This window comes from Amblyomma americanum, chromosome 1, assembly GCF_052857255.1.
Source record: "Amblyomma americanum isolate KBUSLIRL-KWMA chromosome 1, ASM5285725v1, whole genome shotgun sequence".
Lineage (NCBI taxonomy): Eukaryota > Metazoa > Arthropoda > Arachnida > Ixodida > Ixodidae > Amblyomma > Amblyomma americanum.
In genome coordinates this window covers 181627672-181698778 of record NC_135497.1, presented here as the reverse complement: position 1 = coordinate 181698778, position 71107 = coordinate 181627672, and the positions used below count along the sequence as shown (strand labels likewise).

At 47.7% G+C, this 71107-nt stretch overlaps 3 protein-coding genes across 9 annotated transcripts; 2 read left to right on the top strand and 1 right to left on the bottom strand.

Annotated features, from left to right (window-relative positions):
* Positions 1 to 18675: 18675 nt before the first annotated feature.
* On the top strand, positions 18676 to 24495 carry LOC144093977 (endothelin-converting enzyme 1-like). Its single transcript, XM_077627768.1, has 2 exons — positions 18676 to 19616; positions 22871 to 24495. Exons 1-2 carry the CDS (start codon positions 18774 to 18776, stop codon positions 24404 to 24406), a joined length of 2379 nt encoding a protein of 792 aa, XP_077483894.1. The 5' UTR covers positions 18676 to 18773; the 3' UTR covers positions 24407 to 24495.
* A 15317-nt stretch (positions 24496 to 39812) lies between these two features.
* LOC144093970 (uncharacterized) lies at positions 39813 to 40839 on the top strand. The gene has a single exon (XM_077627758.1). It carries the CDS (start codon positions 39881 to 39883, stop codon positions 40724 to 40726), a length of 846 nt encoding a protein of 281 aa, XP_077483884.1. The 5' UTR covers positions 39813 to 39880; the 3' UTR covers positions 40727 to 40839.
* Positions 40840 to 49741: 8902 nt separating this feature from the next.
* LOC144114300 (uncharacterized) lies at positions 49742 to 70369 on the bottom strand. Of its 7 annotated transcripts, none has more exons than XM_077647935.1 (8): positions 70159 to 70369; positions 68342 to 68540; positions 64420 to 65785; positions 63059 to 64195; positions 62305 to 62607; positions 55936 to 56028; positions 55539 to 55593; positions 49742 to 50594 (listed from the first exon to the last, which is right to left on the bottom strand). In XM_077647935.1, the coding sequence occupies exons 4-6, from the start codon at positions 63362 to 63364 to the stop codon at positions 56014 to 56016; spliced, it is 624 nt and encodes a 207-aa protein (XP_077504061.1). In that variant the 5' UTR covers positions 63365 to 64195; positions 64420 to 65785; positions 68342 to 68540; positions 70159 to 70369; the 3' UTR covers positions 49742 to 50594; positions 55539 to 55593; positions 55936 to 56013. The 7 variants fall into 7 exon arrangements, 6 of the variants coding, with proteins under 6 accessions (XP_077504061.1, XP_077504064.1, XP_077504065.1 ...); XM_077647938.1 differs by lacking the exon at positions 55539 to 55593 and having other exon boundaries at positions 63059 to 63123; positions 64083 to 64195; positions 70159 to 70333; XM_077647939.1 differs by lacking the exon at positions 55539 to 55593 and having other exon boundaries at positions 63059 to 63123; positions 64083 to 64131; positions 70159 to 70330.
* Positions 70370 to 71107: the final 738 nt, after the last annotated feature.

The following is a 71107-nucleotide window of genomic DNA, read 5'->3' as shown; positions in this document are numbered from 1 at the left end:
CGCTGACATCGCACAGCACACGGGCGCCTTAGCGTTTCGCCTCCACCGAAACGCGACCGCCGCGGTCAGGTTGGTTTTGAGGAAAGAAAATTGAGCAGTAACTGTCTCACATATATCGCTGGACAGCTGAGCCGGTTTTGAGGAAAGGAAATGGCGCAGTAACTGTCTCACATATATCAGTGGACACCCGAACAGCGCCGTAATTAAGGGAAGGATAAAGAAGGGAGTGAAAGAAGAAAGGAAGAAAGAGGTGCCGTAGTGGAGGGCTCCGGAATAATTTCGACAACCTGGGGATCTTTAACGTGCGCCGACATCGCACAGCACACGGGCGCCTTTGCGTTTCGCCTCTATCGAAACGCGGCCGCCGCTGTCGGGTTGGGTTTGAGGAAAGGAAATCGAGCAGTAACTGTCTCACATATATCACTGGACACCCGAACCGGTTTTGAGGAAGGAGATGGCGCGGTAACTGTCTCACATATATCAGTGGACACCCAACCGCGCCGTAAGTACGGGACAAACGTGCTTGGGCTTACGTCGGCTGAAGGTCAAACTCCGGCGTATGCCAAACGCGCCGCAGCTTGCGCTGTGAAGCTTCAAAAGCCGCCAACGCTGCCTCAGTGTTCGACTTTTAAGATGGTTCACCAGTGTGACAGTGTCCATAGGAATAACATGGGAACTTTCAGAAGCTGTAGCGTGTCTAAAAATGGCTCGATTTTCATGAGGTCTATGGCAGCGTTTTCTTCCTTAGTGAATAGAGGATGTGTTGCAGACGGATATTATTTTTTAAGTTTCATTTTTTTACAAATCAGAGGTAAATATACAGAAAAACTGCACGTTTAGATATGTCGGCCTTTCATGTCGTCTCATGAAAAAAACTAAGTTAAATATCAGAATTTCGTCCGCAATATTTCCTCCCTTTTTCTTTCTTGACTGTCAAGCCGCAATTTTCATTCATAATGAGCTTAGTGTTTGTGTTTTACAGGCTCTGAAAGTTGTGTATGTATTTTATGCGGGGATTTGAAATTCGCGCCTAATTTAATTAGCGCGATGTGGCTCTATCTGGCGTCAGAATATTTTGTCGCTACTACACTATACCACCAACCTCTTGGTTGTCTGTGTTCGCGCGCGCAGGTTACTAGAGGTGTGCGGCGAGGCATCGGCGCGCCACCGCCGACTGTCCTCGCTGCGCCGCCGGCCGCCGCCGCCGCCGACGTTTTCACTCGGCGCGATGGGGCGCCCTCTAAATATGAATATATTTTTTCCCCGCAAATCTAGCTGCGTTTGAGATTTGGTTTTGTCTCGTTTAATTCTTTACCCTGTCTGAGGCATGTAATCATGTCAAGGAGTCAACGTATGTCATGTGTACGTGTTGTAATGAATCAAACACAAAACAAACAAAAGCAACCCTGCTCTCCACTCGTCTACGCATGCGCATCGTCACCAGACAACGCAACGTGGCATTCCGAAGGCCACCGCGGTGGCTCAGTGGTTATGGCGCTCGGCTACTGATCAGAAGTTCCCGGGTTTGAACCCGACCGCGGCGGCTGCGTTTTTATGGAGGCGAAACGCTAAGTCTCCCGTGTGCTGTGCGATGTCAGTGCACGTTAAAGATCCCCAGGTGGTCGAAATTATTCCGGAGCACTCCACTACGGCACCACTTTCTTCCTTTCTTCTTTCACTCCCTCCGTTATACCTTCCCTTACGGCGCGGTTCAGGTCTTTTTCTGTCGTTAGTGTTCCATAACGCTGTGAGATGGAACGCTGGCTGCCGATGTTTAGGCGACGTTGCATAACTAATGAAACTTGACACCGCCACGCGCACTCATCTCCGCATCGGAATGACGGTTTTTACCGTACATTCTGCAGCTGTAACAGCGCGCTTATATATAAGGGGAGCTTTTTGCGCGGCAGCATACAGCCCTGCTAACCCGCGCGCACTGGCGTGGTGACTCGCTGCCGAAAATAGGGGCCAAACACGTGTCCTGAGTTCGCGGCAAGCGGAGATTGGATCCTTGATGTTCGCTTCTGCGAGGATCCGCTTAATGTGCTGGGGTATGCACAACGCCACGTTCCTTGTAGATGCTGTTGCGTCGTCCATCATCAGCCCTTTAACGCGCGTGCGTCGACAATCGTACCGAGCGCCGCAGCAGCGACAGCAGTCGCCCTTTTTGTCGCCGGTTGCCCTGGCGTCGTTCATTATTCTGCGCGCCAACTTGCGCTCGTAGTACATGAAGAATTCGCAGTTGCTTGGAACACAACGGCGGTTCTCCCCAAAGAATGTCGGGGCTCTAACACGTTTCCCAACAAAACGGAGAACACTAAATTTCAGATCGCACAGGGGCTGGAACAAGGAGACGCTCAGCGTGACGTTTTCGAATAGAGAAATTCCTTCGCGCCTGGAGAGCCCTTCCGTTGGAGAACACGGAGCGGATGAAGTGGTCGACATCCTTTCGTCCCGTCTGCAATTTCGTTCCGCGACGGCTGGAAAAGCGGAGGAAGCTTGCTGCTGATCTCTCTTTTTTTTTTTCCCCTTCTTCTTGCTCGCATTTTCGGCTTACCGGAGCCTGAGCTCAACGTTTCTACTCATCCCTCGGAGGCAGGAGGAAAACTCTCGGAAGTCAAGCGCACTTGAGTGGCGCAGTTCCTCAAGGAAAGGCCTAATAGTGACACATGGAGAGCTATCGACCCGCGAAAGGGCCGCCGCACGTATATGGCTGCGAGCGGGTGGGTCTTCACGAGCAAAGTATAAGGCGGGCGTACTCTATGCACCCTGTGCGTAGTGTGTTCGAGCGCTGCAGAAGGGTTGTCGTTATCGCTTTTGGGGCGGTTTGCTAGATTTCCTTCCTTTGTTTTGTTTAGTGAACGCGAGAACACTTTCTCGCACGACACGCGGCACTTAGTCCGTATGGCCCTAAAATGGCGGCGTACTGTCTTGACAAATTTGCGACGATGTAACCGCTCACATATCGGGCTTCTCGTTTTATATCCTCTTCTCCTTTCGCCTTAAAAGGGGGTTGAGTGAGTCGATTTGAGGCTCGGCACCCCTAATCAAGACTTATTCTTTCATTTTCCCTCTCCTTTTTTGCCCCCTAAACAAAAAGTTTGTGCTCAATACCCCGGAGCAAGAAAAGGGCTGCTGCTCGCCTATCTTTGAATGGAAGCCAAAGGAGAGACACACGGCCAAAAGGCCTAGTGCTTGGAAAGGTAGGAGGGTCAAACTGTTGGCAGTGGCGAAGCGCGCTGGTCGATACGACCCTGGCGTTAAAAATTTAGACAAGAGCGTCTTCGCGACAATGCCCTACCGGAAGCCACAGATTCTCCGCCAGTGAGCGCTGTATTTGTTGTCGAATGTTGGCATGGACGCTTAACTGGCTTCCCATTTGCTTTGTCAATCAAAAAATTCTAGTAAAACAAATGGTATCGTCGAGAGAAAGAGAAAATAATTAAGTAGAATATAAATGTCGGTGTCGGCAAAACTTCGACGTATGGTCTAAACATACTGCGAGAAGTGTCATTACCTTACTGTTTGACGATTTCGCGCTTCTAATCCGCAACGTTTAGCCGACTTGAAATTTACATTATTATGACAGCATGATGAGGCTTGACGCCATCGTGAAAAGGGGCCGAACGCTTCCCTGAGGCTGCAGAAAATGGGGCGAACGAGACACCTGGCCCATTTGGATACAAAGAGTGTGCGATGAATCCCACCTGAAGAGCAGATCTTTAAAGGAGTTGTCACTGCTGTCACTCTGCACCGTCCTACGTATCACGAAGAGGGTTGCCATTTTTTCCCTCCCCCTCTCCCGAACGCGGGATGGAGCAGCATATACATCAAGCCGATCTTACTGCCTTTGCCTTCTGTAATACGCCGCACCCTGTCTGTTAATTCTCTCGTCCCGTATTTCGCGCTGTTTGCAAAAATAAAACTGCACCGACAACCTCATCCACAGAGGCTGATGTATCGCATGAAGGCTTTCTCATTCTATACGCATTGAAGCACCGACAAATGATTGATGCATTTTGTTACCAGTGCCATATGATGATGATGACGATAACAACTTTTATTTCAACCGTATGTGGAGGCCCCGCCCCCGGCACGCGCGGCATGGACGCACCGCAGCAGGGCTTCCCAGCTTACTCTGCTATGAATATTTTCTTCGACTCCGGGGGAGTAGGCGTATTCCCCTATTGTGAGGTCGAGGGTGCCCCTCTCCCCGCACGTTTTACAAAGATCGTTTTCGTGTTCCCCGGGTAGGGCGTGAAAGGTCCATGCTGGGTTAACGAAATTTGCGGCTTGCAGGCCCCGCCATGCGGTCGCTTCCCTATTACTTAGCTCATTATCCAATGGTGGCACCAGTTTTCTGTTTAGTCTATAGTTCTCGACGATTTCGGAATAAGTTTGCGCGCGCTCGTCCAGGTTCCGACAGTCCGGCGATTCCACGGTTACCCGGTAATAGAGAGCTCGGGCTAACTCGCGTGCCGCTTCGTTGCCGGGAACCGACGCGTGCGCTGAGGTCCATATTAAGCTGACTTTGTGGGTAAGCTCTCTGCCGGCCAGGATCCTCGCCGCTTCCGGCGAGATTCTGCCTTTCATGAAATTCCAGAGGGCAATTTTACTATCGCTGACTACGAATTTCGTTCCAACGCAAGCGAGCGCTATGACAACTTCTTCAGCCGTCTCTATGTTGCGGCTGCGAATAGTGGCTGCCGACGCGGGGGCCCCTAGTCTGTTGACGACTGGGGAACTGCCGCGCCTGACTTCTCACTAGCCGCGTCCTCGTAGGCGACCTCTTCGGGCTTCATTTTTGCGAAGCGTTTTGTAAGCGCCTCGGCTCTCTTACTCCTCCTTTCGGTATTATGATCCGGATGCATGTTCCTAGGGAAGTGGGGGTATTGCTATTTTCTCCCTACAATTAGGGTGTATGTCAGTTTTACGATGCAGCCCGCGGTCGGTCTGCAAGTCCACCATCTGCAGGATAGATCTGCCCGTGGTGATACTGCTAAGTCTCTCTAGCTGTGGCATGCGAGCTGCCTCTGTGTATTCTTCCCAGCTATTGTGCACCCCCGTGGCGAGGAGTTTCTCCGTTGAAGTGAACGTCGGGAGTCCTAGAGCTCTCTTGATACATCTTTGGATGAGGTAGCCCTTTTTCCTCTTTTCATCCGCTCTTGGATTTAGGAAGATAGCATTTAGGCTGTCGTCATGCAGTTTCCGGCTTCTCCGAAACGAAATTGCGGATTACCCAATTGCGGTCATGTGACCCTGATGATGTCACCAGGGTCACGTTACCCCAACTGACCGCTCAGAGGAAACAGCCACATTGTACATTCCCTGATTGGTCAATTGAGAGATGACGTGATCAGGGTCACGTCACCCCCACCCCCCCATCCCAAGAAACCAATCTGAGAGCACCGCCAAATTCGACACATGCCCACCGTGGCGCTGTGCACAAGCCTTAAGGGAGCTCAGAATCGAAGAGCAACTTCAGTCTCACAAGCCCCCACCGGTGGCTGTGTTTGAAATAAATAGTCACCTACCGGGTCGCAGTGGCTCGCCGCTTAACAGCTGCACCACTGCGCTAGTAGCGGTATGAGAACTGCCCGCGATCTATGAATGCGATAGAGAGGGTCGTGACGTTAACGACACCACGTGACCACCAAAGGGCCATTCGTAGGGCACCACCAAATTTGGAAATCTGAGGAGCTCCAAAATCTGGCAATTTACCCACCCCCCAAAATATCAAAGGACTTCTCGAATTTTGGAAGTAGCCCACCTCCGCCCCGGAAATGGATTAAGATGGATTAGTATTCGTATAGTACATCGGTATAATCACGCATGATGATCCAATGGAAGGTAACCCAACATTCTAGAGGGGGATTACTCTTGCATACCATATAAGGGCAATGAAAACGGTTCCAACCGAAATTTTTGCGGAGGAGGAGGAAGAAGAGGAAAGACAGGGAGGTTAACCGGAAGAATAATCGGTTTGCTACCCCACATGGAGGGAAAAGGGGTGTGGGGATAAAAAATGAAAGAGAAAGGAGAGTCACTATAAAAAGTCAGCGTTCGTAAAAGTCACAGCCTATCGTGCAGGCCAGAAGTTCGTAAGAAACGGAGCAGTGTCTTGGAGTCCTTTACCTCCGACGATCGCCGCGGCCAGTGGCCGAGAATCTTCGTTTCTCTCAGTGGACGTGGATCCAGACGCCCCAGCGCACAGCAGAGCGACTGCCTTTCGGCACTATAGGCAGGGCAGTCACAAATAATGTGGGATATAGTCTCGTCATACCCGCAGATGGCACTTGCAGGGCTGTCAGCCATACCGATTAAGAACGAGTAATGGTTGGTGAAAGCTAAACCAAACCACAGGCGACACAGCAAAGTTTCTTCACGTCGTGGTAGGCCGGATGAAAGCCGGAGCGTCAGATCTGGGTCCAAGGCTTTTAAACGGAGTTGGAAAATTGGTCGGAATTCCACGCGGCAAGCGTGATGTCCCGCGCAAGAGCGCGAAGCCTGCCCGCTGCGTCTGATCTCGAAAAGGGGATCGACACAAAATCGCCGTCTTGGTGAGCAGTTCACGCGACCTCATCCGCGCGATGATTGCCTGCTATGCCGCCGTGCCCCGGTAGCCATTGGTAGATAATTCGTTCCCTTTATTTATGGCGCAGTGATGCAGCTGCCGGATTTTCGCGACCAGTTGTTCATGGACTCCACGGCGAAGAGAAGCTTGTAAGCCTTGGAGGGCAGCTTTGGAATCGGTGAAAATAGACCACTGCTAAGGACGCTGCTGATTAATGTGTTCAATGTCGACACGAAGAGCAGTGAGTTCTGCACCCGTCGAAGATGTCTGGTGAGCTATCCTAACTCTAATTTCTGCAGTCCTTGCGGGGATGGCCACGGTGTCCGAAGAACTGGTATGGTTCACTGAGCCGTCAGTGTAGACGTGCACCCGGTTTGCATGGTGCTCATAGAAATATTCGAGTGACTTGTTTTAGTTCTATCGGCGATAAATCGATCTTCTTCCTGGTGCCAGGTATTGAAATAAGCACACGGGGATTGTGCAGACTCCAAAGTGGCGAGGACGGTCTATAGGCGGGTGTAAACTGGGACGGCAGAATGGCGCCATGTGCATCAATGGCGTTTGTAAACGATGTGCGCGGCCTGGTAATACGTCGACTGGCAAGATGGTGAGAAGAGACCCGAGACATGTGTCGAAAATGTGCCCTCAGTGCGTCAACTGTTAGGTAGGTAGGGATTGTGTAAGTCCTGGGCGATGAGTACAGATGCGGCCGTAGAGGAACATTTCGGCAATCCTAGGCAAGTCCGGAGAGCTTGAGCTTGAACGCTTTGCAGACATAGTATGTTTGTTTTTCGAATGTTTCCAAGTGCAGGGAGGCTGTAGCGAAGAAAGCCCATGAATGAGGCGTTGTAGAGCTGCATCATCGACCGCACTGACGCTCCCCACGACATTCCCCCAAGAAAGACGACAACGTGAGAAATCGCTGTCAGTCTCTTTTTCATGTATGAAAAATGTGTGTGTGTGTTTGGGGGGGGGGGGGGGTGTCCATGATAGATTTCGGTCGATGATTACTCCCAGAAACCGATGGCTCTTTGCGCGGGGTATTGCTGTGCCGCAAGAACATGAGACATGTTCTTGCGTGTAAAGGCCACAAGCGAGCACTTTCCGGTTGAAATCTGTAAGTCTTGCAGATTGAGGTAGGCTGCAAGAATACTTGACGCCTTGCTCGAACTTATGGGCGCGTAACTCACGCTGCCCAGATGCAGATGTCATCCGCATAGATTGAGAGTTGCGCCGACTGTGGTAGTATGTCGACAAGCCCGACAAGTGTGAGGTTGAACAGCGTTGGGTTAAGCACTCCACCCTGCGGTACTCAACGGGAAGTGAAATGAGATGTTGGGCCATCCTCAGTCTGTACAAAGAGAGATCTGTCGGATAAATAACTATGTATCCAGCAGAATACGCGACCACCAAGCTGGGCAGCCTCCAGAGCGTCCAAAATAGGGAGGGGGGGGGGGGGGGGGTGCTGCATACTTAGCGGGAAACTGAGGGAAAAGGGGCCCTCGCACCCCCCGCCCCCCTCTTTGGATACGTGTCTGACATCAGGCAACTTAAATGTTGACGCATTTTCTTTAAATATGTGGTTAACAAGGCCCTCAATGTTTTTTTCCCTCCCTTAATTTCTTGCCCGCTGCTTCGATCCCAATTCGTTCCGCCCGCGCTATTGGTGCGGATCTAACCGCCAGCGCCCGCGCAACCATCATCAGCACAAGTGGGTATATAAAGTTACGATCGCCTTACTTCAAAAATGCCACAAACTCACGCAACATTGAAAGCGGCGTTGGCAAGATGCTGTCATAACTGAGTCTTGGCAACCACGCGCGGGGTACACGCGGGGAAGCTGCTTTCCTCGCAATAATTCAAAAGCATTGAATTTCGCTTTGTCCTGATTAAAGTGCGCCTCGGTCGTTTTCTCTCGACGTTCACGATTCCATTACAAAATTGCACTCGTCAGTATCAAGACCAAATATCTATTTCGCGCGACATAATGTTCCGGCGCGGTTCACTTTTTTTTTCTTTTTTAGTATCACTTAGGGAGCGCGAACATATTCCTTGATTAATGCTATCGCGCAGCTTCGTCTGCTTTCTGCTATGAACTGGGCCAGTCAGACGCACGGCCCGAACATACATCACGATCAAGGATTCTTTTTTCTCCCCTTATTCCAAGCATTAGTAATACTCAAGAACAGGAATCTTTCGCTTCCTTTTTCTTTTCCCAGCGGCAACGCAATTTGTTACCAGTCTGACTCTCCCCATCTATCTTCGAGGAGGCACAAAAAAGTGCAAAAAGGAAGGAGGTGCAGGGAAGAGAGAAAGACAATGGCGGATACAGCGCGAGCGGGCAGAGTATCCTCGATATTTTAGATTTCCGACGTGCAGTTCATTCGCAAGATGTATTGACTCAAAATGCAACCACGTCCCTGGTTGGCTCTTTCGTGGGAGCTCGTTGCACCACCATGCGTTTTTTACATAAACCGGGGCACGCGTACTTGTTTGAAAAAGTGAACTGCGCGCCAGAGCCGTAGAATTCAGACAGCGGGAATTTAAGCAGGCAGCGGGGCGGGCCGTCCTTCGTTTTCTTTTACGCGCACTTTCCCGGGAGCGGCGGCTCTTTTCTCTTTCTGCCCTTGTTATGACACTGAAACGAAATCGATGGAGAAACGACATCGCGCAGCGGAGAGAAGCGGCGCGCTATGTTCGCCCGCACTTTCTGTGTGTCGCAACGGTACGCCATTTGAAGCGTGTGTCATTTTCATGCGCGACACTGGAGCGGATGATGCACGCACTGAGGCATGTTTTTTTTTTTTTTTGCTCAGTGCACACCTGGTGCATTGTTTTGTCGCCGAAACTGGTGACGCGGTCCACGATCAAGTAGGTGTCAGAGCGGCCAGACTGAGAATTCTCGGGTGGATGTGAGCGCGGTGCGACTTTCAAGAGGAGGCGAACGCTCTGCATGGTAGCAGATGGCGTGTTGGGCAGCGGAACAGCGCTCCGGGGCTTGCTGCCGACACCGGCGCACCGACTTTATTAATTTCAACTCACTTCCCAGTGAGCATTAAAACTCCCTTGGACGGTCCAGGACAGTTTCAGTTGTTCGTTGGCTTCCGCCAGCTCTCCCTAAAAAAGTACGCACCAGACTGCAGTTTCAGTAAAAGCATGTGTCCTTCGTCTCATTTCGGTAAAAGAGCAGCTCGTTGACGTTTAATCCAGCAAAAAAAAAAACAATGAATCGGAGCAACAGTGCATAAAAATAAACGGCGAGGGAGAGTGAAGGCTACCGCTGATTTCTTCGCACAAAGAGGAGGGCGGGGGGGGGGGGGGGGGGCAACAAGTCTGGGGTGTTGATGGTGTGCCCATGAAGAGCCTGCTGGCGAACTGCTACGGTTTCAGCGGAGTCCCGATGTGATTGAAACGTAAGAAACAAGCGTCAAATCGGAGAAAACATGTATTCTGGGAGCAGATGTGATTCAAGCCACGTGAAACAACGTTGATTTGATATGTGAAGCTTGGTTACGGTCCCGTGTCTGAAATATATAGGCACGCTTGAAATCGAAGTAATGTGCGTGTAATCCTCCATACTTATTATTTTTATCAAATACGTACATGTTTACTCATAAATTAAGTGTGTAATTTTGTTGCTCGTCTGGTGGCACAGATAATTCTCGATACGCGGGAAAGGAACTGAGAAAGAAAAGTCCAAGTTTAAGTTTTTTTTTTGTTTCGACTTTTATTCTGACACCTACAGCACACGTTGAGGGGAATTTTGTAGGGGGGATTCAGGGGGAAATTTACATTCTTCTAGAGATGCCACACGAAAAAAAACAACGAATTCTAATCTGAAAACGGTAGTAAAGGAGAAGAAACAAGAAAAAGGAAAGACGCTGGAATGGGGAGGGCGGGGAGCGAGCGGTCTAAGTTATAGCAGTCCTGTGTACGCTGCTGCCATGTAGATCCATGAAGAAAATCAGAACTCTATAGCAAGGCGGGGGTGATGGGTTTGACAGAACGCTAAAGGTGGCTAAAGGCTTTACAGACCGCAATATCCTAGTGCCTTCTGGTGGCGGAAAAGGCAAGCTAGGAGCCCTTTGTGCGCCTTTAATACTGCGCTACGAGTATCGCGTCTCTCTCCGTGTTGCGCCACCTCGCAGCCTGTGCGCTCAACGAGCTTTCGCTCCTCCCTGCTCTAGCCTGTGTTAATTTTGGACACCTCAGGCGTTCAAAACACCGCGATAATGCTAATGAGCGCAAATTCGCACAGGCGTTGCACAACTTCTTACGCTGCTGCACCTGCTGATACCGAGAAAAAAGCAAGAAAAAAGGAGAAACAGGCATGGTTCACGGGAAGTAAATTTTTGTGTTGGTTGTCACAAATGCCATGTACTAGGAATTTATCCACCCATGCAGGTTGTGCAAAGGTCCATGTGCTCATCGCCATAATCGCGCGCCACGCAAAAGATAGCGGTAAAGTAAAAAAGGCTCTTTACTTGGGGAACACGAAGTTTCCTTTTAGAGTTCAGCATCGGCTGGCGCAATGGCTATAAAAGTAAAGAGGGGAAGCTCTTGAGAAATAGTTTAGCAGTCTTCGAAGCTTGTGTCATCAGTTTAGTGCTGGAACAGGAGAGTAAAATTGGAGTCACTGTAAATCGTGCCCTTTAAGAAATGTCCTCTTTGGATCAACTAACACTCCCACATATAGCTTCGCTGACGTGAGCGAAAGTGATAGCATGCCCAGAAATTCTGGTCAAGCGCCTTTTTTTCAACGGGAAGTCTTTTATGAGCGCAGTTTCTTCGCGTATTGTAAGCTTGCACCCTAACAATGAAAACCTCCGCAGATCCCTCCTCGGGACGCTAGTAGTTTTCTGCTATTTATTGTCAGAAGCCCACCCCACTGGTTTTCCATGGCAGTCTTAACTATACCCGGTGTGAGCGCAGGACCAACTTTGAAAACAAGATTTTGCTTTTAAACTTCTCAAGACTCTTAAAGGCCATCCCCATCAATACGTTCATAACAGCATCTTACAATATTGCACAGTTGCCTCAAAATTAAGTGATCTGCAAGAAAGCTCGACTTGATCCTTCCTTCGTATAAGCTAGAGTTCCACTATTTCTTTAAAAACGTCTTAAAATTCTGCGCCATTTGGACAGCAAGACGACTGACTATAACCGATCGTGCATCTCCACTTTTGCCATGGTCAACTGAACATCAGTCGGTCTACTGAACGGATGCAAGGCGTCTCACCAAGATAAACAAACCGTCTTATAGATGTCCCGGCTGGCCCCTGGGACAGTTACTGAATGTTTATAAGGCGTCTTGACAAGATGTGCAAGACATTTCTACCCATCTTGTTACATTTTGTAGCCATCTTCTAGCTCAGCTATAGTCCGATACAACTCAAGAACGCAGCGGCTTTTCCCCGTCAAAGGACCCCCTTCCAGTCAATGGCGTCGACTGATTCTCATTACCCCGCTAAACGTGACAATGCAGGGAGCGGCAGGTAAAAGGAGATAGCCCCCTCCCTCCATGTTCGGGTATAATCCCCTCCCTGCTTTCTCATGCTAGCAGGCTCACGAAAATCAGCCGACGCCACTGGCTGGAAAGGGGCCCTTTGACTGGGAAAAGCCGCTTCATTCTTGAGTTGTATCCGAATATAGTGCTACCATTTTTCTAAGCTGCAAGACGTTTTGAAAAAAATTCACAGAAATGTCACAGACGAATTCTATAGGTATGTCTGTAAAGTGCTTTGAAATCTCCTTAAGCTGTTCAAAATTATTGGTTTATTTGCCGCTATTATGATAAAAACTGCGTCCTAAATAGTTCACGTACTTGTGCACGCTTTAAACACTACTATCAGACGTGATAAGAACTGTAAAACATATCACCAACATGTTTATTAGCCGCATATGACCCCCCTGAGCAAGCAAATTGTCCAGGATAAAATTCGTTGCCGCTGGTCTTTGCAGTGATAAATTGATTTATTACGTGTACCTGAAGGTAATGTTTTATTCAACGCGATTTCAAATATCTAATGATTCATCGTCGGTACTAAAAAATAAACAGGAGCACAATAACTGAAGATAACTGAAAGCTTAAACGACCGAGCAGAAGTTAGGGAGAGTACTGTTACTCACTTATTGGCTACATCGACAGTTAACGTACTAAACGATCGGACAATTATTTTACAAAGGAGAAAATGCAGTGTGCTTCGGTGGAATACGTGCTTACTGGAAGGGCCGCAATAACTTGATGCAAGAGCCTTTAGCCCAATGAACGCGTTGCGCCACGTTCTTGCATTTTGTCCTTTACTCGGCCCTCAGAGAAAACCTCATGTCGTTGCAAGATTACAAGATCGGCAGGTTGTCGATGCACTGCGGATTCTTGGGTATTTGTGATGATGACGAATTCGCGTTCAACCAAGTGGGTTTGCTCTCGTTTTGCATATAGTACTTAAATTCATTGTGGGCGGTACAGCGCGAAAACAGATGAAAGGACGAAAGAACTCGCCCATCTATGCATCCTTCTTCATAGTTTTTTAACTACACAAATCAACCCAAGTCAAGCATCAGTCAATAATCGGTGTCTATGGGAATAAAAACACAGTCGGACGCATGAGAAGAAAGAAAGAAAGAAAGAAGGAAGGAAGGAAGGAAGGAAGGAAGGAAGGAAGGAAGGAAGGAAGGAAGGAAGGAAGGAAGGAAGGAAGGAAGGAAGGAAGGAGGGAAGGAAGGAAGGAAGGAAGGAAGGAAGGAAGGAAGGAAGGAAGGAAGGAAGGAAGGAAGGAAGGAAGGAAGGAAGGAAGGAAGGAATTCTGCGCCATACGGGGGATTAGAATAAGATACGTTAGATATTGTATTGCTGCACGCCATATGCTACCTTTTTTGCGTTATGTTTTGATGAAGTTTAATTTCGAAGGCGAGCGAAGCATCGCAAACGACGCCCTCCAAGCCTGGTGCGAAACATGGCTTCGTAGCAGTTCTGCACGACGAGTTGCTGCAACTGTAACAGCCCATATGTCAGAAGAGCGACGCACTTGGCGACATCGTCCAGATCCATGAAGCACAAAAAAGACGTGGATGGAGGTGGGCAGGGGGGGCACTCGGAGCGAACGATTCCGAAATCGTGTCTCGAAAAGTCCGCATTGCCACAGCTTAGCGCGGCAGTGACGCGTTTCTCCGCGGTTTTATGGCCCACATAACTGACAACTCGAGTCGCCTTTGAGAGCGGATCTTTTGTCGAGCCCTCGCTCGCATAGGCACCGAGGGATGCGCGCCCCCCATCGTTGCCGCTTTATTACGGAATACACGCTCCCCCTCCCTTTTCTGCCCTGCCGTCCACCATTTTCCTTTCCGATACGGCGTATTACAGATGCATGACACGAGAATCTACGGGCTTCGCTGCTATCTTATACCATGCTCATTACTTATTTAGGTGCAGGCACCGTGGATCTAGGAGCGCCCTCTAATGCGTATTTATATCAGCTAGTCGTTCTCCGTCGGGACTACTAAAAAAGTTATGGGGCCGGGAGGGCGCGTGTGCCTTAAATTTGCACGGCATTCCCTCATACATGGCCTCGCCGGGAGTGCATTAAAGAAAAAAAAAAGGCGAGGGAGAGAGCAAAAAAGGGAAACGGGATTTTTAAGTCACTCGCTGCTTTCACCTTTCAAGTTTCGGCGGAAGGGCTCCAACTTGCGGACCCCGTCGTCGTTGTTGAAAAGGATTGGGGCCCGCACGGTGCACGCGGAGCGCCTGTCGAGACCTGAAAGCGCCCAACCTTCCTCAGAGTATCCACGTCTTTTATTTCCTGTTTGTTTCCGTTTCGGGCTGCAGAAGAACAAAACAGCAATGCACGATGCTTTCTAACAGACGTTCACCGTCGAACGCATTGCCTCCACTCCTGATAGCGGGACTTTTTTCTTTGTCCTCATCTGCACAGCATGGACAAGTGTCGTGTAAGTAGATTCCCGAGAACCTTCCGAGCCGCTCATCACCCCTCGGCGCGATTCGCTACACCAGGACGGCCCATACGTTTCACCGCCAGTGTGCATCTGACGCCGTGCTTTTTATATGCATTAAGTTTTGCGTAAATACCGACCGGTACTGATAACTCACGTCGAAACGGGGCCAATTTTGCATGTACCTATACACATATCTAGTCCAGGTTCCACTGAGCTCTTCTCCTCCCCTCCACCGCAGCTTCATCCGTTTTTTAGCCGCACAGACATCTAAGTTCGATGATTATAATTAAGGACTTCCACAAACGTTGGATTGCGCCTTAATAAGATATGACGTTCTTTACTGAATATTTATTTACTTGTGATATTTCCATCCCCTGAAAGTGCAGAGTCGACGGCTGTCTATTAGTGGTCATGTTGCGCGAAAGTTTAGTCTGTGGTAACGTCTGTAGCCTGAGCCCACATAATTTTCCAGGATATTAGCGATTCTGGGCGCTTTCGACTCGTGAGCGTGACTATACGATGCGACAAAGCTAATCCGAGACAATGTACTTCTCGAGCCGAGAGCTCATAAAATATTCCGCCAGCAAAGAAAGGTACGGCGTATTAATGCGTTTCTTGTCAGAGCTAGAATTTTTTATGCGAAACGCCCTTTTAGAAACTGGATAATTTCAGTGACTGTGAATTCAAGCTTCTATAATGAGACATTGAAGAGTAGAAGTGATGTTGCAAGTTCCATCTATAACCTCTATTATTTATACGAATGTAGGATAAGGTCGCAGAGGAAATATTGCAGATTTCGACAGAATTTCAAAGTGAAATTACGTCTGTGTATGCTAACTCCGTGTGGTGTAAAAAGCAAACACACTTCTTTTTATTTGAAAAGAACGAATACTTGATCGTTAACTGGCTACGGATTTTCCCCCGAGAAGAAAGGCAGTGTGATAAGAAACACATGGTTGCGAATGAGCAAAACACACAACGCTTGACCGCCATAATCGGTGCAGGTAATTAGATTCTTAAATGCAAAGCGTGAAACTTCCTCTTCTTTCAATAAGAAGCCGCAAATGAGACAGTGCGGGTGATCGATACGTAAGCTAGCATATATGTACAGGGCGTTTCACCAAACACCAATATTTAAAAAAACATATACTGAATCATCTCGCTTTGTACTATTGGCGGTTATTTAATACACTCAGGGGTATTTTTAATTTATCGGTAAGCTGAATATTTATAGTTTTCATTCACAGCGTTTTAAACCGATGGATATGCAGGTGAGAAATTTCGAAGTCCCAGAGAGTTTTGGAGCTTCGGAAGAAACGCCGAATTGCGAAGTCTGAAAATGTGACTTATTCGGAACGTTGTCCGCACGCAATGAAGTGCGCCTCCGTAGCCAGACATGGACGGCTCGTTGTTCTTGGATAGTACATACGTGTCGCGCGATGTCGGTTTTCGTGCGAATGGAATGTCACAGCCGGCCAATGCGAAAAATGACATCACATGACGCTCCACGCAATTCCTGCGACAGAAGCAGGTAAACGAATCATATCCTCTGTTGGTCGTTGAAATTTCGTGCCGGAATTGCACCTTGAAGAGCATGGCATTGTCCGGAACAGTGTAAGAGTGAACGCGTCCCTGTGTGACGCGCTTTCCGAATGAACGTGTCATACAGCGTTCCACGGATATTCGCGATGGGGTTGGCGCTTCCGTTTACGTATACTATATGCATGGCTGCGAGTTTCGGGATCTACAATTCACGCCATAGCATCGCAACTGCCGGTATGCCCTCGTATGCGTGCGTCGTGTTCCCGCTGTGCAAAGGCTTCATGAGTGAGATTTGAGTTGCATGATATGTAGTCGATTGTTTTTCCGAAAGTCGCTGCGTTTGGATAGATTAATTCGCCAAAAATACGAATTGTGGCGGTTACTTAACCAACGGTGGCTAACTGGTCGTGGCGTTCAGCTGCTGAACGCAAGGTAGAATCGCGGCCGCGGCATTTCGATGGAGACGAAATGCAAAAGGCGCCCGAGTGTTGCACTACCTATGTCAGTGCACGTTAAATTGCCCACTGAGGTCGAAATTAATCAGCAGCGTCCACTACGACGACTTTGCCTCTGCCTCTTCCTCTCCTGTCCTGATATTTAGCATTTTTGAATGACCTCCGAGTGAACTTTGTAGTGAGATTTAAGACGATACATTGAAAGGCTACTTTTATTAACAACGATCATAGGATGAAGCAGCCTGCACTGGCGAATACTGCACATCATCTTTTCAAGAAACGCCTTAAGTGTGAATAATGCGCTGTCGCAAAAGGCGCATGTATACTTTTTACAAGTAGTCCCTTCCTTCTGTAATTTGTAACATCTCTTTGGATAGCTTTGTTAAGCATTGCGGCGCTTGGGATGCAGGTGTTAGTGGAAAACAGAGGCACATGCTGCACTGCATTAGTTTAGTGCAGCATAGCTGCGCATCTTTTGCGTAATCGATGTCTGCGGTTTTCTAGAGAAAGGGTCAAGGAATTTAACCAAAATGAATGTCGGCGGAGCCTGTTAGTATGAATGAAGGGCCTCCGGGCGATGAGGTCTTAACAATGCAGTCTAATCAGTGCGGTAAGATGCCATATTTGTCTGAATAAAGACGTCCGCTGAATCATCTATAGTTGCCATGCCATGAGTGATGACCCGTAACCTAACGGCCGCTCGCTTCTGAGACTGAGGTGGTCGAGACTGAAGTGGTCGCTTAAATTTCCTAGTACATTGCAAAAGACTGGCAAAATCGGTATCATTAAACCACTTTGCTTATCCACACGCTAATTGTGTGTTGAAACAACCATTTTTTTACAGGCCTACATTTTTCGCGACACCATTAGATGCTAAACTTCCGGAATAGTTCGCTTACTCTAAATTTCGCAATGTGATACGCTCTAAACAAACTTGCACCCATAAGGGTATGTTTTCTTGTCCGTAATTCACGCCATTGCAACCCCACAAATGCGTGAAAAGTATGCGCACCCAGACGGTGGAGTGTGATAGATCTGTGCTACGCAGGTATTTACAGGATGAGAAACAGGAAAAACCAACAATGCGCATTTATTCACATTGAGGGACAGATGAATTCTTCCTAAAATGCTGTCAAGAACATTGGGGTAAGTCTGCAGAGTCTGATAAAGAGAGTGAGTTGCACTCGCGGAGGCAAAAAAAAATGCGATACTCATAAGAATTCACATTATGAATACATGGAATGGAGCTAAGAAAGTTGTTAAAGAGAACAGGGGATAGAACCGACCTTGCGTACGCCTTTTGTCTGTCGAAATCTCCTAGAGGAAACACTGTTTTGCCAACAATAATATTATCTGTTTTCCAAGAAAGCAGAGGTACAGGCTACAAATAGTTTAGGAAATTAAGGTCTTGTAATCTGTGCAACAGCGTCGAGTGATCAACACTGTCGTATAGGTTTACTGACATCCAGAGTGATAAGCGCGGCGAACTGTTTACTGTTGCGAGCTAACTTAATATGACTGTCGAGGTTAGTATGTGCACACCGAATAGAGCAGCCCGGCCTGAAACCATTTTGACACAGACCCAGTATATTATTCGCAGAAAGGAAAGACATGACACGGCTGAGCAAGACCTTAGCACCAATTTCGCTATAGGCTCGATTTAAAAAAAAAATAGGGCGCATATTGTATAAAGTAAAACCCTCCCCTTGCTTTTCAGGCAAGGCGCCACTCATATGGTGTCCAAGGACCTTTAGTAGAATGGTTAACTAGAACTGATAGGTCTTTAGGATATTCGTTGTTGTTGGCCCCTGGTGGAATAGCCTATACCCACAGTGGGGGATTGGCCGGGCTGCCCCGCACATTCAAGCATTAAGAACACATCGACGCATCGCTCTGGCGACTTCATCTTCCGCCTCTTCTTTCTGGCACCTCCATGCTGTTGTGTACGCAACCGCGTTTCTCGTTTGTCGCGCCCGCGACGCACCCCTCCCAGTGGAGGCAGCCAGTGCGACGCTTCTCCGAGCTTACCCGAGTTAATCCGAGGCTTCACCCGCAAGCAAGACGGCTCTTTCGCTAGCGATGCATCGAGTGCGAGAACCGCGCTCGTTCTGGCTCAGCTGCATGCGGAAGACGAAGTCGAGGACACGCGCCACGCACTTCAAGCGCAAGAAACCCGACAGCGAGGTGTTGACAACGGCCGCCGTTAGCTCATACCCTGCATCCTACCATTTTTCCCCCCACGAACAAGCATGAGCGACAACTCCCCAGCCGCAGACGAGCCCCAGTGCCAGAGCCCTGTGAGCGAAGAGGAGTTCAGCAGCCCTGGAAAGTCCGAGTCGGAGAGTGAGACCTCGTCGCCGCAGTCCGAGGAGAGTGTGGCCGCCGAGACGGCTGCAAACACCGCGCCCTCGGCCCCCGAAGACATCCGCGTGAGGAAACGGCTCTGCAACTGGGTGGCCGTCTGCTGGGAGGCGGCCATCTTTCTGCTCGCTTTCTTGCTCGGTTCGGTGGTGATCACCACCTTCGTATGGGTGGCGACGCCGGACGCGCCTTCCCTGCTCCTCGCCCTGTGGTCTCCGGTGCGGCCGAGCAGGGCCAGCCAGGCGCCGACGACGACGGCTCGCGTCGACAACTCCGACGCCATCGATGCCGACGTGCCCTGGGGCCCGTGCGCCTCGGCAACGTGCCTCGAACAGTCGCGGCTGCTGCTGCGCCAGCTGAACGCCACGCTGGACCCTTGCGACGATTTCTACGAGCACGTGTGCAGCAACTGGGTCCATGCGCACCCGCTACAGCCGGGCCAGCTGGGCGTCTCGGTGGACGACCTGATGCTGGAGGTCTACACCAACACTCTCGTCACGGCCATCCAGGACGATCGTGGGGGATTCGCCAACTTGCGTCGCTTCTTCAACGAGTGTCTGGCGCCCGAAGAGCGCCTCTACTACGAACTCATGAGCCTGTTCCAGAAGTCTCTCGGCCTCAGTGGTTGGAACACCACGACTGGCAGCAAAATGGCGGCTGCACAGCTATCGCAGGTGCTGGGAAACCTGCAGCGAGACCTGGCCATCGACATCGTCTTCCGACTCACCAAGGTTGGTCGGTTAACCCAATCCTCGGCGACACTTGCCGGCACTCTATGCACATATTCATTGCTAAGATGAACGAGATAAGCAGGGAATTATCCGAAGAATCCGAAATTCCAATCTTTAGGGGAATCTCTCTGGAGCTCACAGTCAGAGGCGTTTAATTGTCGTGCTTTACAGCGCTGGCTGTACAGACGGTTACAATAAGAGCTCTCTGGGCGTCGCCATCTCACTGGACTGTTGCGTTTGCCTGGTGCAAGCAGACTGGACACGGTAGCGCGATGCTGTCTGCATTTGCTCGCGTCTGTCCAAAGAGTAGACGTTTTGACACGTGCGTGTGCCCGACGTTTGGCCGGTTTCACGACTTTCGCCGTCCGCATAGGTGCGCAGGCTCTGCGCTGATCTGCTGCTGTGCGCTGCGCTCTGTGCTGTGCAACAACAGTGGGAACAGCGCACTTGCACTTATCGCATAGCACACAACGCTTCGGGAAAAAGAGCGGCCGCGTGCCCCGGGTGTAATCGCAGTCAGAGTCGGATCGTTCTACTGGGTTATTTCAATGTAGAAATCGAGAATTCTTTTTGGAAACAAATCCCTCTAACCTCACCATAACCCCAACGTACAGCTGACTTAAATCCGGAAAATCTTGGTCGCCTGATATATGTTCGTTTTATTTATTTTTGGAAGAGCATGTTGATGCATGTTGATGAAAACAACTGAACAGTGGTAGCAGACGGGAACATCTGTGTGTGTTCTCTTCAGACCCGTCTGTTAGCGCTGTGCAGTCGTTGCCTTTTCAGTCATTACCGGCCGTATTGTTTGGCGTTCGGTAGCTGATCCCAAGGTCGCGGGATCGAATCCCGGCCATGGCGGCAGCCCTTCGGTGGAGGCGAAATACAAAAACGTCCGTGTGCTATGCGGTATTAGTTCTCGTGGAAGAACCCCAGAGCCCTCCACTACAGCGTCTCTCATAGCCCATGTGCAGCTTGGACGTTAAACCCCACATACAAGCACCTTTTTAGTCATTAATCACAGATGCCAAACGTTTTGCGCAATCACGTACACGAAAAATAATGTGTCAAATAAATTTTTGGGAGTGAATACCCAGAAGTTCATGTGTGAGATTGCGGAGCCCTCGCTTAGAGGTCTTAGTCTTAATGGCCGCGTCTTGGTTAATCGGAAAGGAACGACTCGGCGTCGTTCTTTTTTTTTTGCGCTTATTATGTTACATAAGACCTCGACAGATGTTTTCATTCTAGTCAGACCCCAAGGTATGCTGCTGATCTGCTCCACTATTTACCCTCAGAATTTACAATAGCGCGGGTTCTTTATTAAATGGAGAAAGGGGTAAGAAACGCTACGCTGAACTTATTTGCTACCTCTATTTGTTAATCATCAAGATTCGTTTTCTAACTGTGCGTTAATCCCCGTGTTCTTGCAAGAACAGCTATGCGGTTTTTCTTATCTGCGTAATGATGAGGTGGAGGGTGGGGATTCGGAGGATGTCTTTAGATTAACGGCGGGGGATCGGGCGCTTGTTAAATCTGGTAACGAGCTATTTAATAGGTAGAGGTGTCTGGTATCGGCCTGACACATCAAATTAGACACTAGTAAAGTGTTCCAGGTATTGCTGAGTACATTGAGCCCAACAGTAAAGTAATTTTACCTGTTGGCTGTGAGAATACACGGAGAGGCAGTCCACGAGCGTATATGTCCTCAGAGGAACGATGCGGTATAGTCGTAAAGCAATGCGTGAAGAAGCTTTTCGTCAAAGCACAGGAATGGGAGAAGGAGAGGGTCGATGCTCTTCTTCGGTTCTCGCCAGGAAAAGAGACTGAATAGTAATTAAATTTTCTGTAAATTAAGTAATCAGCACAGCAGCCTCAATATTACATAGAACCGCGCATGCCCTGTGGCTTTCGCCCATTACCGCTTCGTCGCATTCAGCACTCGTCTGCTGAAGCCCTGCTCTTCCCTGAATTTAAGAAATAATCATCTCACCCTCGGACGTTGTTATGCGCTAGTGCACGCCTCAAGAAAGAGAAAATTGCATGGAGATGCGAGTTTTCAAACCGAATCGTAAAAATATATGTGAGTTTAACGCCCTGAAGCCGCACGTGGGCTATGAAGGACACTGTAGTGGAGGGCTATGAATTAATTTCGACCACCTGTTTCTTTTACCATGCCCCGACATCGCGGTTGACCAGCTTTTTCCGGCGCCGCAATGGTAACACTATCAACAGATGTCCGCCCATACAGGTCTCTCAATTACCAGTAATGCAAAGGATTGAATGGCTACCCCAAAATGCGGCCGCCGTGGCCGTAATTTAATCCCGCGACCTTGGACTCAGTAGTCGAACGCCAAACTGTAAATAAGCAGCATTTTCTCCATACGCGTCCTGACGGACAGACAGCCCCTGCAGGGAGCCACCTCCCCAGAGAAGCGCCTCACTTCTCTCCCTTTTCGCGAGTTTAAGTGAGAATAAGCAAAGCGCAAGAACTTACAACGAGAGCTCTTTCAGTGCAAGGAAGCAAGGGCTAGTTTCCGAGAGGACCTTGACCGCTGCGCACTCGCTCTTAATTTCCCATGTTCGTTCTCACCATCAATGCTGACACCAGCGGCAGCTCTCGCTTCATCTGCCGCCTTGAAAGCCACTGGTTGCGTCCATGTCGGACGTATTTTCCCTTGTCGCTCCACTAGACATACGTTGTTCATATCCAATCATATCGCGAGAAACATCAGTGCTTATCAAAGTGGAGTTCATATATGTAACACTTCCATCATGGTCGACCAAACCTGCACGCCATACCAGTCGTGTACAAGGCAACTCTTGCCCTACCAGCAGCTGCAACGCTATCATCGTATTTACAATAGTACTCAGAACAATGAAGGTCAGAGCAGTAACCAGTTAGCAGTTGTCGGTATTCGTAGTTACGGTTTGCAGCCGCAGCGGCGGCTGTAAACAAACCCGTTGATGCTATTACAGTTATTCGCTCGGCTTAAACGCAATAAACACATGAAGCAAGCATAGTGAAAATTCAAAGATTGCTGCTATTGTCAACTGTATACGTCTGTGTGGTTTTAGTCGCAGTCTCTCGCATTCATTCAAGAATGCAAGAAATTAAAGAACGAAGTCAGCACTTGCCTACCAGTTGCCTACAGTCGATGAAGGAAAAAACAGTATTTAAATCGCAATACATTTTCTGGGAAAACGCTCAATGGCGCCGGGACTGTACTAACGTGCCGCAATGTTCTTTATTTCAGGTGGAATCTGCCTCTGGAAATGGTACTCTGCTTGTTATTCAGCAGCCCAATACTGTCCTTGTTCGTTCCAAGCAAAGTGCACAGGACGAGCAGTTCTTGAGACAATACTTCGAGCCGTTGCTGGCATACTTCAGAAGGAGCTTCAAGACTGACGTGTTTGTTTTGGAGAAGCGGTTGGCCAGCTTTTTCCGGCGCCGCGATGATGACAATATCGACAGATGTCCGACCTTACAGGTCTCTCAATTACCAGTGATGCAAAGGATTGAATGGCTACCCCTCTTGCGCGCGGCGTTTGGAGACGAGACCATCAGCAAGTCGACCACAGTGATCCTTGGTGCTCCCGAGTACGTGTTTGGACTCGCCGTTGAAGACGCTCTGCCATCATCCAAAGAACTGATCCACTACATGCTCTTCCGCCTTTCACTTCTTCTGTTGCCCCTGAGTTCGAACAGCCGTGTTAGGGATAGTTTTGGTTCCGTCGGTTACGCCACATTTCCAGAAGTTCATCGCCCTCTTCGCCAGTCGAAAGCCTGCCTTAGGATTTTAAACCGTTTCGAACCCAATATTCCCCTATTCTTGTCCAGGGGCTTCTCTGAAAGCGTCTTAGGTGGTCAACAGTTCATTCACTGGCTTCTGTCTCGACTTCGCGAAGTCTTCCGTGATCATGTGCTCAAGGTTCAAGTCTTCAGCAATGCCCTCCGAGGCCGCCTTATCACAGGACTCGATGCAATCGTCTGGGAGCCGCTGTTCCCCGCCATGCTCCTTAACGGCTCGGTGCGAGTCCAGTACGCGCAAGAGGCTTACCAGAATGCCAGCCCGTCCGCGTCCGCTACTGTGCACCAGTGGCTGACGAACTCATCGCGTCGAAGGTTGTCTTGGCTGTGGCGGGGCGGTTTCCTGAGCAGCGAGCCAACGCTGGTTTACCCATACCGCACGCTCGAAATTCCCCCAGCCACGTTCAGCCTGAACGTCTACAACGACACGACGACGGGCGCTCTGCAAATCGCTAGAATCGCGCCCCGGATCTACGGTCGCCTCTTCGATGTGCTGCACTCGTGGACGCTCGCGTACGACCAGGGACGCAGGCACCAGCGCAAGTTCGTGAGAAGCTTCGCCAGCGCGCGCAGCTGCCTCGCGCATGACTACGACCGTATGGCGTGGCAACGCAAGGTTCCGCGTCCTGGCAACGGCAGCTGGCCAGTGCAGGACCTGTGGGACGGACTGGCCCTGCCACTGGCGTACGAGGCCTTTCAGTTTTACCTGCGCAAGACGGACACATCTCTGCGGATAAGCACCAGCAAGGGGGACCTGCTGGACGCACCGCGGCTCTTCTTCGTCTACTACGCGGCCAGTCTTTGCGAGAACATCACGCCCGGGCTGGTGCGTTGGAACGCAGCGAACGAAATCAAGAGCCCGGCCTGGTTCCGCGTCAACGGACCGCTGCGCAATACGCCGCAGTTTGCCGAGGCCTTTCGCTGCAGGTCGAAGGCCTTCATGAATCCCCCGCGGAAATGCCTCCTGTCTAGCCTGGGTTAGTTGGCGAGCGTCCGAACACGGCGACCTCTCGAGCGCGACACCAGCCAGGTCACCAACTGTCGCTCATAAAAGTTACCGGACGTCTGCTTCCGTGTATATCATTTGCATGAAGTGGACGCTCGTTCACTGCTCATTTGAGGTATCGCCGATAACTGCGGAGCGTTATCGGAACCATCAACAAGACACGGTTAATTCGAGTCCTGTTTTTCCTCTAGGTAGTGCTGACAAATGATTTTTTTTTATCACGCCCAGATTTCCAATATTTTTGCCGCCGTCTAAAGCAAGTCTTTTGAAAATTCCCCCGCTACTTCACGTGCATGCGGCTGGAACAGTTCCTATAGCTCTCAGGTGTGAGAGAAGCTTTCCATTGGGTTCTTTTCAATATATTTACATTATTGTTTGTTCTTCAAAAGCACGAAGAGTGAAAGAGGAGGCCTACCGCACAGCTAGGTTGCTGTTTCAGTCGCATGTACGATGAAGCGGGAATTTTCGTGAAGCGCTGACTATATTTCAAGGGCAGTATAGACGGTGATTTATAGTGCGAAAGTAATTCTAGCCGCACTCTCCGGGTTTCAGCTGTGTCCGTCTGTGTGAAACTTCTGAGTAGCAATTTAATAATTGGTTTTTGGGGAAAGGAAATGGCCCAGTATCTGTCTCATATGCTGTAGGACACCTGAACCGCGCCGTAAGGGAAGGGATAATGGAGGGAGTGAAAGAAGAAAGGAAGAAAGAGGTGCCGTAGTGGAGGGCTCCGCAATAATTTCGACCGCCTGGGGATCTTTAACGTGCACTGACATCGCACAGCACACGGGCACCTCAACGTTTTCCCTCCATAAAAGCAGACCCACCGCGGTCGGGTTCGAACCCGGGAACTCCGGATCAGTAGCCGAGCGCCCTAACCACTGAGCTACCGCGGCGGGTAGTAGCAATTTTGTAACTGGGTCACTGGACACCACAATCGGGCTGTGAGTAGGCGGTGGCGTCCACCTACGAATTGAGGCAGTTATGCGCCTTTGCGTTTCTCAAACCCAGACTCCGTTAATTTTGAGGAAAGGCGCTTAACTGGTTCCCTGGGTCAGTGGACACATCAGACGCGTTTTGAGGCACCTGGTGGTGGTGGTGAAAAACATTTATTGACCAATAACTGGTTGCAGAGAGGTGATTGGGTTGGGGCCCTATTGGCCCCTTCCCCTGACAATACTAGGTGGATCCCCTATTCCGGGGCCCCATTGCCAAGCAAGGCCCCCCGCGCCCGTTGAACCAAGGCCTTTTGGGTCTTGAGGTCTTTACAGCCGAGCAGGGCCGTCTCCCAGTCCAATCTGGTGGGGTTGGGGTTGGGGGAGGGGGCAGATGGGTTTGATTGGCACGCCCAAACCATGTGGAAGGTGTCAGCCACCTCCCCACAGAACTGGCACGCGCCATCAAAGGATGAGTTGAAATGCTTAAGCACCGCCGGGCACTGTACTGCGTTGGTGACGGTGATGTCCACCTGCAAAAAAGCCGTGCTGTCGTACAATATTTGGTGCCAGGCATTTTTTTTTACGTTTACAGTTTCTTATTTTAAAAGCTCCGGGAGATACGTCGGTGTGATCGTTGCAGCTAGATAGAACAGCAAGGCGGACATTATGCACGTAAAAGAGCGGAACAATTAGCCGAATAATTAACTAAAATTACCTAATAAACTTTTTATTTTTTATGGCTCAAGATTATATTGAGACATTGAAGGCCGTCTTCGTCTTCTTCTAGACCTCTGTGGATACCTAACCTGCAACCGAACCTAACCCAATCCAACCTAACCCAACCGCGCTTACCCACGCGGGGGGATTGACCAGGGTTTGGTGGTGAATTTCAAGAAAATAACATAGGCGATTGCGAGGAAAAAAGGTCTCGTGGCATGAGGAGGAAATGTAGAAAAGTGAAATGAATGAAAGCTAGAAAAGAATAACCGAAGAAAAATAAAACAATATTGAAAAACGAGGAAAAAAAATTTAAACAATAGAGGCCGTCTTTTGAGATGTGCGGAAGAATTTTGAATAGAATTAACAATTTCGAAAGTTCCACTTGGAATAATGTAGTCGCAAGGGTATCCGAAAACCCTACTTAACGCGAATCCCTTGGATCCGAAAACCCTACTTAACGCGAATCCCTTGGCGCTCGCACCGAACGAAGAACTGGGAGTGGCACAGGAAGCTCTAACCTCTAGAGAGGTCTTCCATATAAGTCTTTTTCTGACGTGCGAACCGCCGGCAAGGGGAGAGAAAATGTCTTATTTCAACTTCCCCGCACGTGTCACGCATGGATGGATGGAAAAACTTTATTTTCGTCAGAGAGCATGTGTGGACGATTCCGTGTCAGATGGCCATCAACCCATGGCTGACGGCGACCTGGGTGGCCCACTCCACGGCCCTGGTCTGGACGACCGGGTCTGAGCTGGCCAACACGGCCTCCCACTGCTCGAGGGAAGGATCACGCATAATGTCCGCCGGTGGCGGTGCTATGCTACAGCTCCATAATATGTGGTCATAGGTTGCCAATTCGTGACACCATTTGCACTCCGGCTGAATGTCCGGGTAGATTTTGCTCAATACGTATGGGTTGAAGAAGCATCTAGTCTGCAATCGTCGCCAGACGCATTCCTGCGCCTTCACCAATTGCTTGTCCGGGGGTGGGTAAATCCTCCGCTCAAGTCTGAAATGATTAGTAATGTCATGAAAGGATACCAGCCCATCTCTCGTGGACCTTCCCGGGACGTCCAGCTCACCTACTCGGCTGACGAAACCTCGAGCATTCATGTGAGCCGTCTCGTTCCCAGGGTTCCCAGAGTGTGCAGGTACCCAGACAATTTCCGTCTCCGTAATCCCTCGCTCCGTGGCCCGATTCAGCAACCGCGCCGCTGTGACAGATATTCTGCCCCTCGCCAAATTTCGGATGGCTGTTTATGAATCGCTGAAGATCAGGTCAGCATTACTACTAGTCATAGCTAGTGCTATCGCCGCTTCCTCAGCAGTTTCTGGGGAGCGGGTTTTGACTGATCCAGAGGCGATCAAGCGTCCTCGCCCGTCCACCACCGCAATTGCAAATGCATCCTTGTCCTTATACTCGGCGACATCTACATAGACTGCCCCGTTGTACTTCCCGTACTTAGCATGTAAAGCTTTGGCTCTTGCCTTCCTGCGGTCCTCATGATGTATTGGATGCATGTTCTTGGGCAAAGGTTTTATGTACAAGCCCTTGTGCATTTCCCGCCTCATCTGAATTTTCGTGTCACCGGCTGGAACGTCAACTCCAATGCCGATCCTTTCCAATATGTCCCTTCCTGCTTTTGTTTTTGAAAGCCTACCGAGCTGCATCACCAAGTGCGCCTCCCGTAGTTCTTCTAGGGTGTTGTGCACCCCTAATCCCAGCAGCCTTTCGGTAGACGCATTTTGAGGCAACCCAAGGGCCGCTTTATACGCCTGCCTAATCATAGCCTCCACCTTTCCTTTTTCCGCCGCGTCCAACTTCAAATAAGGCGTCGCATACACTATTCTACTGAGCACAAATGCCTGCACTAGCTTACACAAGTCTTTTTCCTTAACACCTCTCTTACGATTGGCGATTCTCCTGATTAGCCGCACGGTAGCATTGACCGTATTTTTAAGCCTTTGCAAGGACTCGCTATTCTTCCTGTTAGTCTGCAGATACATACCCAGGATCCTGATCGTTTGGACCTCAGCGACCGGTACTCCCCCCACTTTCACCTCTAAAGGTGGTGGCGGCGTATAGTGCCTCGCATGTATCCCTCTTGGTTTATCCCTCAGAACAAAAAGCTCGGACTTGGGCTGAGAGCACGAGAGTCCTGCTTCCCCTGCTAGCTCCTCCACAATATCCACCGCCTGTTGTAGAGTTTCTTCCAACTGTGCGTCACTGCCTCTTGTTACCCATAGAGTAATGTCATCCGCATAAAATGTATGTTTAAGTCCCGATATCCCTTGCAGCCTGGGTGGTATCTTGATCAAGGCGAGATTAAATAGGAAGGGCGATAATACCGACCCTTGCGGTGTCCCCCTGCCCCCCAATGGGAAGGGATCCGATTTCATTTCTCCGACTACAATCTCCGCAGTCCTACCCTCCAGAAACGATCTGATGTACCGGAAGGTTCTACCCCCCGGTCCTATGTCTGATAGGTTCCTCAATATTGCCTCATGGGTAACATTGTCAAAGGCCTTAGTGAGGTCGAGCCCCAAGATAGCCTTGGTGCCCGTGCCGTACCCAGGATCAACCACGTCTTTTTTGAGCTGTAACATGACGTCCTGCGTCGATAAATTAGCCCTGAAGCCAATCATTGTTTCAGGTATCAACTCATTGTCCTCTACATAACCCTGAAGCCTGTTCAAGACCACATGCTCCATCAATTTGGCCAAGCACGACGTTAGCGAGATGGGACGCAGATTCTCAATGCAGAGCTTCTTCCCTGGTTTAAGAATAAATGTAATCCTAGCATGTTTCCACTCTGGCGGAATCTCCCCGGCCGCCCAATATTTATTCATCAAATTCGTGAGTGCCCCCACTGACTTGAAATCCAGGTTCCGCAGCATTTTATTAGTAACCCCGTCCGGACCCGCTGCTGACGTGGTACGAAGTTGGCCCATTGCAAACTCCACTTCCGCCACCGTAAAGTCTGCATCCAATTCAAGGTTTTCCTCTCCCGAGTAATCCGGCAAGCAACCGCCCGCCTCTCTGTTTATGTAACGACTTCGGAGTTCATGTATGAATTCCCCAATCGTGCCTTGATACCGATGCACTAGCCTAGCCATTTGCCCCTTTTGCGCATATTTGGTTGCGGCCGGGTCTAAAAGGTGCCTCAACAACTGCCATGTTTTTTTGCATCCGGATTGACCATTCATCCGGTCACAAATCTGCCCCACTGTTGACACTGCAACTCCAATGTGTAGGCTTCGATTTGTCGTTCTAGCTTGGCCATTTTCCTACGGAGGACACCATTATGCCTTTGTTTCCTCCACCTCCGAAGGAGACTCGCATGTGCTTCCCACATGTGTAACAATCTAGAGTCAGCCGTAAAGCCCTCCCCCTCCGTCGGAACCTCTTCTGTGGTACTCTTCACGGCCTGCTTGAGCGTGTCAATCCAGGCTCCTAAGTCCTCGATTTCCCCGTTCACTATGTCATTCCTGTATTGCCGAAATCGGTCCCAGTCCGTCACTCGAGTTCCTTTCACCGTGTCTTTGTGCTTAGCAGCACTAAATATCGTGGAAAGGATATAGTGATCACTTCCCAGTGGCTGTCCCGTGTTTACCCACTGTGCATCCCTGATACCATTCACAAATGTGAGGTCTGGAGAGGTGTCTATGCTTACGCTGTTGCCTATCCTGGTATGATCTAGCGGGTTGTTTAAGATCGTCCATCGCAGGTCCTGGGCAACCTGCCAAAGCTTATTTCCCTTCGGGCTGGCTCGGATGTAGCCCCACTCCGGATGAGGCGCATTGAAATCTCCCACCACGATGAGTTGAGACCTAGCCGCTAGCCGTTGCGTCTTTATCAGAAGGTCTGGCAGGCCCACCCCCTTATCTTTTGGAGAAGAGTATACATTAAGAACAAATAGACTCTTACCGTCCTTTCTTTTGGGCAAAATCTCCAGCAGGACGTAGTCCTCCCTGCTGCTATCTATGGTATGCTGAATCACTGTGGTGTTGCGATGGACTAACACGGCCGTGAAGACGCTCAATACGCCCCCTCGATCAATCTCTGGTGGTGTAAATGTCTTAAATCCTGGTAATTTCACCGAGCCGCTAGCCTCCTGCAAAGCTATAATGTCCGGCTTACTATCCAGATTTTGTATGTGCAACTGCAGGTTCCCCCGCTTGCGACGGAAGCCCCTGCAGTTCCACTGCCAAACCTCAATTTGCTGGCGAGGGGCCATGGTGAAGCCCTAGGTTCACTAACATCGGTTCTTGGCCGACTACGGGAGGCAATCTAACCTCTAGCATAGCATTTAGCTGTTTAAACATGTCCATTACCTGGGTCTGGAAACCCCGCATGTCATTGGTGAAGGCGTCAAGACGCTCCTCAATGTTGCCTAGTCTAGCTTCTATCCTGTCGACCCGGCGATCCAGCCTATCCTGTCTTTCTTCCAGTTTTCCTACTCTCTCCGCAAGGGTAAGCATGTCTCTCTTAAGACAAGTGACTGTAAATACTGGCTGCGGCGTGTCCGCCGCCGAAGTTTCTGCTACTCTCTTTGCACGAGCTCCCTCATCTGCCGGAGGTGGCCTTTTGACCGTCCCCCGATTCTCCACTTTCTCCACTTCCATAGCTGTGTTATCGTCCACGCGGGAAGCGTTCGCCTGCGCCGCTTGCTGTGGGGCTTGGGCCAACGGCGTCTGTACCCTGTCTACTCTGCCGGTTTTAAGCGCGCGTTCCATCTCTGCTATCCTAGCTTCCATCTTTTTGATAGTTTCGGCTTGCTGCAGCACCTGCCTTTGTAGCTCCTTCTCTCGAGCAGTCTCATTTTGGGAGCCCGCGTTGGGCCAGCTCACCTTTTTCCTCGTGGCACTTGGGCTTCTTCCATGACCGGAACCTTGCCCTCCTCCTTTGCCAGGCTCGGGTCCGGGCAGTGGCGGGAAGGAAGCTGACCGGTCCCTGCTCTTGCTATCGCCTCTCGCACCGCTAGATGACCGCTTCCGGGGCCTCGAACGCCGCTCCTCCTTGCCCGTTTGGCTCTTGTCCTCGTTGCTCTGCTGCAGACCCGTCGGCTGCTGACGGGCTAGGCGAAACTTGCACGCAGGTTTGTTAGCGAACCCGAATTTGCATAAAAACAATTTAGGCCGTTACCATCGAGGGTGAGCCCAGTTTTTAATTTTTCTTTAACGGCAATCCCGCCGCGGTGGCTCAGTGGTTAAGGCGCTCGGCTACTGATCCAGAGTTCCCGGGTTCGAACCCGACCGCGGCGGCTGCGTTTTTATGAAGGAAAAACGCTAAGGCGCCCGTGTGCTGTGCGATGTCAGTGCACATTAAAGATCTCCAGGTGGTCGAAATTATTCCAGAGCCCTCCACTACGGCACCTCTTTCTTCTTTCACTCCCTCCTTTATCCCTTCCCCTGCGGCGCGGTTCAGGTGCCCAACGATATGAGACAGATACTGCGCCATTTCCTTTCCCCCCAAACCAATTATTATTATTATCGGCAATGTGGTTAGATGGATGGATGGAAAAAACTTTATTGCTCTATTTACAGCTTTCAGCGGCTAACAGAGGTCTTCATGCTTTACTAAAGTCTCCATCGTCTTGAGTGGTCGGCGCCCCTATTCCAGAGCACCGCTGAGCCTGGCCACTTTGAGAGCGTGCTGCACCAATCCTTCTTAGACTGTGAGCACGCCGCTGGTGAGCAGGCCCTCCCACTGTTCCGCACTGGGTTTTTCTTTGTGGAAAGAGAAGTTATTTCTGCCCTCCCATGTGATGTGCTATAGTGTTGGGATGGCCCCACACCATGGGCATGTGTCCCTGTATTGACTGAGAAACATTTTATGCAGGATGTGTAGATTTGAGAATGTTCCTATCTGCAGCCTTCGCCAGCCGACTGCTTCATGTTGTGTCAAAGATGGGTGGGGTGGTGGATATATTATCATTTTGCCTCTGTGATGGTTTAGTATTTCCGCGTACGTTGGCTCCACCGTCATAGTGGTATCCGGGTCCATTGACTGTCCCGCTCGGTATGTGAGCTCGCGAGCTAGACTGTCGGCCCTCTGGTTACCCTCTATTCCGGTGTGACCCGGCACCCAGAAAATCGTATGCTGCATCATTTCGTTCCGAAGCCCTGCCTCGAGGATTCGCGGCGCCCCTTTGTTGATTCTACCTGCCGTTTAGTGTCTGTATGCTTCTTTGGAGTCTGTGAGTATTATCAAGGATCTGTTTCTACGGTAACCCTCCGCCGCTGCTAGAGCTACAGCTGCTTCCTCCCCCTCTGTTACCGTGCAGCTCCTTAGGGTTGCGCTGCTTATCAGCTCTCCCATGTGATCCACGGTCACTGCCGCAACTCTATGTTCTTTGGTGTTGTGGTCCCACGGGTATAGGGCTGCATCCGTGTATACCACATTGTTTTTTTTAGTGGCCAGGTGTTTTTCTACTTATTCTGCTCGCGCTTGTCGTCTGGACGCGTGCAGATTCGGGTCCATATTCCTCGGTAGGGGGCTAGCTTTCAGTGCCTGGCGAAAAGAGTCCAGTATGTAAGCCATCCTATCCTCCGTTTCTTTTATGTTTTTATAGCCTAATCTTTTAAGGAGCGCCCTGCCGGTGGTTGACTGCTGAAGCCTGTACAGCTGCGCACCCAGTTGTGCCTCCTTGAGCTCTTGAAACGTGTTGTGAATACCTAGCTTGAGTAGCTTGTCGTTCGACGTGTTTCTTGGCAGATGCAACGCCGTCTTGTATGCTTTCCTGATGAGAGTCTCGGCTTCTCTCTCTTGTTGCGTCATGTTGTGGTACGGGAGTGAGTACGTGACCCTGCTGACCACCAGGCTCCTGACCAGCTGGATCGTGTCCCCTTCCTTCATGCCGCTCCTTCTTTGCGACACTCTCGTGATCATCCTGCTGACTTGCTCAGTCGATTGCTTAAGCAGGCCTAGCGTGTGTCCGCACCGTTTGCTGCTCTGGATCTACATGCCGCGGATGCGTATTATGTCCTTCTCTGGCATGAGTTGACCTTCCAGATACACTTCTATCTTTTCCTCGGTTGTGTTCTTTCCAATCCTCAGAATTTCCGATTTCTCGGTTGATCACGCGAGGCCTCTCTCCTTGACGTATTGTTCGACGCATGTTGCCGCCTTCTGAAGCTTTTCTTCTTTTTGGCCCAGTGATCCCTGATTTACCCAGACCGTGATGTCATCCGTATACATGGCGTGCTGGATGCCCTCGATCTCGATCTCGAGCCCTGCGGGGTACCCTTGTTAGACGTGTCAAAGGTATCACTCCGCGGGTCTCCAAGTCCCACTGTCGCCGTGCGCTTTGACAAGAATGCCCGCACGTAATCGTGGACTCTCTTGCCACAGTTGGTCTTGTTCAGCCCTTCCATGATAGCTCCGTGGCTGACGTTGTCAAAAGCCCCTTTGATGTCGAGGGCCATGATGATGTTTTCGCCTGCTTTGGGGATCTTTTTAAGGATCTCTTCCTTTATTTGTAGCAAGACATCCTGTGTTGACAGGTTCGTCCGGAAGCCAAACATGCTGTGGGGGTACAGCTCATTGTCTTCTAGGTGTCGCTGTATTCTTTTGGTGACCACTCTCTCGTAAAGCTTGCCGAGACACGAGGTTAGCGAGATGGGTCGCAAGTTTTCTATCTGTAGCTTCTTGCCGAGTTTGGGTATCATTACCAATTCCGCGTGCTTCCATTCTTTTGGTACCGTGCCCGCTTCCCACTGTGTATTGAGGTAGTCCGTGAGTTGGGCCACCGCTTCATCGCTGAGGTTGCAGATCAAGGAGTTCTTAATTTTATCGGCTCCTGCTGCCGTGTTTTTGGTGACTGCTCTGATAGCGGCATACACCTCTTCTCTTGTAATTGGCTTGTCGAGTTCGGGGTTTTCCGTTCCCTGGTGGTCCCCTTCGTATTCTTGTGGCTTGTCCCGGCCATAACATTCTATCCGGACTTCCTCTAGTAATTCCTCGTCTTGTACCTCATATTGGTGGACGAGCTTTTGAATTGCCTTGTTGCTCGCAGCTTTGGTTTTGGTTGGGTCCAAGGGTGCCTTGAGTATACGTCACGTTTTGGCTGTGCTGAGCGTGCCGTTTAGTGATCTGGTAAACTGCTGCCAGCCTTGTCTTGTCAATTGCGCTGCGTATTCCTCTGCCTTCTGGGTGACCTCAACGCTCTTCTTCTTTAGCTTCTTGTTTAGCATCTGTTTTTTCCATCTCTTGGTGAGCCCGCATCGCGCCTCCCATAGCTTGAGTAGCCGCGGGTCCACTTCCGGTGTTTGTTCCGTTCTGTCTATTTCTTGCGTGTATTGTTTTTGTATTTGCTTTAGCTGTTGGCACCATTTTTCTATTGAAGTAATCTCCCCCTTCATGTGTTTACTGTTCTTCCGAAAGGCGTCCCAGTCCGTTATGTGGGCTGCGCCAGTCTTCCTCTTGATGTTCTCGGCTTCTATAGTTATCTTCAGTACGTAATGATCGCTGCCTAGGTTCTCCAGCAAGTTTTCCCATTCGACCTATTTTGCTCCTCTAACGTACGTTAGGTCGGGGCAGGTATCTGTGCTAACGCTGTTGCCTAGACGCGTTGGCTGATTTTCGTCCGTTATGAGGGTGCAGTTTGTGTCCTCCGCGGTCATGCAAACTAGCTGCCCCTTCCTGTCTCCTTTCTGATACCCCCAGCTGGGGTCCCTCGCGTTAAAGTCCCCTGCTATCAAAATGGTGTTGGATTTTGCTAACCTGCCTGCCCCCGCGAAAAGTTAACTAAAGTTGCCATCTTTTTGTCTCGGCGGGCTGTATAAGTTTACTATGAACGTACTTTTTGCATTATGCTTTTTCTTGGGTATCACCTCACTTAACACGTGTTCTATCCCGGTATCTGGTATTTCGCAATGTGCTATGGTTACTAGTTTGTTGCTAATTAGTGTCGCCGTGCGGCCCTTCTCCTGGCATGTATACCCCTTGAGTGTTGGCGTGACATTTGTCTCTTGCAACATGATGATGTCTGGGGGTGCATTTTGTGTGTTTATGTACTGTTGCAGGAGTCCCTGCTTGCGCCGGTATCCCCTGCAGTTCCATTGCCATATGCTTAGTGTTTTGTCCGGCATTGTTGTATTGTTATTGTTTTGGCTTTCGATCCGAATCTTCTTTCGTGATAAAGCCTGTCCCCATGGCTTCGCTCGTGATTTTCTGTGTGTTTTGACTTTTTACGTGGCTGCGAAAATTCTGTTCCTGCAGCGCCATTTTTTGTTGCATCTGTCCAATCTGCTCCTGCATGGTTTGCATAAAGCTTTCCATCTTTTCTTCTAGATTCTTTTCCGTTGACTGTGTTTGTTGTATCTGTTGTTCGGGCACGGGGCTGGGTGGCGTTCTTGGTGGGTAGCCCATTCTTTGTGCCTGTAACTCTCTTATTAAATCTTCGATTCTTTTCTTTAGATGCCTGGTTTCCTCGCGGCTTAGCTCTAGTTCTTTTTTGAGCGCCTTGTTTTCCTCTTAGTTTCGTGTCATTGTTCGCTTGTCCCGAGTGCGGAAACAGTGATTTGGGAGGGCCCGCTCCCCAGCTCACCTTGTCTCCGCTTTTGCTGCTGTTGTTGTTTCGGCGGCCCTTGGTTGTTTTGCTTTTCCAGGGGTGGAAAGGACTCGTCCCTGTGTCTGCCTCCGCCTTGGCTGCGGCTCTGTCCCCGGCTCCGGCCCCTGCTCCAGCCCCCGGCCTGGCTGCCACCCCGACTCCGGGACTGACTCTCGTCACCCTCTGAGCTGAACCATCTCGGTCGGCGTCTCCGGCTCCGGCCCCGTCGCTGCTGCTGCTGCTGGCCATGGTTGCCCGGCGGCGGGCGCCCGCGTAGATCATCAGCGGCCTTGAGCCGCATCCTGCAGTCTCTGGTGCCGGTCACGTGTTTGCCTCCGCATACCATGCATTTCGGTTGACATTGGTGTCCGTCGATGGGATTGCTGATTCCGCAGCGTCTGCAGGTTCTCGCCTCGGGCGTTGGGCATACGTCCGATCGGTGTCCCTGCAGGCCGCATACATAACAGCATTGTCTCATTGGCCTGCATGGGTAGGTCTTGTACTCTCCGGCGCTGAAGATGACCCACTTCGGAATGCATGGACCGTCGAAGGTGATGAGCGCCGTCTCCGCCTTGCCCAGCATTCGTGCTGCTAGGATCTCGACCCCTTGCGTACATAGTCTTTGTTTCGATTCCAGTACGTCTGATTCCGGAGCCCTCCACTACGGCACCTATTCCTTTCTTCTTTCACTCCCTCCCTTATCCCTTCCCTTACGGCGCGGTTCAGGTGTCCAACGATATATGAGACAGATACTGCGCCATTTCCTTTCCCAAAAACCAATTATTATTATTACCCCTACCAGGGCCCTGCACATCAGCGACCGTATCGAGCACGCAGTTGAAATCATCCAACATCACAACGTCACGTCCTCCAAGAAAATAGACATCTAGATCTTTAAAGAATGATTTACCAATTTAGAATGCGCAGGTGCATAGACGCAAAGAATTTTCAGGCGAAGTGCGTTAAACATGCAGTCGAACGCCAGCACGCGTCCAAGCGCATCGCAGATAACATGATGGTCTCGCAGGATGATGCGGTTCGAAACAAGAACGCCAACGCCGCTAGAACGCGTGCTGGTGTACGGGAAGAAAGCATCGAAGCCAAACCTACAAAGCGAAAGATGTAGGCGTTCACTGTGTTCATTGGCGTTGGCAATGTTCTATACGGCGATGACTTTGAGAAATGAAGGGCACATAACTGGCTCCCTGGATATGCGGACGTCTCATTCGTGCTTTGATACATGTCGCGGTGGTGAGAGAGAGATGTGGCCTGAATGCATTAGCGCTGACAGCGTTGTGGCGGACATGCGGCACTGCAGCAAGAGCTAGGCCGCAGCGTTCATTTGGTGATCAATCTCTCGCGATCAACCATTAACTGCATGCCACCTCCCAGGGTGGCAGGGAGGGCGCGCGCCTATCCAGTGTTCGGAACGCAATCAAAGCAGGCTTTAGCAGTTGGACACACCCGCCGCAGTGGCGCAGTGGTTAGGGCGCTCGGCTACTGATCCGGAGTTCCCGGGTTCGAACCCGACCGCGGCGGCTGCGTTTTTATGGAGGCAAAACGCTAAGACGCCCGTGTGCTGTGCGATGTCAGTGCACGTTAAAGATCCCCAGGTGGTCGAAATTATTCCGGAGCCCTCCACTACGGCACCTCTCTCTTCCTTTCTTCTTTCACTCCCTCCTTTATTCCTTCCCTTACGGCGCGGTTCAGGTGTCCAGCAATATATGAGACAGATACTGCGCCATTTCCTTTCCCCCAAAACCAATTAAAAAACGGAGTGTCTAGCGTTCCATCCAGACGGTACATTTGCTGCTGCTGCTGCAGTTCCGTCCAGTGGTGGTGGTTATGTTGGGTTGGGTTAGGTTGGCTTGGGTTAGGTTGAGTTAGGTTGGGTTGGGTTACGTTAGGCTGGGTTGGGTTCGGTTAGGTTCCGTCCGGACGGAACTCTAGCGCAAATTGGAGTTCCATCTGGACGGAACTCTAGCGCAAATTGGAGTTCTTGTTTGGGTTGGGTTACATTAGGTTAGGTTGGGGTATGTTAGGCTCCGTCTGGACAGAACTCTAGGGCAAATTGGAGTTCCGTCAGGACGGAACTCTAGGCACAGCCTGAAAAAAAGCAGTTGGACACCAACGCCACGTACATGAAAGCGAGATTGAGGTCTCCACTAGCCCACGGAGCCGGTTGTGCGCCTTTTCCGTGAAAATGAACGGCCTTGGAAAGATGTCAGCGCCAATGAACTCTATGAACGCGGTCGGCTCACTTTTTTTTAGGTGGACACCCTAACCGCGCCGTAAAGGAAGGGATAAAGGTGGAACGGAAAGAAAGAGAAAACTGAATATTGAAAGTTTGATTTTGAGGAAACCCGCCGCGGTGGCTCGGCTACTGATCCGAAGTTCCCGGGTTCGAACCCGACCGCGGCGGCAGCGTTTTTATGGAGGCAAAAACGATAAGGCGCCGGTGTGCTGTGCGATGTCAGTGCACATTAAAGATCTCCAGGTGGTCGAAATTATTCCAGTGCCCTCCAGTACGAAACCTCTGTCTTCCTTTCTTCTTTCACTCACTCCTTTATCCCTTCCCTTATTACGGCGAGCTTGATGTGTCCAACGATATATGATATAGATACTGCGCCATTTCCTTTCCTTCAAAACCAATTATTATTATTATTACGTCCGATGGCATGCCCGCTGGCAATCCGTGAATTACCGCGCGCTTGACGTCTCCTGGCATGGCCACATATGCCTGTACTGGGTAGCTCGTTCCTCCAAAAGGAAAGTGCTTGATCTTGCGTATTTCGTTTGCTGCTTCTTCGGAGGTGCTCGCCATCACTATGTTCGAGCCCGGTCAGAGCCTGACCAGAAAATCCTCCTCGATTCGTCCTCCACATGCTTCCACGATGGCACACTTGGCTTGATACGGCTTCATTTCCAGAACTTTGAGTCCTCCACGGGGTCGGATAATGATCTTGGCGTCGTCCATCGGGAGCGGCGGTAGCTTCTGCCTCGGCTGCCGCTCCGCTCCTGCTTTGCCCTTGAGCCGGCGTGCGCCCTCCGCCAGATTGCGTCATCGTGCCGGTAGCTGCGTCTGCCGGCGTCATCTTGCCATTGTTCTTGATCGCGTGGGGCCCCTTTGGCTTCAAAATGGCGTCGCCCTTGGCAGCGCGCTTGATTCCTTTTTTGTATCGTCTGGCATGATATATCTGCCAATTGCTTTCTTCGTCTCGCACCAGGCTCTCGTCGTCGCTGACGTCCTGTTGCATGCTTGCGTCTTCCATGGCCCCTTCGGGGCCGTTCCCCGCTCCCTGCGTGCCGGGACACATGGTCGCCGGCGCGGCCTCCATCTCGAGTTTCCGCCTGGTCCTGGGCTGGTCCAGCTCCAAAATTATTTGCGGCAAGGTTGTTTGGTGCCCGAAATGTCATTCCTGTCTTCCCCGAAGGACTTCGGCTTGACAGGGCACTCGCTCGGGTGCGGGGTCCGCCAAGCCTCGCGTTAGGCTTAGCTCCTTGGCCACGAGGTCGTGACTTCCAAACCCGATAAAAGTTCAAAATGTGGGCCTACCGGGCTGAATTCGGTGTCCTCGTGGTCTTGAACCTTATGTTCGTCGATCTTGCCGAAAAATTAAGTGGCCCGGTGGATTTGAAACGTCTAAAGCTTCGAAAATTCGCGGAGCCCATGCGACATGCGTCCGCTCTCTTCTACAGCTCGCAGCGCCCCCCTCCCCCCAATGTGGTTAGAAATCTTGAACGTCAAAATACGCATTTGAAAGCTGACCGGAGTTCCCGGGTTCGAACCCGACCGCGGTGGCTGCGTTTTTATGGAGGAAAAACGCTAAGGCACCCGTGTGCTGTGCGATTTCAGTGCACGTTAAAGATCCCCAGGTGGTCGAAATTATTCCGGAGCCCTCCACTACGGCACCTCTCTTCCTTTCTTCTTTCATTCCCTCCTTTATCCCTTCCCTTACGGCGCGGTTCAGGTGTCCACCGATATACGAGACAGATACTGCGCTATTTCCTTTCCCCCAAAACCAATTATTATATATAGCTCGTTTGAGCTTTCCCACGTTGAACATTTATTAAACTGCCTCGCATTTCTAATGCAGCAATACAGACGCCGTTCGTGTATTTTTTGACGTAGAAGCAGTTAACATGATTTCGGTGGCGATGCTACCAGGGCACCATTTTATAAATACGCAACCCTCCCAAGCAAGACCCTTTCCCTCCAAGAGCTGCCCATAAATCCGCCTATGTTGTGGATAAGCCGAAAATTACAAATCAAAACCTTGGTGTCGCAGCGGCGACAGCAGCGCCAGCGGTCGTGGCAAGAACTGCTTGTCCTCGCGGCCGCAGTTTACAATATGGCAGCAGCTCAATCAACAGATCTGCCTTGCGGCGTGCAGAACTGTTTACTGCATTTGGACGATAATGAAGACACGGCTGACGCCGTGAACATCCCCACCACGGACTTTGAAAGCGGCAACTGCTCCGGCGGCGACCAGCAGCAACAGCCACAAACGCACGACACAGCAGAGGCTGCTACCACCGGACAAATGCAACACACGGGCGGCTACGACAGCCTGGGCTACTACCACCAGTCGCCGCCGATGTACTCGGTTTACCGGGTCCCCCCACATAACAGCGGCTTGCCGGCGGTGGGCGGCACGGCCGCCAACCTTGGCGCTGGTCCCAGCACCAGCGTAGCCGCAGCTGCTGCTGGCAACGACGGCACCCTGCACGCCGCGCTGGGCGGAGACGTGACCGCAGCGGCGGCCGGAGCGGACGTTGCCAACAGCGACATCATGGAGGTGGCCCGCATGGCCAGCATGGGACAGATGCAGCACATAGTTGGGCCTTACAACGTGCCCTTCAACAGACGGGAGGACCACAACGCGAAAGAGAGGAAGAGGAGAAGCAGGATAAAGAATGCCTGCCAAGATCTGCGCTCACTAGTTCCAGGCCTCACTGAAAAAACAGACAAGGCCACAGTGTTTGAATTCACCGTGCAGTATCTGTTACACCTGAGGAGGCATCTTGGAAGTAAGCGTGACAAGTCTATTTCCCAGGAGGTCATGGAAAAGTACTCACCGTACTGAGAAGCGGCCTGTCCAACATCGACAGCAAGCTTAGTATCATAATTTAAACTGCTTACCTGAGCTGCTGCATCTTTTTGGTGTCATGTACTTTTGTGTGTGCTTTCCTTTGTGTATTTTGCCCTTTATGCTTGGGCCACTTGGTGCTCCAAGCCAAATAAAAACTAAAATACAGACCATCTTGTAGTGTGCACAATTTTTCAGTGCCCTTTCATGCACTTTGTGGTACTGAAGGGCTGATGTACCAAAGAACCAAAATTTGGCATTAAGACAAATGCAAGTGAACAAGCATTCTGGAGCTGAGAAATCTCTATTGAAAGGTGGATGAGCTTTTCTGTGTCTGTAAAAGTGGTGCCGATAGATATATGCTTCACAGGGATACTATGTGGGAAATGTAATTAAGGCAACTTTTGGTGACCAGCAACCCTGGCTTATGGTTTGTGACATTTTCTCCGCGAACCTTTGTTAAGTTAAGGCATGCAGTAAGGCACTTGGGGCATCTCGGAGCCCTAAACTCGCCTAAGTGTGAAACGTTATAGCTTTCCAGGGATTTGGAACACTGGGGAACAATGCAGCTGCACTGGTTGGCCCAGCAGTAACATGGTAGCCCAGGAGCCTTTTACCAAGACTACAAACTAGACCAGGTTCAAAAGTGGCCATGTTTATTCGTTATTCCATGATCATGCAGCACATGACAGTGATGTATTACTGGCTGATGCATATGCACAATTTGGGCAAAAACATGAATCGCAGGCAAGGAAGAAAACTGTTTTGTTAATTGGCACTCTTTACATTTGATTTTGGCCTGGTATTGGATTTTTTGCTCCACGGTCCTCAACGGTGGAATGATGGGAGATATATAATAACTACTGATTAGCATCTACCCAAGCCAGCCGTATGGCTGTAAAGGAAAGCTATACAGCTTTCACAGAAGCTTCGCAGTTGAGGAAAAATTAGTTCTGGTCCGGGGATTAAACCCAAGACCACCGCCTATGTAGGGCAATCGCTGTACCACCTAAGCTAACCTGGACAGCCAGCATGTAGATGATAGGGCAAGACCGAATTGATCAACTGCACGCTTCTGCACACATTTGTGAGTGGACAGTAGAATTCTCTTTTTTGACTTGCAGACGCATGTAAAGACTACTGCAAACTGTATTTGTGGATAAGCTACCTGAACGGCCAAAACTTATTTAGCATAGCACTTTCTGGCTTCATTTATGCAGGCTAGTCGAACACACCTGTTTCAGCAATATATTTTAATGTTTCTTGACTGGCACAATTCAGTTCTTAATTTTGAAACCTAATGCATATTCCTTGGAAAGTAAATGCTTAAAAGCAAAAAAAAAAACACCTGGAAAAGCGAGGCTTATTAGGTATGCAAATAAAAGAAGCCGTGTCACTCACTGTGATGAAAGCAGGGATGAGTTGTCTGAGCATATACATAGGCTCATGCTTTCCTTATTATTTACAGCTTGTGCAAATTTATGTGTGATTTCTGAACAATCATTAACAAAAAGTTAGAGAAGTTGTTTGATAGAGAGTGCATACAGTGCATACAGTACTCCAGCTCTCATCAGTTGTGAATTCTTCGTTATGCTGTGTGGGTCCTCTAACAGAATTTTGCTCAGCTGATTTCAATAATACAATATGTAACAAGCAGCTCAATAGGCTGCATGTTGCCACTGTGAAACCTTATTTATATATTACTAAAGCCAGTACCGGCATTAGGAACTGAACTGAAAGAATTGCATGTACATCATGGACATATATAGAAGGGACACAGAAGGTTAGTGTAAGTGCAGTCGTGGCCATATGCAGGGAGTACTTGGGAGTTCAAGCTTCATTTAAATGTACAGCCTTGGTCAAAGGTCTTCAGGCCATATGGTTTGCCTTTGAGCCGTAATAGCACTCACAGCACCCCAAAGACCAAAAGGTCTTGAAAGGCAAGGACACAAGGGTTCTTCTCACCCTAGAGAAATTTGTAGCTTTAGAGGTGTCACAAGTGTCACACTAACCTTGCTTTAATTGCTTTCCCTGATAAATGCAAAAGAGAAACTGATAATGGCAGTTACATTGGCTCAGCTTTCATTGACTTTTCTGAGGCATTTGGTTTCATTAACCACAATATTTTCTTCCTAAAACTTTCTGCATTTAGCATTAATGCACCAGTACTCCTCTGTAGTTATCTGTGCAATCAAGAAATAACTGATAACATATTGAGAATTTTATCTGACACTAAAATAATTAATATAGGGGTGCTGCGAGGCTTCATTCTTGGGCCTCTGCTATTCCCTGTTTATATTAACGACTTACCTCACTGCCTTACATATCTTGAATGTTTTTTATAAGCTGATGATACAACTATACTAGCTAGTAACTCCTCCCTTGATATCATTACTTCCAATCTCAGCAATGACCTTAATAACATATCCATGCGGTGTTATAACAGTGGTCTGTGACTCAATCCTGCAAAAACAATTTGTGGGTTTTTGTTCGTGTCCCATGGCTTATCGTACTATCCTAATGATCTTCATTTATTCCCATCCTATATATATATATATATATATATATATCCTACTGAATGGCATTTGTTTTTAAAGACGCAACTTGACGTCTCACTAAAACTTCACCTTCATACTGCTCTTCTTTGGAAGAAAGCTGCTTATGGCATCAGGGCTCTCTTAAAGTGACCGAATATTTAATTTTATGCACCAAAATTTTTTCGGCACAATGGGAAGCTTGCTGTCTAAGGTGCTTGATTCAGCAACAGCTTTATTAGAAATGCTGTAGATTTTTACCAAGAATTTTTCGATTGATCCATGCTCCCATTTTTATGTATTGCTATGCTGGAAACGATGATAAGAGAGAGTTATGGAAATTGCACACCGGCAAAAGTGATGTACCGAAAACTAAAATAAATCTCGTCCGCCAGGCAGTATATAATTAGACATTTTTCATATAGAGTAGCATATATTTTAGTTTCCATACCCAAAGCTGTTCCGGCACAGTAATGTACATCTCATAGACGAAAGTTTTAGTGGACCGTGGTTGCCGCTGCATCCAAGAAATGCAGAACACTGTGGCACCATTTGGTGACGAAAGCTAAAAGCTTATGGCCCACGATGCAAAGGGAGCATTGCTTTTCATCGAAGGGTGCACTAGAGAGAGTGAAAACTGCAATAAAACATGATGAACACTCCTGAAAGAAAAAAAAAACACTTCACTGAAAGCAAAGGAGCAATACTTTACTGAGATGTGGTGGGATACATTTCAGTTTGTTTATGTGGATTTCAATGCCTAATTAAAATTCTAAATCTTTGTTTCAATATTGCAGTGCTCAGTTCTTGCAATATGAGGCCCAATCTTTTAATTTCTGCTATAATCTCATGACATGTTTTGGTCGGTGGTTGGTCCCTTTAAAAGCCCCCATTATTTCAATTTATCAACTCCAACAACACCACACTGTGCTTTCATTTAAAGCCATCTTAATTATTGCATCACAACATGGGGTCTTGCACATCATTTGCATATCACACCACCACAGCACTCACAAAACCAAGCCCTACGTATCATTCGTTTTGGTCCATACGATGCCAATATATCTGCATTGCTCAGCAACCTAATATTCTTCCGATTTCTGACCTAGTCACGTACAACTTGGGCATTTTTGCTTATCATTTTGTTAATGACCACAATCTTTTCCAGTTCATATATTGGCAAGATTTTACTAATCCCAATGTTTCTAGATTCTCATCAAGAAACAACTTCCTCCTTCGAAAAGTCTGCACTGATTATGGCGTCTTCACAGTTGGATTCGCATCAGTCACGGCATGAAATAATATGCCTCTGGATATTAAATCTAGTTCACCTTGCATTGGTTTCATCTGTAATGGGACCGACTGGCAGGACTTCAAGCAGCGCAGAGAAGAGGTAGACGAAGTGCAGCTGTGATTCTCGAGTGACGCCTGTGAGCGTGTCCGTCGTGCCGCCGTCCGACCAACGCCTACCGACCTGCGGTTCGAATAAACACCTTTACACTTGATGGAGGTGCCTCGGTTCTCTTCCCGGTCCTCATCCTGGAACTTCGAAGCGGAACGCTTCTCGTTCCTGCAAGCATGCCAGAAGGTCCGCGCGAAGCATCGCAGCCCATCCCTACCACCGTCCTCTGTTCCGGGGTGCAGCGCCAGCACGACCCTTCTCCATTTAGTGGCACCGACGACCAGGACGTCGACTATTGGCTGGCCTCCTACGAGCGAGTCAGCACTTACAATCAGTGGGACAATTCCGTTAAACTTAGCAACGTCGTCTTCTACCCAACGGACGTTGCCAACCTCTGCTTTCACAACCATGAGGCCGATCTTCCCACATTGTCCTCCTTTAAAACAAGCTTCGCCGACGTTTTTGGCCGCCCCGCTACCCGGAAACTACGCGCCAAGCAACGCCTTCGAGCTCGAGCTCAGCTCCCTGCCGAGACATTCACTAGTTACATCGAAGATATTGTTGACTTGTGCAAGCGTGTCAACCCGTCCATGATCGAAACTGATAAAGTCAACCACATCCTTAAAGGGATCGCCGATGACGTTGTTCATATGCTCCTGGCGAAGAACGCCAGCTCTGTCGCTACCGTCATCCAGCTGTGCCAGAGTTACAACGAACTCCGAAAGCAACGCGCAACTACGCGGCAGTCCGGCGCGCCTGCAGAGGGTCTCGCTGGCTTGGCCCTTGGTGGCTCATCTTCTGAGCAGTCCCTGTTCATGCAGCAGGTCAAAGACTTCGTCCGCGAAGAAGTCACTCGCCAGCTTTCTCTGCTGCATCACATTCCCGACCCCGTCTGCCCTCCGCCCGACTTGGCGCCATCCCTCGCGCCCACTATCCTCGCACCCACTATCCACTATTCAAGAGCAGGTTGCTGCAGTTCTGCCACCCAGCCCCCCACCTCCCCCTGTGGCAGCCCCGCTCACCTATGCTGAAGCAGTCGCCAGTACACGGTGCTCGCCCACCTCTGCCGCCTACCATAGCAGCCCGGCCTTTTATGCTCCGCCGCCCTCCATGCCACCGCCGCCAGCTCTGCATCGTCGACCCCGCCGACACCCTACGAACCCTTGGCGTACCGATGACAATTGACCAATATGCTACTCTTGTGGTCTCCCGGGCCACGTCGCAAGTCTTTGCCGTCAGCGATCTGCTTGTTCTGGGGGTGCTGTGCGCACGTTCTGCTATGATTCTGTGCCGCCCTTGCATAATCTCTCTTCTGGCTCATCTACGCTTCGCTCTCAGTACCCTACTCGCCGCTCGCCTTCCTCGACGACGTTCCATCTCTCTGATGCTCCGCCACCCGGAGCCCCTCCCAGAGGAAAACTGAATGCCGCAGTTCCGGAGGCAAGAACTGCGTGTTTTGCGAACTCGATAAGTTCTCCGTTTCCTCCTGCTAACGTCATTGAGGTGTCTGTTGAAGGCGTCCCCGTTCTCGCGCTCGTCGACACAGGTGCTGCCATGTCAGTAATTAGTGATGCCCTTCGCTGAAAACTTCGTAAGGTGACAACGCCGCTGTCCTGCTTTTCACTACGTACGGCCACATCTCAGTGCATCCACCCCATCGCAGCCTGCACGGTCCACGTTTCTATTAAGGACGTCGCCTATACAATCGAGTTTGTTGTGCTCGGCGCCTGCTCCCACAATGTCATCCTTGGCTGCGACTTCCTCTCGACCTACCGCGCAGTGATTGATTGTGCCCGTAATGAACTTGAGCTCTCTCCCGTGCGTAATGTGTCATTGTGTGACGTGCCTGTGCGCTCCGTTAAGCTTCTAGTAGCCGCCGACACCGACATACCTCCCTTCTGTTCTGCCCTCGTTCCGCTCCACCCTGACTCTTCCCTCAGCAGCCCTGTTCTTTTCACACCCACCACAGCCGCCACCCGCCATCAGCGCCTTCCGATTCCATACGCCGTTTTCACGATTTCTGACGGCCACTGCGCTATCTATGTCACCAACCCATTTTCATGCCAGTCGTCTGTTCTTCGCGGCGAATGCCTAGACTTTACTGAAGAACTGGATCCTGCTCTTGCGTCCGAGTTCTCCGATAGTCAGATGGCGGCACGACGGACACACTCACAGGCGTCACTCGAGAATCACAGCTGCACTTCGTGTACCTCTTCTCTGCGCTGCTTGAACTCCTGCCAGTTGGTCCCATTACAAATCCCTCATATCGATCCTTTATTCTTCAGTCATCTAACGTTGCCACATAATGAAATATTCAATAATAATTCTACAAACGGCTACTACCCAAAAATTTAGTAGTGATTTTTGAATTTGTAGTGGTATTTGTATAATACATTCTTCTGTTTTGTACAAGTGTTTTTATTATCAGTTTTTTTTATTTTCGCAGTTTGTACTTGTGATTGTTGTTTATGATTATTACTTCAGTAACGTTACCTGGAAGTTGCTAGTTTCCTTTTTTGACCCTGAGATAACATTTTTAGCAACGTTCCACACCACAAATAACAATCTCATAATGTTTCTGCAATAAGAAGGTAACAATGGTAAATTCAGTAGAATTCCGTTGCTGGTACCATACAGCTTTAACGTTATTAGTGTTAGCACCCAGTTACGGGTGGCGATGGCGGTCATAATGGTTAGCTTAACCGCATCTTCAGCTCTTGCCCATTGTTACTGGTTCCTGACGATGCTCATCAGAAAGCCAGCAACCATGTGCAAAAGCTGCTAAGCAGTTTCTTGTATAGACCTCCTGCATGTTTGTAAACAAACGAGGTGGCGCTGCAGTCGCTAGCGAGCTCGTGGTAGGCAAAAGGTCGGGGAGTGGCGTCGCGGATAGGTATTGAGCGCGGGTTTTCAAGGCTTGTAGGCGCGTTTCCAGTTTCTGCGAATCATAGCAATGGTCGATGCTTCCAAGTTAGTAATTTGTTGAAGTACACGAGCTCGCGTTGGCCACGTGCGGCCTATAAAAAGAAATAGTTTGCCACTGTATTGTATATATGGCTAGTAGTAAACATGTAGAAAGCGTTCCTGCCGTTTATTTATGCGCTAGGCATTGAATAAAACAAGTTTTGACACTCTGCACTAGTGTCACTGCACTAGTTTTGCACTCTGCACTAGGACAATAGTGAGGGGAAGCGCTGGCCTTGTTTCGTCGGAGCAGACATGTGCTCATCGTCTGCTGACATACGTACGTGTCGTGCTGTGCGAAAAGTGGGAACAGCGTCGTGTCCCTGATCTCCTGTCTCGCTTAGCGCTGTTTTTAGCCGCATGACCACGCACCAGCCAGGCCGACTTGTCCTCTTGTTAAGCTGGTAGATTTGGTGAAAATTTTTGATTTCTAGAATTATTTTCTTTCCTAGCCCTGAAGTCTAGTTTCGTGACGAAAAATTATAGCAAAATATTGAGTACAAATTTATAAATTACGCTTTTTAGAACTGTGGTCATCAAAAATTGTGAGGAAATTTCTTTGATTTCAGTGCCGCATTTCCTTGACCAAAGCGAAAGCGAAGATGCCATAAACGAAGGAATAAACTTTAAGGTTCGTTTTGTGGCCTCTCACATTTTCTGCGACTGGATAATTCACCTTCGTAATTCGCATGAAAATCAAATGATTCCATTTGTCGAAAACTATTCCTGAGACGTTGAGGAGCGTAATAAATCTCTCGATTTTTCCCTACACGTGCAGTACTGTGTTAGTTATTTTTTGTAAGAAACGTTTTCATGTAACTATGCATGCATAAGTACTGATCATATAGAAAATGAACTAATCGCGTCATCATACAGAACAGGGCTTTATGCACATGCTGGCATAAAAAAACTGCGCACTATCTACTCAATTATTTGAGACCTTGGGGGGACTTGACGACGGTGTTAATTATAATTACCCAGAACTGCACCAGGTATAGCTATAAATAAAAGGAATTACTGAAACTAGCGTAGGAATTTCATATTTTCACCAAGTTTAGTTACATATCGCATGCATGAATAATGAAAACACTTTTCATATCCGCGTCCCCTCTCAATCTCGCCACGTGTCTGTTAGTGGCACGCCTGCGGCTGCTTCTTTCCAAACAAGCTTCGCGATCATGTACTACCTCATGAAACATGACACATGCATGATGCAATGAAAAAGCATATGGCATTTAGCACACTAAAGGTACGCTATTCTAAGCACACCAACGCGACCGCGCAAGTTGACACAACTTACCAGACTTCTTTCTACTCGAATGAAATAATTACATCGTCATATAAAGAAACAGTTTCAAGCAAATATTAAATGTCATAAAACGCGCCATTAAAACATGGTGCGCTATTAATAAAAAAACACATTCCTTGGGGGCGAGTGAACCTGTCGGCGCCCCGTGCACTCCGGCTCAAGGTGATAAGTACGTGTGCAGCTGCATAAGTCTTTTTTTTCCATGAGCAATTATCAGCCTACTATCCTGAAGTTCAGGTGAATGAACGCAGTAACTTGCATGCTATTAAGTGCATTGAGTGGCAGTGCCTATCGACTCCCAGACTTCGCACTTTACTACCGTGGCCCAATGCCTGTTAGCCAGTTTCCGAATGCGGCATTTATGCGCGAGAAACCTATCGAGGCTAATTTAATATTTTTTATGCTACTACGCGGATCCAGCAGTGACGCAGCTGGTCAATACATGCTGCTTCTGCAGTGCACAGGCTTGAAGCAGCCGCCGGTAGCTGCGGCAGCTGCGGTAGGCATGGGCAAGCAGAACTTGTTTTGCCTACCATGCGAAAGTCGCTGCTAACATCAGCGCCACCGCATCTTCGTGAAGTCGCGGGGTGAAGGAGGTCCATAAGTGATTTGAGGAGTGTCAGATGCTAGCAGAAGGGAGTGCTTGTATGTGTAAAATGTAGGCAAGCTAAGCAACAGCAGCTACCATGAGCTGCACTGATGATGTGCCACCACATGAAAGGGTTGCACAGCACAGCAGGCCTGTGAGCTGAAAGCAATTATAGTACCATACCGCTGCAGCTCGGCATAGAATACACACTTGATTAAAGTGGTAAAGATGACATGAAGGCCATGCAGCATTTATTGTCTGTTGGCCCAGATATACCTGCCCCTTGATCTATGCAGTGAGCAGTAGCATTAAGCCTATGAAGTCTTGAGAGGAACACTTGCCCTGCACAAATAGCAAAACCCCCCAAAATTATCACAGATGCACTGAGGAGGAAAATGCATATATGGCAGCACTTCCCTGAAAAATGCCTAATAAGATGCTGCAACATTTTGGCCACACTGGAACTATACTAGCATAGCTGTTTGCAATACATTTTAGTACACTGAAAGAAAGTAGCAGTTCCAATTAAGCAGCTGGTCTCTTGATTATTTTTTCGTCCTGAAAAAAGTCCCATTTATGATTTGACTTGCGAGGTTTAACATCCCAAAGTGACTCAGACTGTGAGGGACGCCGTAGTGGAGGGCTCCGGATAATTTTGACCACCTGGACCCCATGTACTGTAAAACGTCAGTGCACAATATTTCACTGACACTGCCCAGTACATGGACCTCTAGCATTTTACCTGCATCGAAATGCGACCGCCGCAGGCAGGGTTGAACCCACATCTTTCAGGTCAGCAGCCGAACACCATAACCACTGAGTTACAAATACACCAAAATGAGGAGGCAGATAAACACTGGTGTGTCAGGGAGGCAGTTCACCACTGCAAATGTATACAACTGGGTAGGAGGTATTCAAATGTCATTGGTGCCATTTTGTTGTCCAGCACGTAGCTTCAGTGGTGCAGACCAGATCTGGTGAGGATAAGGTGACTGGACACGCGTAGCAGCCTTTAGGTCTTCTCCACAAGCAACTAATGATGGCCATTGTCATGTCTGTGAATAGTCCTGTGTACAGATCGAACAGAAAACCACAAATAATTAACTGCCTTAGGAACCTTTAATCTCGCTTTCTTCAGGTAACCTTGTTTACAGCATGTCAAAGCTACAAATGTTTGTTTTCCTTCAAATAATTCCTCAAGTTCCACAATTCTGCTTTGCTAAACAGTTATTTTGGTCATAAATAAAGCTTAAATTTGTTTGATTCTTTACCTTCAGCAGTTATTGAATAAATCACAGCCAGAACTGCGACGCAGTGGAGGGCGCTAAGAATCTCCGGACCTTGCTGTTCGAGCTGTAGCTGGACTAGCTGTACTGTTTACGAAGCTATTAGGCATTACATATCACAGCAGTCAGGAGAACTGGTGTGAACCATATGCATGCATTCTCATACAGAGGTCTGCCAGACGGCGGAGAATGTGGTGTGGTTTTGAATGGTGAACTTACCACAATAATCAAGAAGTGAACAAGTGAAAAGCAAGAGGTAGGGTAGCTAGAGAATATAAAACCTCGAGAAGAAAAAGATATAAGAAATAACAAAGCATGAAACTCTCAAACCTCACAGTGAACATAGAAGGAGCAGAACCATCAAACCTAGCCAATAATTCGAAGCTAAGCAGCAGAAGAAAATACATCAAGGCCAAGATTGAGCAAACAGAAAGTCATGGAGGAAACCTAAAAGCAGCAACAAGCAAAGAGAGTATGCAGGAGCGAAATATAAGCAGTAGGAAGCAGACAGCAAGTAAGCTCCGATTTGTTGATGGTGCTGTTAAGTATCTACGAGTATGGTATGCTTGAGGACCTAAGCAGAGAAAGAACTGCGGGCATAAAAAGAGTAACCAGAAACCACAAGTGACGTCCAATAGTTTCGAAAGGAACCAACACCCTATGATGAGTAGAGGAACATTAGAAGTGGTAAGAGAGCTCTATGTAAGCCAAGTAGAGTTTGGAGAGCTAGACCACGAGAAAGAAATTATCAGGAGATACAGAATCGCCTGTAGTGAACTCGGTAGGCATTCTTGTGTTCTGAAGCAGCCTAATGATGTTGCTCAAAAGAAAAGCCACATCTTGAAACTTTGATGCTAACAATGAGGCTTGAGATTAAATGCAGGAAGAATAGTAGGCCACAGAGATGAAAATGTCAGTGGTAAGACTGGACTATGGCAACAATGATTCCAGAACAAGCCTAAATTGTCAATACTCTGGCAGAAATTAAAAGAAGAAAATGGACCTGGGCAGGGCATACGATGCAGAGAATGAATCACCAATGGTCTCTTAGGGCAACAAGATGAACTTCATGATGGATTTTAATGGTACAAGGGCATCTGCACCTCTGTCAAACCACACGTTTTGATATTTGAAAACATGCTGCTCTATTGCACTACTCCGCCAAAAGTTTAGACACGAACATCAAGGCCCACGATCACTTTGCTAGTAATTCATGCCACCGGTGCTTGCCCATCAATTTCCAATGACCTGGACCACATTAAAGGGACACTGAGGAGAAATTGGAGTTGGCTTGTATCGATAGAATAGCAGCTCCTGATCACAAAAACGCCACTCTTACTGAAAACAAAGCTCTTGTAATGTAGAAAATAACAAGAACCAAAATACAGGTATCGCCGCCACAGGCCAATCTCACAAGTATAGTGCCTAGAATATACTGGCTAGTGTGCTCAGCGCATGCCCCGCACTATGTGAGAGGGTGGCTCCTTCCGTGATGCCTGCCCACTACTGTCAATAGAGGGCGCTGCTCGTTGGGAGGGTGCCACAGTCGCAGCTCCGCTCGCTGCGCTGACTGGTCGCCGTTGGTTTTGGCGCGTGTATGAGATTTCCATGTGTTTTAGTGGTTGTTTTGCGGCCCTCCTACTTCTGTGCATGTCTTGTGGCTGCTCTGTCATCAAGCGCGAAGTTTCGTAAGTTCGCGAAACAAATGCTAGTGGCGCAGCACGATGTCAAATGCAAAGCGGCAGTGCAAGGAAAAGACGAGTTTCGCGTCGCTTTGTCGGAGTGGTTACAATGCCGAAAATAACAGATGCACACATAAGACCAAATAATTTTGAAAAGATGAAGGTTGACCTCGCATTTCAACTTTTTGGAGATGAGGTAATTAAGGGGCTTTTCCTGCACCGCCGGCATGTGGATACTATATACACTTGGATGCAACCAACAGAAGACTGTCAAGCTAATCAATCGTTTGATACGAGTAATGACCTCCAGAGTAACCAACCGTGCACTTAAGCTAGGCAGCCCGTAGATGCATTTCTTGGAAGACTTTTTAGGATATCGGGACAAGTGGGAAGAACATGCTAAACCAGCTGGAGGTAGTTTTCTATCGGAAAGTACAGCTTCTGGGTTAAGAGTGACAATAACAAGCACTCTAGGCTTGCACCAATGTGGGTTTCAAGTATATATTAACATCCCGTTTAAGCCAAGACAAATTACAAAACCTCTCTGTGATCATTACATAATCGTCGGGATGTAACGATCACCCAACTGCCTCGCAGTTCCTGGTGACTGTCAATTTGATGGCATTTTACAACCTTGCCAAGTCTCCACGAGGAGGCAACTGCTCCCAGGATGTCCAAGCACTGCTGAATCCAAGCGACACCAGTATAGACATCTGTTAAGAATGTTTTAGATTCTATGGACAGCTTAATGGACCGAGGAATGGTCGATGAGGCCGAGGACGTAATTGACACCCTGGTTGCAGAAAGTGACCGTACAGGATACACATAAAAGAAGAGCAACAGTGCTCTACTTTACTATGTAGCGGGCTAGGTGGCAAGAACAATTATTGCAAAAACAGCTTGCCCCAGGTGTGCTGCTCACCTTTGCATAAGCAATGCTGAAGCAAGCACAAATGCTGATGCATATTTCACTACCCACTTTGACAAAGGCGGGCTCATTTACAGAAGAAGGCTCTACGTGCAATACTCAACGTCGGTTCAGATATAAAGACATGCGACTTATTCCGCCAGTTCAATGCCGTAAAAGTATCTGAAATGTATAATGTTAGGCTGGCTGAAAGATATAAGAAGGATCTAAGACAAAATGTGAACTACTTGCGTGACACCGCACACCTTTCGCTAAATGTACAAGTTTACCGTAGCAGACACAGCGAACTGTGGTATATTCCAACATGCCGCACAATATATGGTACATATAGCCTAGCAAATACGCTGCCCCGTCTTTTAAATAAGTTTCATGCTGCAAAAGTGGATGTATCACGAGCATGTCGCAAAAATATACAGGATGTATGTGTTACTTTTTAGATTTCACCATGCTTTCACTACTTCCTTATCTCTTTCGTTCCATAAAGTGTTGACCTGATTTGAATAAGCAATGACATGTTTTTCTCTGAAGTATATTTTTCTGTTGCTTTTTTTACCATTTTTTGTGTACGCTTCATTTCCTCATTGTCTTTTCTAATGATTTATGTGTATGTATGTTGCCTGCTGCCCTGCATAGTAGGGGCCGAGGGGCATGTCAAGCCACATACAATTTCTGGCTTTTTTCCCCCTACCCTCACCACGTATACATAGAAAATGAATTGAATTGAATTAAGTCAAGCCTTATCGAGTGTTGTAAAGCTCATGGAAGATAGCTTTACATCATTTTTGAGCAAGAACAAGTTGCACATGGAAAGCTTACCTGAGCTTGCCAGCCTTTTACATTCCCGAACGTTTCCAACTCTTGGTTTCCCCGAGCATCAGAAGCGAACACTGGCAGCTGTACTAAAGTTCTATGTTCTATTGAGATTTGGATTATTTGTCAAGGGTCTTAACAAAGAGCGAGACGGACAGCGAGAGCGACTAAAACTTCTAAAGCTGCGCCACTGCAATTGAATACACGTTTTTCGTAGCTTGTGTTCGCTAAAAAGCATTACCCCCCACTCTCACTGGCCCCTTTGATTAAAAATGCTGTATTCGCTTCATTAAACCAAATCTGTGTTTTGTTAAACTTGTGTTTTTTTTAGTTTGGATTCCACCAACCGTTTGTGCTTGCATGTGCGTTTATTTGGTTATCGTGTGGTTCCCGTACTGAGCTTTCAAACTGTGGAAATCTGTACGAAGCAGGCTAAAACGTTACATTATTCCTAAGCACCTGAAATAGATGTAAAACAAAGTATTAAACGGGAGCTGAAGCAACGCGCAGCACCCTTTCCGACTCTGAGCAGCGCGGCGCGAGACCGTCTCGCACCGCTGCGCGCTCACCCTACACCCTCCCGCACCATAGCGCCGCTATGCGGCCGCCGCCGGCAGGCATCACTTCTGGTGCCACCGCGCCACTCGCGCTGAGCACACTAGCCAGTATATTCTAGGCACTATATCGCAAGTACAAGAGTGATGACTTGCTAGGACGAGGCGCCACCTTGTAGGAATTTTCCTTACTTCATGAATACCACAAATCTCTGAGGCTGGCAAAGGAAGGTTGCGCAGCGCACCGCTAGCCATCAGAAATCACGGAGTCTGCGTTTACGTCACGTTTCACGTCACTCCGTTCTGTGACGTCCTAAGAGTTGCCGTGACATCATAAGAGTTCCCTGAGTTTGAATCAGAGCTGCGGGAAAAACCTTTTCAACTTCGAATCCAAATTTCTTTGAAATAAATGCATCTTTTGCGCCCGGACAAGTGGCAACAAAGCCATGAAATGCCAAACTATCAGATTTTGCTAACAATAAAAAATTGATAACATTCTCCTCAGTGTCCATTTAATAGGAAGACCTGGGCAGCAAGCATTGCAGAGTTGCCAAATTTGAGTGTTACGAGAACAATTTGGCAGTAAATTTTCAGCACAAAAACAGCCTCGGAAAGAGGACACCGCAGTCTGCTTAACTTTGATGTTGATGTTTGTATGTGTCCGCTCTACACTAAAAAAATGTACAAATCAACTATCCACATATGCAGCAAGAAAGCTTAGAAAAAGCAAAGAAATAGAAAATATGCTTACTGTGGTTAGTTCGCCATTCCAACCCACACCACATTCTCCACCCCCTGGCAGACCTCTGTATGAGAATGTGTGCATATGCTTACTGTAGTGCACATTATTTAACTGTCCCAACAGGACACAAGAGCTTGTCAATTAAAGGTGTAGGTTGAATTAATGGAAATCACTTGGTCTATAAAATATCTGCACATATAGCAGTTACTGAGTCGTGAGCTAAATGGTCAGTTTAAAACTTAAACATGTTGCACTACATACAAAAAATGCATTGCAAAAAAATATATACAAAAAATGCTTTATGTGCTTTCTCTTACATGACATGAGTTAATCGCATTATAGTGTTGGTTGTACACAAAATGCATGTGCAGAACACATACATGCACCATTTTTGTTCATATCTTACCATGGCCTGTTATGTGCTGGGCAAGAAACAGATAGTGACTAATGTTGTGTTGCAGCCTTTCTTCTGGTAGAACTTGAATCATGTGAAGTGCAGCTGAAAAAAGTTGTTTCATACATAAGTATACTTCATGCAACACAACAAAAAGTGCACAGCCCCATGCTGAGTAGTGGTTTAAACTAATAGTGAGCATTTTACTACTGTATTTAACATGTGATGCAAGTCAGTGATGCTGGAGGCATAAAACTATATATTGTGAGGTATCAAGAGCTAATGTGAGCAATCATGCCTTTAAGGGATACTGTCAATATATATGCTCCTGAATGAACTAAAGTTATTCTTAGGAGCATTCAGAGCAACACAGTTTTGCAAAATGCCATTAAACAATACAATACAGTGTTAAACAATACAAATCCCTTGATTTCCTTCATGACTTACCACTGGTGTATACATACAAAGATAACCGTATAAGATGTGGTTATCTGTACCTTGTAAGGCAATCCTAGGGCTTACTCGAAAGGTACCTCGCCATAAAAGGAGTGCACAGTAGATAGAGAGTAGGCAGACGGTTTCTTGACACAACACTCACAAAGTGAACAAGGGAAGAGGAAAGCCTCAGGGTGCTTGCCAATGTTTCAACAAGAGGACTTGTCTTCATCTGGGATCAACATACCCAGATGAAACTTAGAATCTCTGAAGTAGAGGGTTGTCCACTCTTAATGCGAACATGCGAGCACATGGCCATGTTTGCTCTTTGGAGGACCACTGCATCCGACATTGCCGCACATCGAGGCGAAGTGACAGATGACATCATCATCATCAGCTTGACTACGCCCACTACAGGGTAAAGGTCTCTCCCATGTCTCTCAAACTAACCCTGCCCTTTGCCAGCTGCGTCCACTGTATGCCTGCAAACTTCTCAATTTCATCCGTCCACCTAACTTTCTGCCAGCCCCTGCTACGCTTGCCTTCTCTTGGAATCCACTCCGTTACCCTTAAAGGGACTATGCAATAAATTAATTGAGATTACGTAAAGCAGACTAGAGATAGGCATTCGATCACTCATCACCCCAGTGCAAGAATTTTTGAGCTAGCATCAATAACAGCGAAGATATAGACGATTAAAAATTACGCTCCTCCTCTCCCCCTCAATTCGTACACGAGGAGCACCAGAAAAAAATTAAGAAAACAGGTCTGGGACTGCACCCCGCCTTTGAATACGTCATTAGATGACATTCGCTTTTCAACTTCTGGTTGTCGCTCCTAGCCCCCCAGCAGCAGCGTCGGCGGCGTGGCAGCATCTCTCCGGTCTCTTCTCCTTCCTGGATTGCGGCGCGCACTGGGTTTCTTTGCTTGTCATCTGCGGTAATTAGCAGTAATAAAGCCGGACCTCGAGGTGCGACTGCTCGCTTTTACGGCCGCGATGGGCATCGAGTCCTATGTGTGCGCACGAAGAGCCGTGCGAGTGGCTCCAGAACTCCCGACAGAAGGAGGCGGCAGAGGAAAATTGAAACCATATGCGTGAATGCAATGCCCTGGCTCGCTTGCCCGAGAGGGTTGCGCGGCGGCACGAGCAGACGATTTTCACGGCTACCGGAAGTGTGCCCGTGACGTCGTGGCTGCCGTGGCTCCAGCGAATGAGAGCGTGTGGTGGCCTGGCGACGTCATGGTACAGTGACGTCTTTGTTCCACGATTTTAGTTCCAAAATCGGTCACTACAAGTACACCAATCGGCCCGCGAATTTTGAAAAACACGGTTTTTAAAAGTTCATAATAAATTGCCAGCTCATTTCCGAAGACTCGTGCTTTGTGTGAACGCTTCTTAGCATCATTTCTAAGCATTGAAAACATTTACAAGTGACTTTTTATTCGTTGCATAGTCCCTTTAAGGACCAGTGGTTATCTTGCCTTCACATTACATGCCTTGCCGAAGCCTATTGCTTCCTCTTGATTTCAACTAGGATATCACTAACCCGCATTTGATCATTAAGGCATTTGTTCCCTCACCTACTCTGCCCGCTTCCTGTCTCTTAATGTTACACCTATCATTCTTCTTTCCATAGCTACCCATGTTGCCCTTAACCTGAGCTGAACCCGAAAGTTAGCCTCCACATTTCTGGCCCGTAGAGGAGTACTAGCACTACATTCAGGTTCATCTCCTGCGCCATTTTGCAGCGATGAGTGGCTTTGTCCACGCAATGAACCTCTAAAGAGTGCGGCCACGCGCTCGCATGTTTGCATTCAAAGTGCAAACATGCATATTTCAGCACTGGAGTAATTATTTAAAAAGGTCTCACACGTGGTCAGAGGTTTTCCCAGTGCTTCATATTATTATTATTTAAAGATACCCCGAAAGGCCCTCCTCACGAGGGTATTACATAGGGGGTAAAAATTCGAACATGAAGATACAAGAAGGAAAATCTAACATGAGGAAGAGAACAAAAAACAAAATAAGAAAAGCGAAATAACTGATAGTCAGCGAGTATCAAAATGTGGCGGAAAAACAAAATGCAAAATGAACATCATTAAAAAATAAAACGTAATAAACAGAACGAAAAACAAAATCAAACACATTACGGTGAGTAGACCAGAACTAGAAGAAAACTACACATCGCTTTGATTTTTTAAAAGTTCATGAAATGATGTCGCATTTGTCTGAGTTGCAATTGTGGAAGGCAGCCGGTTCCAATCAATAATGGTTTTGGGTATGAATGATTTGGCAGAATTTGAAGCGTGACATGTGATGCGTTTTATCTTGAAAGGATGGTCACGGCATGAAAACACTACTGAGGGTGAGTGAAAGAAAACGTCGAGAAGCAACGGATGATGGTAAATTTTGTGGAAAGAGTTAAGCGAGCCAGTTTGCGACAATGGGAAAGGTTGTTAAGTCCAGCACGAGCTTTTAACGCCGTGACGCTAGTAAAATGTGAGTAGCAGGATAAATGAAACGAGCAGCGTGGTTTTACAGGGATTCTATGTTATCTTTGATGTAGGCTTGATCTGGGTTCCATATGGCTGAAGCGTACTCAATTTCAGGTCGAATTAATGTAATATAAGCAAGTTTACGCACGTGCGCCGGAGCATGTAGAAGGTTACGTTTTAAAAGGCCAAGAGAACGGTTAGCAGCTGCTAGAATCAAAAGTTAATATGATAGTTCCAGGTTAAGTCTGATTGAAGGTAAACTCCTAGATACTTGTAAGCGGAAGTTGTCTCAACTGTTATGTCATTAAGAGAGTATGTGGTTGGGATGCGATAAGAATTTCTAGTAAAGAAGAGAGAGAGAGGGTTTATTGATAGGAAAAGCAGAGAGGTTGGAGTAAAGGAGACGAGCTTTGTCTTAGAGGGGTTTAGGGTCATAAGCCACAACTGGCACCAAGTGTTAATAGAATCGAGGTCAGTTTGTAAAGATTGTCGGTCAGAGTCATTTGTAATTGTTCGGTACACAACACAGTCGTCAGCAAACAGTCTAATATGTGAAGAAATGCAATTTGGCAAGTCATTAATAAATATTATAAAGAGCAGGGGACTTAGCACACTCCCCTGGGGTACACCAGAAGTGACATGGTCCATTGTAGAGTTAGAACCATTAACAGAAGTGAACTGAACGCGAGACGAAAGGAAGCCTTTAATCCAAGCTAGTACCTGAGGGTGAACATTAAGATGCGATAGCTTGAGAAGTAGTCTATGGTGGGGAACCCGATCAAATGCCCTTGAAGAATCCCAAAACAAAGCATCGACTTGAATAACGGCATCCAAAGAAGTAAATAAGTTGTTAGTAAATCCGGCGAGCTGAGTGTCGCAAGAAAATCACTAGCGAAAACCGTGCTGATATTTAAATATGATGTTATGATCTTCAAGATAATGAATGATCTGAGTGTGTATGACGTGTTCAAGGAGTTTGGAGAAAGAGCAAGTCAATGACATGGGTCTATAGTTTAGAGGATCAGAGCAGGTGCCAGATTTGAAAATAGGTATTACTTTGGCTACACGCCAGTCGTGAGTGATGAAGCCAGATGATAAAGACTGAGAAAAAAGCGCAGACAAGACTTGAAAAATACTCTGAGATATGTTTTTTAGTATTTTGTTGTTAACACCCAGCGAATCCGCGCTTGTGGTAGTTTTAAGATTACTTAACAAAGAAAGACTACCATCTTCACTAATGACTATTGGGGGCATAGAATAATCATGAAATGAGTTGAGAACTGGAGATGTGGTGATGACTTCTCTAGAGAAAACAGATGAGAAAGCGTTGTTAAAGAGCTGAGCAGAATGCGCATCGTCCAGCTGGTCACCACAGAACTTGTCAAGAAAGAATCAGGATGCGAATGAGGGTTAATTACACTCCATAACCTATGGGGGTTATTAGACAGCATGATGGGCAAAACGTCACTATAAAACTGGCGACTGGTAGCTTTAAGCATTTTCTGGTAATTTTTATCCCTTTGTTTGCATTTTTCCCATGTGTTTAATAGGTTGTTAGCAACCGCCTGCCAATACAAGCGTTTTTTCTTATTCTTAGCTCTTCGCAGCCGCCCACTGAACCAGGGCGCAATTTTGCTGCACTTAATCTTGATAACCGGTATGTATTTTATAATGAGGTTAATAAGGGTAGTTTTAAACAGTACCCAGTTCTGTTCAAAGGAACGGAATGACGATTCAGCCAAGAACTTCTCAGAAAAAGGTTAATTCATGATCCATTTGGTCAAAATAAGCTCTGCTATAACACCTGATCAGCTTGGTGGTAGTTTTTCTGTCGACAATTCTGCAATTGATGCCCCAGTAATAATGTCATGGTCAGAAAAACCATTAAGGTGAAATATTTTAAAAGAAGCATTGGGGGTAATTGGTTAGAATCAAGTCGAGAATGTTTGCAGTGGTACCCGAGGATCGCATGGTCTTTGTATTAAGCTGAGTTAGATGAAAATCAAGACAATTTTGTAGGAAAGCATGCGCATCCTTGTCACTAGGAGAAACACATAATGTTTCCCAAATGATACCTGGGAAATTAAAGTCACCAAACATAATTAGGACAGAATTTGAAAAACGCGTACACACATCGGTCAATAAGCGACAAAATTCATCTGCAAAGCCATCATACAGGTCGGGTGGACGATACAACACACCGGCAATAATGTTTGCAGAAGTGCATTTCAAGGAGACGAATACACACTCGAGAAGAGTAGAAGTAGCAGTTGGCATAGAAATCAGCTCTTGCTTAATAACAATAAGCACACCACCTCCTCTTCTGTTCTCTCTGTCGCACCGAAAATATTTTAAACACGATTCGCATGAAAGGATGTCACATCTGGTATATTATCGGTTAGCCACGTTTCAGTTAATGCTATTAACGAGGTTTCAGAGGAGTCGATAAGGGAGGAGAGGGCATCACTTTTCGCTGTAGCACTTCTGATGTTAGCATACAGGAAGCAAATGTTATCTAAACACTTCAGTCTCGGCAAGATCGGCGGTGCACAATCGGAAGCAGCATGATTTGAATGTTGTCAATAGGCAGAAGGATCAGTTAGATGCGCAGCCTAATTGCCAGCAGTGTCCCAGAGATAAACATCGTCGTTTGCATGAAGTTTATTAAAATACAGACGAATCCGGTCCCCCCTCCTTCTTTATCGTCTTAGAAAACTGCCACAGTTTACGGCGCTTATCATGAACAACCTCAGAGTAGTCGCGTGATATGCTAAAATTGGTGTTCTTTAGTTTGTAGCCAAGACTAATGACGGATTCGACTTCTTTCTTATTATAAAATTTGGCAATAATGGGCATTTCTTGTCAGTCGAAAGTCGCCCTGGGCGGTGAGCTCTGGCAACGGAAGTGACAGTAATGCAAAGTTTCTCTGAACAAAATTCTCTTACATACCGCTCGAAGTCTTCCCAAGGCTCAGATGTATGTCATAGATTCATCGATGCCAAAAAACAACACGTTCGACCGCCTTGAGCGATTTTCCAGATCATCAACTTTGTCCTGAATTTTTTTAGAGATATCATCATTTGACACCGATTGACTGGAGGGAAGAGTTTCAATTTTGCATTCCAGTTCAGTAACTCTTTTAGTTAACTGTTCCAGGTCGTTCCTAAGGGTGACGTGGAGGTTCAAGACTTGATTTGTCGATTCAAGAAGGCTTGTGTTGCCCGCCTGAAGACGCTGAATGGCTAAAGCTACAGCGTCAAGCTTGTGTCCTTGCACTTTAGTCATAGGGCCTGAGTTTACCTCCACGTCACCGCCAAGAACCAAAAAGCGCCAAATGTACGACGCAGCAGCACGAACATACTTCACGTAATCCCCTACACCAGGTGGCCACGACATCGCAAAGAGACAAACATTATTGTCACGATATCACTTAGTTTCAAGATAACTAACCTGTACAAGCAGCATTCGTGAGTACGGATGCATAGCAGCAGTGTCGTGGCCCACAGTGTCAGCAGGAATGACGCCCTTTTCAAGAAGCTGGATAGGTGACATGGCCCCATGTTGCTCGACGAACTGTGAAGTGGCTTCCAGAGTTAGCGGTGAAGGGTAACGTGGCCAATCCGTAGGGAGGGAGTACGCATCCACCGGCTCTGTGAAGAAGGCTGCAACGCCGCTCTCCCAGACGTTCATTTTGGGCCCATCTAGGCAATAGCGTCGACTCGTTAGCTGGCCCAGGAAAAGCAGCAGAAGCACCTGTACAAGCGGCGTTCGTGAGTACGGATGCATAGCAGCAGTGTCATGGCCCTGATTGCTGATTTATCGTTTCTTTCACCCTACCCCTTCAGCCCAACCAGTCATTTCATTCATCGTTATACTGTTACCTTATTCTCTGTACATCCTACAATCACTTCTCAGGAACCCTTGGCTTCCACTCTCCTACCCCCCCTTCCCCTCTTCCTTCTGCCTTTTCTATGAACTCGCCCTCATTTTCTCTTTTCCTTTAAATTTTTTACAGGCAATTGCCGTCAATGCTGCTTAAATGAGCTATGGCTTAAATGTTTAACATCTGTACTTTGAGGAACTGAAAGGGACAAAGTTATTCTAGCTACCTTTTCCCTGCCATTGGACTGACTGGTGGCTCCACTCTTAAACTTTGATCAGTCCTCGATGCACTTCCATGTCAAAGTGCTAAGAAGTAACTCACAGCATCCAGCATGATGTATGTGGCACTTGTCTGCCATCCATCCATCCCTTGGCACTTCGAGGTTCCTGAACACATTGAATGCCAGTCAATATTTGCACTGTACATGAAGTTCCTCATGGTGTGGTGCATCTTGGCAGAAAGCACGATAACTAAGAGGATGAGATAAAGAAGTTTGCAAGGATAAGGTTGCCACAGCTGGCACAGGCCAGGGTTAACAGGAGAGGCATAGGAGAGGCCTTTGTCCTGCAGTGGACATAAGCTGCTGCTGATGATGATGACAAACACTGTAGTTTTGGCCCAGGGCATGCCAAGTGAAAGGAGCCACGACTCAGTGGCTTGAAAATGATGTTCGAGGGTTTACTCGACAAAGAAGAGGAATTTATAGACCGAATGACCCTTATGTGTCTTAGGGGTGCATGCTCATGAGGTGATTGCAGCTGTGGACGCAGCTGTTCACTGAAGTTTTGAGTCTATGTTGAGATAACACATGGGGTAACATACTCCCTGTATTGCTGCTGAAGGCAAAATCGTCAGCAAGTGGAGTTGCCTTGCTGTTCATTGTGGATACCTACTGCTCAAAGCAAAGAAAACTAGGGTATGGGAGGTACAGCATTTCACATTATGCTTTGATCAAATGTAGTGAGAATGAAACAGACTAGAGACTTGTCTTATGTTTGCACTCCTTACTTTGCATCAGAGGCAAATAAATTTGTGATCAGTTGACCTACTGCTTGCCACTCTGCTAGAAGAAATGAATCCAGGCCATAGAAAGTCTACGAAGAGAAGATTGATGCTGCATGTGCATTTCTCTGAACTGTCCTGAAATATGTAGAAATTACTAATTTTCACTGCCTGATTACATAGGTACCTTGGCACCTAGACAAACAGCTGACCCACTGGGCATCCCCAGGGGCTCTGTTGCCTAGCGTCCCTAGCAACAGCAGCCACTTGTCCATATCCAAAGGAACCATGCGAATGATTACCGAAAGGTTATTGTAAGGAGGGCAGATGCATGAACACTAACCAGCTTTTCAGCGTTGTTGCAGTGGGATGAATGATTCCATGCCTCTAGGCTATATATGGTAATAAACAAATTATCAGAAGACCACCTCGTGCGCAGAATCATCCCAGCACGTCCTACAAGCAGTACCGACATGGACAGTTTGTGATTAATTGAATCCAAAAGTTTACACTGATTGACTAATGTTACTTCAAATAGAGACGGAAAGCGCATGCACGTCGTACTGATGTTATCGTGAACATAACATTCAACGATACGCAGGGTGCAATAAAAACAAAAACACTGCGCGGTTAAATAATGGGGAAAAAACGCTTTCCAAATTTGTGAACAAAATGCTCACCTTGTCACAAGTTCGCCAAACCGGAGATGTTGCCGTGTGGCTGCCACTAAAGTCACTCGCAATGCACAGAAATGAGAAATACAGCATAGAGAAACATACTTCGTAAAGAGCGGACACTCCCGTACACGACCGGCTTTATTGCATAGGTATGTACTTTGGCACCTAGACGAACAGCTGATTCACTGGGCGTCCCCAGGGGCTCTGTTGCCAGGCGCCCCTAGCAACAGCAGCCACTTGTCCATATCCAAGTAATAAAGCCGGTTGTGCTCCCGTAGGGTCCTGCGGCGGAGCTACTACACTGCCGCCAGCGCCCCGAGCAGGTGGTCAGACCGCTAATTTCGTCCTCCAAGATTTTAGGTGCATGCTTCAGCTCTGTTTCGGTTTCGATAGCAATGCTTTCGATTCTGGTTTACCTTTGGCTATTAAAATATTCAACTACATCGTCCAAGTGAACCACAAGGGCTTTAATATTTCATTTCTAAGCATGCCATACATATAGACGTAATAAACTCTCGGATCGCAGACCTTTACTCGAAATACCACCTAGCTTCTCGAAGTACGCAAGCTGAATTAGCTCATGCAGGTTGGAATAATGCAATCAGAGCTGTTCTTACTTTAATTTTGTGCCGTCATTGAGCCGCCTCTTACAGTTGCAGACATACAAGGAAGTGTTTTCACACAAAGATTGGTTTAGTTTGGTTTATGGGGTTAACGTCCCAAAGCGATTCAGGCTATGAGAAACGCCGTAGTGAAGGGCTTCGGAAATTTCGACCATCTGGGGTTCTTTAACGTGCACTGACATCACACAGCACACGGGCCTCTAGAATTTCGCCTCCATTGAAATTCGACCACCGCGGCCGGGATCGAACCCACGTCTTTCGGGTCAGCAGCCGAGCGCCATAACCACTCAGCCACCGCGGCGGCTTTTCACACAAAGAGTTTATTTTTTCTTGTTTACAATTTGAACTGTAAACAAAGAATGCTGGATCACACACATTTTATAAAATACATCAGAAACAAAAGTAACAGGAAAAAAGTTATGGTAAAGTGGGTGGCACCATGTCACGAAAAAAAATATTGCACATACGCTCTACGGGTTTGTCATCTAAAACATCATCCGTGTGAATAACAGAACAGGAGTTGTCAACAGCTAGACACAAGTAATGTGTTAAAAAGGTACGTATAGCGCGCTCGATTCTTGCACATCAGCAGCTTTGAGCAATAGGCATAGGTTCATAGGCTGTTTAGAAATACAAGCACAACATATTCAATACATCATACCCACTGAACACTGTGTCATCTTTCAGACGACTAGAAGTAATCTTGGCAAGATGTCCAACCCGTCTTGAAGACTTCCTAAGTGGATCTGCGAACAGTTTATAAACGTTTGGAAAATGTCTTGGCAAGACATCTAACAAATGCCTCGCAAAATATTTCCAGATACCTTTCAGATGTTCTGTAAATGTCCTCTAGCTCAGGTAATGCTCCACCTATTTGAGCTACAAGATGTCTTAAGAGGATGTTTCGTAGCTGACCCAAGATGACTTCTAGACACCCACAAAAGTTCGTCAGACATATTTTAATCATCTAGATAAACCGTCTTATAGACATGTCAGCTGGCCTCTGAGGCAGTTACTAAACTTTTGTAAAATGTCTTGATATATTGTAGTCTGCTTCCAAAAATTTTTAGACATCTTGATACATCTTTTACTCATTTTCTAGCTCAGCTAGGGCTCCCACCAGATATGTAGTCTCAACTGGCTAAGATTTTTTATGTAGTGCTTAATAAAGGCCACCACAGTCATCCGTAAAAGCACACGAAACATCAAAGAATACAAACCCTGCAGCACTCACCTTATACTACCAGGAAACCTTAGCTTATCATTTTTATATACCCCACTCCAATGCCCTCTGCAGTGTGCATGGGTAGATCTTCCGATCTACAAAGTTACTGGAGATATTTTCATGTTTGTTCATTTATTCTTGATACATTAAAATTAGTCTGGTTTAAATGCGATGTTCTGTTAGTTGCAAGTCTTGATTCATACCACAGAAGAAAAATAAACTCAGAAATGAAAGCTAACTTATGGGCATGCACACGCATTCTACATAAAAAAGGTCAAGTAGAAACGTCTGTGAAAGATGTCTCAACTTTTACCGAAACATCACTATTAGATTTTGGAGTCTTTAAGACGCACCGTGCTTAGTGAGCAGCCAGGCAGTATACTTCCGGGGACAGCTCAAAATGAGTTCTTGAGACTTCTGATTGCCATACATGTTTGCTGTTATAGACTGTCACTCAAGCCAGTGTGTACCTCTAGAATTTGCCTTTGAGAGATCTACAAGAAGTCTTGCAAAAAGTCGTGTAGCTCAAAAAAAGTGGGAGCGTTAGCTGAGCTATAAGGTGTCTACAGAGTGTTTCAAAATGTCTAGAATCGCCTTGTAATCATCTGCAAGATGTCTTCGTCAAGACGTCTAAGAAATATCCGATACCTCTCTCGGAGGTCAGTTGAGATGCCTTATTAAGATTGTTTGTTCATCTTGGAAAAACGCATTATATCTGTTTAGTAGATGGATTGGGGCTCAGTGGGCAGGGAGTTGTCACGCATGTGCCACAGGAATCGGAATAGCATGTCCGTCCGGGGAAATAAAATATTCCTGCTATATGCAGTCATGCATGCGTGTATGTGTTGGCAAGATATGAATTGAACTCTTTTCTATTGTCATGTTTCTGATGGCCACGTGTCTCTCTAGGTGTTTCCTATTGAAACATAAATATTGCACTTCAGCTATATATAAGTCAAGCCGTAAAAGGTCTTGTGAGGAAGCCCTCCAGGCTTCTGAAGCAGAATGCCTTGAAGACAACTTGCTTAAGCGGATTAGTAAGCGTCTTGCGCAGCTGCTGAAAACGTAAAAATCCTTCCTAAGACAGCTTATGGACATCCTGGCTAAATATCTTCTAGACAAGTATCAAACAGCATCTTGTAGATATCTTTTGTAGTCCAAGATGTCTATGACCATTACAGACATTTCTAGACATCTACAAGATATTCTGTGCTCAGTGGGATAGTACCACAATAGTAAGCTTGCACTCTTCGTAAAAGGCGATTATTGCGATTTTTTGGTCAAGGTGTAGACACCATGCAAAAAAAATCCACATTCGGGCTGCACGCTCTTGTTCTAAAACAAGACAGATATGGACAAATGGCAAACAACAACGTAAATCGTCTCTTCGAAAAAGGCTGCAGTTGCCTTCGAGAACAATAAAAAAATGACACTTTCTACAAGCATTGTCCTACATGTACAGAATTAAGTCCATATCTTTACTAATTATCGAACCTAGCAAGGGAAGGAAAGATGAAATGAATGATCAGCGCAACAATGAACATAGCGACGGATATATGTAAGCGAACTCTGTGTTCTACTGGCAGCGATGAGAAACAATCAGACATCAGGCTTTAAATTTCTCCAGCTGCTTGCCAGACACTGATTTCTTGAAGCGAATGCTGTCTAAGTTTCTATTTATGAAGCGTACATGCCAGAAAAGGCGAATTCTGCAGACCATCCTCAGAAACCTTCCACGGCACTGCAGAGAGCACAAAGGAAAATCGCAAACATTTACCATGAGCTCATACAGTGATCCACAGACGTGGCGTACATGGGATGTTTCTTCAATTACAGAAAGGAATCGAGTCTCCAGTTGCTGTATAAATGGAAAAGCTGCTTCAGAAGGAACTGTCAAGTTTCCAAAAAATCTACCCGGAATATGATCGGCTTTGAGCATGGTGAAATACTGATGCGGTTTGTTTAGGCCACAATTCTCATCTTTGAGCACTTCGGAGCATGTACATTCTTCTTCTGTACTTCTAAGAAATTGCCTAATTAGAAATCCGCGACACGACAAGCGCACACTGAAAATTACCTTGAGTGAGCTGACAACCCCAGTATCCTGCGGGCTGAACAGTGGGAATAGCCGTCTTCGTCAGGGAAGTCATCCCGGGGTCCATGAAGTCATCTGCGGTGAAATGGTCCCCACAGATGCGGTATGTGGCGTATACACCTGGGCCGGCGACTTTTCGAACAGGTCGTCCCTCTTGTCACGCTCGATCCAAGACTTCGACCTGAAATAATTACGGCGCAGTAAAACCTGTAATTATTCACTTCACTGGCTGACTAGAAAATACATGCGCATAGTAGCCGGTTCTAGCAAGAGATTGGCAGCACTGTTTTATATTTTCTTTAAAGTACACAGAACAGGCGTCAATCACCTGCTGCCTGCTGTCACGAGGAATGCATAAGAGCTTCGTCCCCGGTTTCGTTTGTCTTCGCCCGTTGTTCCCACACCATGAAACGCAGCAGTAGCTCCCGTAATTTAACCCGCTCCGTGGCATATTAGTGTGGGCTTGTGTACAGACTGCAAAGATTGTTGCAGTCATCAAATATGGCAAAGAGAAATATATCGCAGCAAAAAGGATAGAAAATAAAAATAAACTCGCTGATGACAGTTATTTATAATATGCTGCAGGCAAGCATGTTGACATATCATTCATGAAAAATTATATTTAGCTTCAATCCCTTGCGTAAGCGAGCTGACGTAAACTAGTTTTGCGTCTATAAAGTAGTGACTGTTGTCAATGGTTCTCTCTATAATATTCTTCCAGACCGTACCTATATACGGTACGGGCCAGTGATAAGCTTTCATTTTATAGTGATCGCACACTGTCGTAATGATTGCGTAGATAGCAGTATCCGCCACGATTTTCTTATACCCCTTCCCGTGGGCACTTTCGATTGTGATCGAGCCCTCGACCGGGATCCGACTTTCAATCGCGATGGAAAATGATCGCTGATATAGCGGTCCAAGGATTGGGAGTAAGAACAGCCCTAGCGCAACAGATGTCGCTAAGTAGGTTCGAAACACCCAACGAAAATTGCCAAGTTGGCAGGAAAGAGTCCTTGTACATTACTTTTTCCAGAAAAAAAACATTTCAATTTGGTATTATGGCTAAAAAAAACGTACCTATCAATGCCGATCACCTGAAATTCTCTGAAATACATCATGTCTGCGGTATTGACACAGATATGAGAAACGTATTAGCATTTCTTGTACTGCAGTCTAAAACAACCTTTTTTGTTTATATTTTAGGCTTCTCTCTTTTGCTGTTCGTTTCCTAGCACTCTATGACACCTAAAAAGCACACAGTAGGTTTCGAACGCAATCGGGCAGCTCGATTGCGATGCTCCGATGGCAGTCAACTACACCTGATCGTGGCTCAAACGCAATCGGGCAGCTTGATTACGATGCTCCGATGGCAGTCAACTATTCCTAAACGCGGCTCAAACGATATCTGGGCATATTGAGGCCCGATTAGGATCTGACCGATCACGATCAAAACTGCCCACTTCCCGTATGACGAAGGAATTTTCACGTGGTCGATTTCAAATGCGCATTAGACTGCTCGACCCATGCCATATAAAAGGTTTGTGTTACGATACGGGTGAACCATCGATAAATTCTGTGTTTTAAACAGAACGTGTTGCGAGTGACTTTTCGAAAATTACGCTTTCGAAGTAAATGCACATGCTCTTCCGGAAAAGACAACAAACGGATGACTCACGGCTCATATTATATGCTACACGTGCAAAATACGTTCACCTAGCGTAGCAAACGACTTCCTACAATCTCCTTAGCTCAAGAAACATCTAAATTAATCCTGCGGGCAAAAGGAAACAACTTACCGGAAAAACGAGGGGACGCGTTGAAAAGCGCGGTGAGGTGGGCGTAACCGGCGGCACATGTTGGAAATGGAACGCTTGGACGCATCCCGATGGACGTGTGATAAGCTGCCGACCTTTGAAGTAGAGTGGAAGCAAACATAGGCCGCCTGGTGGGTGGTCAGACCCTTGTTTGCTCGGCCGCGAAACGGCTTGAGGGTCCGCTCTTTACGAAGTATGTTTCTCTATGATACAGTGCCGCTGACTTTCAGTGGGCAATTTCAGTCGATTAAACCTCAAACTGTTCGCACCGACAAACGTGCACTTCGACAAGTATAAGCGCGCCATTTACAGAGTTAGACACACACAGCAAATTCATAGCGCCATTCGCGTCGTTGATGACGCGTCCTTAGATATGTAGATGACTGCTTCTGCCTCATTCGGTAGAATGATTTGCTGGCCTTTTCGTCCCATTTAAATTCACTTGAAGAAGCGATTGATTTCACCGTCGAAGAAGAAATGAACGGCGCGTTGCACTTCCTGGACGTATTGGTAAAACGAAACAGTGGAAAGCTATCATTCAGCGTTTACAGGAAACCAACCCACACCGGAAGATACCTTAACTTCAAATCTGTGCACCCGGCTAATCAAGAGAAATCTGTTGCCACAACCTTCTTCAAACGCGCAGAATTTAATTGGTTTTTTTTGGAGGGGAAAGGAAATGGCGCAGTATTTGTCTCATATATCGTTGGACACCTGAACCGCGCCGTAAGGGAAGGGATGAAGGAGGGAGTGAAAGAAGAAAGAGAAATAGGTGCCGTAGTGGAGGGCTCCGGCATAATTTCGACCACCTGGGGATCTTTAACGTGCACTGACATCGCACAGCACACGGGCGCCTTAGCGTTTTGCCTCCATAAAAACGCAGCCGCCGCGGTCGGGTTCGAACCCGGGAACTCCGGATCGCCGAACGCAT

Excerpts from the sequence above, each read along its gene's own strand:
- LOC144093977 (XM_077627768.1), top strand. The coding sequence starts at position 18,774 with ATGAGCGACAACTCCCCAGCCGCAGACGAGCCCCAGTGCCAGAGCCCT. Across the intron at positions 19,617-22,870 it reads TCGTCTTCCGACTCACCAAG|GTGGAATCTGCCTCTGGAAA; the intron begins GTTGGTCGGTTA and ends TCTTTATTTCAG.
- LOC144093970 (XM_077627758.1), top strand. The coding sequence starts at position 39,881 with ATGTTGTGGATAAGCCGAAAATTACAAATCAAAACCTTGGTGTCGCAG.
- LOC144114300 (XM_077647935.1), bottom strand. The coding sequence starts at position 63,364 with ATGCCCTGGGCCAAAACTACAGTGTTTGTCATCATCATCAGCAGCAGC. Across the intron at positions 62,608-63,058 it reads CATACATCATGCTGGATGCT|GTGCTTCTGCTGCTTTTCCT; the intron begins GTGAGTTACTTC and ends CCGCTTGTACAG.